Raw genomic sequence first — 70,531 nt, 5'->3', positions numbered from 1 at the left:
CTTTTATTTTTCAGCCAAGAAGATGATGATGCTTCTTTCCATGAGTCTCCTCATACTCTTCCTTTGACTCTTTCTTCTCATGGTGCTCATGGAAGGCAAATCCTCCGGCACCGACGGCGCCGCTACCTCCTCCTCTATCTTGTGCTTGTGGGCATGCTCCGGATCTTTCTTTGCCTTATGCTTCTCATGCTACACATAGAAATTAAAGGATCGAAAAATTTAAATTAAATTAAATAATCTTATTTCGATAATTTTTTTTTGAAAAAAAAAGTTGCATTTTTTTTATAATTAATTTCTCATAAACAATAATAATAAATGTCAAAGTACGAATTAAATTAAACTAATAAAAAATTTTAAGCCAAAATTTTCAAAAAAAGAAATTATTATTGGGAATAATTTGAGTATTTACTAATGATTCTTTATCAGTGATGTCACGTAGGTTAAAAATTAAAGGTTTAATTACTCTGTTGGTCCCTATAATTTTGTGAAATTTTTAATTAGGTTCCTATACTTTTTTTTTAATTGGGTCCCTACACTATTTTTTTTCAATTAAGTCCCTCTTAGTAGTAATTGACTTAATTTTATAGGGACTCAACTAAAAAAAAAAGAATTAGTATAGAGACCTAAATAAAAGAAAAAAAAGTGTAGGGACCCAATTAAAAAAAAATTGGTACAAGAACTCAACTAAAAGGAAAAAAAGTATAGGGATTTAATTAAAAATTTCGCAAAACTATAGGACCAACAGAGTAATTAAACCAAAATTAAAATTATGATTGGTTTTCATCACAGTGAATATATATAATTACTTGAGATAAGAACACTTATACTGTGAAAAAAATGTCAAATATTGAGTAAACAAGATATTAGTTTAATATTTTTGGAGCACCTAAATTTGAAATTTAATTAAAAAATAAAATATTACGCTGAAATTAATAACAATGAATTTTCACATAAAATTATGGAATTAAAACAAAAGTTACCAAGGCATAAGCACCAGCAGCAACAGCTCCCATTTCACCAAGTTGTTCAAGGTGCTTGTGGTGCTTTTCTTCCTTCTTGTAATCAACCTCGGTGCCGGCGGTATCCATGGTCTGTTCATCCTCCTTGTGATGGTGGAAGAGGTGGTGGTGGTGGTGTTGTTCAGCCATAATAATATATGTTATTATTGATCTTAAAGGTGAAGGGAATAATAACAAGCGTTCTATGTTTTATTTAGATGGTTTAATAATGTGGGAGATTAAGCTATTTATAAGTGAATAAAAAAATTTAGGTCACGCGGTTCAATAATTATGGTCAATGCATATTAATGTTCTAATAATAATAATGATAATAACAACAATAATAATAATGTACATATTAATTTTTTTGTTATTACGTGAGTGAATGCATATTAATCCATTGTATATTATTTAACTAAAAATAATTAAAATTTATTTTATTTAGTTTTTTTTTTAAATTATCGATTATTGATATAGAGTTTTTTCAATTAATATGCATAACTGATGTAACATATTTTTAAAAATATTTTTTTGATTTTTTTATTTTTTAATATATTAAACTTTTTTTTGTCAAATATTACCTTAAATTTATGTTGAATTAGAATATTTTATAAAAGATATTTAAAAAGATGCAATCTTTCTTAATTAAAAAAATAATAAATTTATGTACTTATTACTAAAATATAACTAACGTCTTGGACTAAAATAAAAGAATGAATTGATGAAATAGGTAAAAAAATTAATTTTTTTAAAAAAATTAAAAAATAATACATTTAAATATTGAATAAATTTTTATTGTGTTTATTTTTAATTTTTTTAATATTTCACTAATTTTTTTAGGTTTTTCAATATTATTGTGTTTAATGAATAATAATGCATTATATTAGTTGTGCCCATGTTTGGATTGTCTTTTCTTAGGTAATACGTTATGTATGAAAATTATATTATGTATTAAAAGTAACATACAAAAATGTCTTCGTGTATAATAAAATATCAATATAATTAATGTGCCATATATACATACATGATCATACATATATACCTCTCTCTCCATATATAATAGATACTGTACTGGATGCCTCCGGTACGGGTGGAGAGATGGATCGGAAACTTGCGGGTCGAGGCGAATGTCAGATTATTTGACTGGAGCAATGGGGATGGTACTTGCAAAGACACTCCGACACTCAAGTCAAAATGGAGCTGAGAGGTATAAGGTGTGTAAAGTGAATGACATACCTGAGGAGGCCTGTGCTCCCCTTTATATAGGTGATGGTAATTATCTTATCTTATCTTATCTGGTTAAGATAAGTGAGGTATTTGAATTTGATTGTTGGTTAGAAGCTCTAGTGGACCGGTTCTGGGCCTTCTAGAAGGGTGAAGCGGTTTGGATCCGGGTAACCGGGTTTGGAGACTGTTCCGGTTGTGGAAGTCGTGAGCCGGATCCATAACAGTTGCTCCCGGAGCGAGAGAGTGAGGGTGCTCGGTCTCATCGCTGGAGGAACCTTTTCCTCTCCGTTGTGGTTTGGCAAGGAGATCGTTGTTTGGTTTTTTCGGTCGCGGTCGGGGATTCAGAGAGTTCCTGGCCGTTTCATGGTCAGGCGTAGGGGTGTACATGGGCCGGGCCACAACGGGTTTGGCCTGACCCAGACCCGACCCAAAATATAGACCGGGCCTAATTTCATGACCTTAACCCGACTCTAGACCCGATGAAACCTATGCATCTTCGGGCCGGGTGAAAACCGGGTCTTCAACATGTAAAAATCACCTAATGTCCAATCATTATTTCACAATTCACATAGTAAAATTCACTTAAAAAATTATAACAAGAACCAACCATTTTCTAAAATTAAAACATAACCACAATCAATACTAATATTGTCTAATAACACCAAATATTTAAATCAATACAAATAACACAATATTATGAATTAGTCTAAAGTCTTATGCATTTTAAACATAAAACATTAACTTATAGTCTTATAATGACTAATAACACAAAATATTAAGGTTTACAATACTTAAATTTCACATAAGAATAGTCATTATCCATCACTAATAACACAAAATATTAATTGTGTATGATGACCGGGCCACCGGGTCGAGTTCGGGTGACCCGAGCTATGACCCGGATCCGACCCGAAATAATGACCGGGTCTATTTTTGAGACCCTTACCCGACCCTAGACCCAATGAAATCACGCTAAATTAGCCCCTAAAAGGTTCGGGGCCGGGCCGGGCCATGAACACCCCTAGTCAGGCGAGGAGCGCGTTGTTTGGGCGTCTCATCACATGCCGGGTTTGATGACCGTTCTGAGGAAGGGCCTAGAGATTGGGTTTGGAACAGTTGCCCCCGGAGCATGAGAGCATGCTTGCTTGGTCTCAATGCTAAGTTGTTTGGAGAGTCCGATTCTCTGTAGTTCGGGAGACTGTGAGGGGCTTGGAAAGAGCATGACGTCATCCTGCACCGATTGGCAAGATGTTGGTCAGTCCGGCTTTCCGCGAGTTGGAAGACCGTCAGCTCATGCTTGTTTTGTGTGGCCTTTTTTGGGCCGTTATTGTGAACTTATTTTAGGCCTCTTGGTGGTCTAATTTCAAGACTTTGTTTATTTGGCTTATTTGGATTTTCGTTTTGTTGGGCTCGCAGTAATTGATCACCGGGCCGTCATTTTTTGTTATTTGGATACCCATTTTGTTATTTGGATATCCGTTTTGTTGGCCTCGGGGTGATCAATTGCCGGGTAGCCGTTTACCTATTTGGATATCCATTTTATTATTTGGATATCCGTTTTGTTGGCCTCGGGGTAATCGATTCCCGTGTAGCCGTTTACTTATTTGGATATCCGTTTTGTTATTTGGATATTCGTTTTATTGGCTTCGAGGTGATCGATTCCCGACTAGCCGTTTACTTATTTGGATATCCGTTTTATTATTTGGATATCCGTTTTGTGGGCCTCGGGGTGATCGATTCCTGGGTAGCCGTTTACCTATTTAGATATCTGTTTTATTATTTGGATATTCGTTTTGTTGACTTCGCGGTGATCGATTCACGGGTATCCGTTTTATTATTTGGATATCCGTTTTATTGGCTTCGAGGTGATCGATTCCCGGGTATCCGTTTACTTATTTGGATATCCATTTTGTGGGCCTCGGGGTGATCGATTCCCAGGTAGCCGTTTACCTATTTGAATATCTATTTTATTATTTGGATATCCGTTTTATTGGCTTTGGGGTGATCGATTCCCAGATAGCCTTTTACTTATTTGGGTATCCGTTTTATTATTTGGATATCCATTTTGTTATTTGGATATCCGTTTTGTTGGCTTCGGGGTGATCGATTCCCGGGTGACCGTTTACTTATTTGGATATCTGTTTTATTATTTGGATATCCGTTTTGTTATTTGGATATACGTTTTATTGGCTTCGAGGTGATCGATTCCCGGGTAGCCGTTTACTTTTTTAGATATCCGTTTTATTATTTAGATATCTGTTTTGTTGGCCTCGGGGTGATCAATCCCTGGGTAGCCGCGTTTAGTTCATGCTGTCGGACGGGGCAATGCTTTTGAAAAAATGAATTTTATTTGTGGTTTGGGCCTGTTAAAACCTCCTCGATCTTGTTGCTTTGGAAGGATGTTTCTACGTATAGTAGCGCTGTAAGTTGGTGGAATTCCAGGATCTTGGGAGCTTGGTTCCGTCTAGTCTTTCGAGCCTGTAGGCTCCTTTTCCGATTATCGTCTTGATTTGGTAGGGACCCTCTCAGTTGGGAGTGAGCATCCCTTCTCCGGTAGTGGGTGGACCGATATCGTTTTGTCGTAAGACGGGGTCTCCTGGTCTGAAGTCTGGTCGTACCGTGCTGCCATTGTACCTTAGGCTTATTCTCTGTTTTAGGGCTAGCTCCCGTAGGTGTGCTATGCTCCTGACCTTGTCTGCAAGGTCTCACTCTGCTTCTTTGTCGTTTCCTCGCATGGTTCTGCGCGGACTTTGGTCTTGGCATGCATCGAGGTCGGCGAGAAAGATGTGTGCTGCGTCTCGAGATCTCTTACGGAGGGTCGAGCTGGTATTCTCACACTCTACCGCGACTTCCCAGTCTCCGTGTATTGTGTCGATAGTGCCGTCGTCGGCTTGGAACTTCATGAGTAAGAATTTGGTGAAGATGACTGCCGAGAGGTTGTTAATGGTCTTTCTCCCGAGGATGATGTTGTAGGCGGTGGAGTCCTTGAGGATCACAAATTCGGAGAGGATGGTCTTTCTTTGGTTCCAGGCTCCGATGGTGACGGGAAGTGTGATGGTGCCGTCCGGTTGAAGGAAGTTATCCCCAAACCCGGTTACCCCATTTCGGTGGGTTTGTAGGTTTTCGTTTCGGAGTCCGGTTTGTCGAAGGCTCCCCTGAAGAGGATGTTGGAATATGCTCATGTGTCGACCAGTATTCTTCTAACCAGCCCGGTTTCTATCTTTGCGGAGATAACGAAGGGGGTATCTTTTGCCGAGGTGCCGTATTGGCAGTCCTCGGGGGAGAATGTTATCGCATTATTGGTGATGATTGCCGAGGTTTGGTTTCTGACTGCCAGGAACTTGAGGTCCTTTTTTAGTGCCGATTTTGACTTTTCTGGCGTATCGTTGCTCGTTATGACGTTGACGACTATGGTCGGGTCTGTTTCCGGACTTTCCCAGGGGGCTTGTCTTTGTGTCCTTGGGTTGCGTCCTTCCCTCTCTGGCGATCTGTCTCTTTCTGTGTGCTTCGGCTCCCTGATGATCTTGACAAACTCCGGGAGCTTGCTGTCTTGTATGGCTTGCTCCAGAGCGTCTTTTAAGTCGATACAGTCCTGTGTTCTGTGCCCATATCCTCGGTGGTAGTCGCAATATAAGCTCTTGTTGTCACCCGTTCTTTCCTTAAGTGGCCGAGCCTTCGGAAGGATACCTCGGTCTGCTATTTAGTGGTATATTTCGGTGATCGGGGTTGTCAGGGGTGTTGTAGTTAGAGAATTTTTTGACTCTGGGTGGTCGGTTGGCGTTCACGGGTTTGAGGTGCTCTTTTGGTGTATTTCTTGGTGGTGGGTTACTACGAGGTGCCGTGTTACCGTGCTGCCGTTTGTTGGCGGCCATGACTTGCCTTACCTCTTCGTCATTTATGTATTCCCTTGTGATGCTTTGAATTTTGTGCATGGTCCAAATTGGTTTGGTGGTGAGGTATTTCTGGAAGTCTTCAATTATGAGGTTGTTGGTTAGACAGAGATTGGCGATCGAGTCTGTGAGTTTGTCGGCCGTTAGGCACTCATCGTTAAACCTATTGAGGTATTTTCTTGTGGATTCATCTTCTCTTTAGGTGATTTCAAGCAAGATGATGTGGTGTTTTGCTTTGGTGATCTTGGTGGTGAACTGGGCCATGAACTTACTGGAGATGTCATGAAAGCTGGCTATGGAGCCGTTTGGAAGGGCGTTGAATCATCTGATTGCGGGGCCGGCTAAGGTTATCGAGAAGGCCTTACACCAGACCATGTCGGCGGCTCCTTCCAGGTTCATCATGGCCTCGAAGGCCGTTAGGTGTTCCTGGGGATCTTTGGTTCCGTCGTATTTCATGTCAGTGGGCTTGTTGAAGTCCTTCGGGAGTTTGACTCTCAAGGATTTTTCTGTGAACGGGATGACTTCCATTATCACGTGCATGTTTCCTGCTCGTTTGGCCTTCCGATGGTGTCGTCGGTCGTCTTCTCCGCGTTAGTGTTTCGGGTCTAGAGAAACACTGCGGTCGTGTCGTTTGCTATGTCGTTGCTCAGGCGGCCTGGTGTTCCTGGTATCGTGGTGAGATCAGGTCCTGGAAGTTGCTTGGCTTGCATGATCCGGGTGGTACCGTTCTTTGGGTGTAACTCGGCCTTTGAGGTTTTGCATCCTGAGGCACAACTCTTGGATTATCTTGACTGCCTTCTCTCCCAGGCCGTCGGGTGGCCGGGCTTTAGTTGGAGGACGGTTGTCCTCTCTTGGTTGTTGCTGGGTTGGGGTTGGTCGTTCATGATGAGCTTCCTTATGAATTTTCAGTAAGGTCTGAAGAGGGGATCATGGCGATAGAATTGTCATAGGTGAGGCGACGGATGGCAGAGATTTAGAACCTGGTGTTGAAGGAGGTGACCTTGTGGGTTTGGAGGAAGAGCTTGAAGAGTTCAAAAGAAGAAGCAACCACGGTGGGCATGAAACCGAAGTAGAGGGAGAAGATGGGGTCATGGCGCTTGGAGAGACAGATGAGGGAGTGGTGAATGAGAGGGTCCAAGAGGTGGAGGTGTCCCACTAAAGGGAGGTGAGACTTTGGACTCGGCGGATTTGGAATTTCACCGTTGGAGTAGGGCGAAGGTGCATAAAGAGTGTTATCACTAAGAAGGTGATTGCAAGTCGAAGAAACATTGTTCCTTTGGAATTTCGCCGTTGGAGTAGGGCGAAGGTGTGTTATCACTAAGAAGGTGATGCAAGTTAAAGAAACATTATTCCTTTTTGCTCTCAATTACAAGCAAGAAATCAAGTGAGTGAATTTGAGGATTGCTCTTCTGGGATATCCGCCATGCTGCCACGATGTTGCAAATTCCCCACGGACGGCGCCAATGTACTGGATGCCTCTGGTACGGGTGGAGAGATGGATTGGAAACTTGCGGGTCGAGACGGATGCCGGATTATTTGACTGGAGCAATGGGGGGTGGTACCTGCAAAGACACTCCGACGCTCAAGTCAAAATGGATCTGAGAGGTATAAGATGTGTAGAGTGAATGACATACCTGAAGAGGCATGGGCTCCCCTTTATATAGGTGATGGTAATTATCTTATCTTATCTTATCTGGTTAAGATAAGGGAGGTATTTGAATTTGATTATTGGTTAGAAGCTCTAGTGAGTCGATTCTGAGCCTTCTAGAAGGGTGAAGCGATTCAAATCCGGGTAACCGGGTTTAGAGACTGTTCCGGGTGTGGAAGTCGTGGGCTGGATTCATAACAGATACCATTTTATACTATATTTTAATTTATATATAAATAGCTAGTACATATTACTTTGTATTCATTAGATTTTTTTATAGTTTGGACTATTATTTTTTTTATTTCCGTATTTTCGTTAAACTTTGTGGATCGTATTAGCTATTATAAATTAAGATACTATTAGTATATTAAATATTTCTAATACTCGAATACAAATATAATGAATATAAATTAATTATATATTTCTGACATATAAAAAAGAAAATGCAAGCGCATACAATGATTTTTCATCCATATTATCCTTGGTAGTTATAAAGACATTTTTTGGTAGATAGTTATAAAGACCTTCTATTTAAAGTAATAAAATTATATTATGTTATTCAATGGAAGCAGCTACATTGAAATAGTTTTGTTCAGCCAGAATTCACCCGGGGAAGGAATATATAATTGACTTTTACACACGCTTTATACTCAAAAAAAGGAAGATTAAAAGAATATGTTTGAAAAATTCGTTCACATCTACTAATAATCTAGTTTTGGATATGAATCTGCCGACCTAGAATTATAGATTAATTAGGAGAAACTTCCTTAATTTCTGGAGTTCTAAAAGAATCATTTTCTTTCAATTTATATCCTTATTTGTTAATTATTTTAATTCAAATTCAATTTTCATATACAATTATTGTTCACTATTCACTAGACATTAAATAAATAATATTTTATCTAATAATTAATAAATATATAAATAATATATATGTTAATTATATTAAATAATAAGATAATAATTATTTTTAAATACATTTTGTGTTTCACAAAACAAAAGCAAAGAGCAATCATCAATTGCACTCCACTTCAAATCCAAGGAACAAAGTAAATAATGTAAGAGCATCTTAAACTCAAAGCTAATAATATAGTTTTGCAATGAAAATAATGAATTTAAAACTTTTAAATTTTAAATTTTTATTTTAAAAGTTAAAGTGTGATCTCTTATTTTTAAATAATTTTTTATATATATTTTTTCTTGATCTTACTTATAAAATAAATGGCGATGAGAAATTACATTTTACCTTTTTAAAGTAAAATTTAAAATTTAAAAGATTCTAATTTAAAAATAATAATAAAAAAATGATAGTTCGGCTTTGGTAGCGCTTTATGTTTTTGGAGACTGGGATTTTTCTAATTTTTGAGTTTGTATAAATTTTTTTAATCATGCATAAAGACTCTTAATAAACAAAAATTTAGTTTATTGACCTTGACAAAAACACTAATGCACATGTATAAAAAAATATTAAGCATGTTTCAACATCTTAAGAACTAATTCAAATGGCATATTAGTATGTCTTTATTAATAAAGTGTTTTACGTAGGGGTGAGTACGGGTAGCGGGTACCCGATTACCCGTCCGAATTCAAGCTGAATTAATTAAATTGGTTCTGAAACTAACGGGTAATTGGGTCTAACTCGAATCAAACTTATGGTTTTTGTTGGTGATTAGTTCGGATATCGGTTTTGGAAAGTGCGAAATTTGAACCAACTCGCGAACTCGATCATATATTAATTAAATAAAAAATAAAAAAATGTATATGACTTTTTCATTAGACGATGATTATTCATTATTAATATGTTTGGATTTTAATGAGTTTAGTTTTTAATGTATTTGGTGTTTAACATGTTTGGATTATTTCTATTGATGTTACATATTTATTGTACTTGTTGAATTTTTAAGATAAAAATTTGGTTTTTTTTTTTATAATATCAAAGTCATCGGGTATCCAATTACCCGAACCGAACCAATCCGTTCCTAATCGATTTGGTTTGGTTCGGGTACATGTACAAAAAAATGCAAATCCGAACCAAGTTCGGTTCTAATTTTACTATAAATCCGAACCAAACCAACCCGTGCTCATCCCTAATTTTACGAGAAAGAATATTTTTAAAAAATTTGAAGGTGAAATTATTATTATAAATATAAAATTAATGTTTTGATTTTTATTTGAAAATTAAAGACTAAAAAATAGAACATTGTGATATTTATTAATAACAAGAGTATAGTAAAATAGAATAGATTATTAAAAAAACTTATCGAAAAAACTTTGATGAAATAGATTATTGAGTCGTATTTAGTCTTGAGCTTTGCATTTACACAATAGAAAAATATATATACATACATTCCTTCTACTTCTTTTTATCAAAACCTCTTTTAATATATAAATCGATAGATAATAATAAAAGAAGGAAGAAAAAGACAAATGTGTTGCGCTATGCATGGAAGCAACCCTTTTTGTTGAGGTTCCCACGCACAAGATACTCAAAATCCATGGAACTAGATAGAGAAGATGATTTCTTAGAAGGGGAGATTATATTTCCTTTAGGAATAATAAAGAGAAAGAAAATAAAATAAAACTAAATCATTGCAATGATATATATATCTATATATACATGTATGTGCGTGGAGAGTTCCATTTGAAAAAACATACATAAATATCAAATTCAATGGGCTATAGCTAACTAGTCCACATACATCTCTTTGCTTTTCATTTTCTCTCATTTAATTTGTTTAAACGTCAATGTTTTTTGGATTATTAGGATGGCAATAATAGGTACACGTAGAATACATGATATTTGTGTATTTATTGTTATTTTTTTTAATATTTGAGGTAATTATCCTGAAATAGTGAAGTATATGTATACCTCAATTAGAAAGAGGTAGGAATATGTATGACCGGATCAAATTGGGTTTGTCTTAGGTTCTAAATATATATCGGGTATATCTTTTAGACTTTAATTCGATTTTAGACCTGATAAAATCTAAATATTTTTGGGTCACAACTATAGCGGGTTAAAATCGGGTCTTTAAAATTTTAAAAATAATTTATAAAAAAACTTATTTATGATGCACTTATTTATAAAGAAGAAACTTGTTACCGAAAAGTTAATTCATATTCATATTTGAACTTGAATTTGTTCATATATTTTAATTTGATGCTTCTTTGATTTATTTTCTAATTCAACAAGTGCGATTAAAAATAAAATAATAAGCTTATAATTAATATAACATAATATTAGAATAAATTTAAAATATATATATTTTTTAGTTCCCTTAAGGTGTACACGAGTCGAATGAAGCCAAATCTGTTTTGATCCGGATCTAATTCGAAATAATGAATGAATTTATTTTTGAAATCCTTACCTAAACCTAAACCAGTAAAATCACACCAAATTAATCTCTAAAATATTCAAGATTAAATCAAATTTTCAGACCAGATCGAACCATAAAACACTCCTAAATAAAAAAATGTTATGTGCTACTATTTACTAGGACCACCACTCATGGTAAATCGGTAATATAAACTATATCACAAAAAAAAAAAATTTCGAGCAAAAGAACACATAATATGAGTTCCATGAATTAATGAACAAATCTACCTCAACAATTTCAAGTTTCTCTTGTCATTATTCACTAGGATACACCTCTCTTCCTCCTCAAACACACTGAGATTTTTAAACTACATCCAACCTTAAATAAGAATTGAATCTGAATGCAGCATTTAAAAGACATTCTAATATTTTTTTTAGATCGTTGTTACTCTAAAATTAGAGCGAAAAAAAATAATTTGTGAATTATTCCTTCGACAATATCATCAAAGTTAAATACAATTTAAATAAAATATGCATCACAATAAAATAATCTAAAAAATTAATAACTAAGACATCACATTCGAACAAATAATAAATAAAATTACATAATAAAATTTAAATAATTTTTTTTGTCGGTTGTTGAGCACTTCAAATATTGTGTTTGCACGTTGTTTTAATTTTCTTCCAAATAATTTCATCATGCTAATAACCACTCATATCATTTTAATTTTATTAACTCACCTCATTCATCTCCCTTTTATTATCATGTACTTGTATCTATGTAATCTCCTTCACCCAATATTGTTTGTCATAGCCACATTCTCTCTCTTTTTTTTTTTCTTTTTCTTTTTTTTTGTCTTAATATCACCGGTATTTCTAAGTTTGATCCAAATATTTTGCACCAAATACCTTATTTTATAAGTTTTATTTTTTAGGTTCCATTGTTCTCAATATCGTATTTTCCTTTTTATTTAGCCACTTTATTATATTTTTGTTATCGATAAATATCACATATTCTCTTTTTTTCTCTCTAATTTATTTAATAAAAATTAAAGTAGTAATTTCATACTTATAATTATAGTCTTATCTTTAAAGTTTTTCAAAACATTCTCTCTGTAAAACACTTTATTTTTTTTTTATAGTTTTTAAGCTGACATAACCTTTAAAAAAAAGGGCTACACACAAATAAAGTAATCAAGTCTAAACAAAGCTAGTCAATTCTTACTAAACTAGAAAAAGACAAAAAGCTCAAACCAGACATTATACAATAAGAAGATAAAGAATTAAAAGTTTTTAAGATATTCACCAACAATAGAACTTATTATAACTAAGAATATATAATGTTATTATTAAATATTTATTCCACAATCATATTAGGTATATATACAAAAATTAGTCAATCACTTAATCGTATAAAATCTATCGAAATATAAAATATATGGGCATCTAGTGTACAGATGCATTTGTAAAGATTTTTGTCTTTTATGGTTATTTACTGATTTTAAAAGCGTATCACTAAAAGTGTTGCTTAAAGAGAAAGTGTTTCCTTTAATCGTTAACTTGGCTCTGATACCAATTTTTAAAATGTAATTTTTTTTTCAAAATTATTAACTCTTCATATTTTGCTTCGAATGAGTTTATAATTTGTATAGATTTAGTTGGTGGTACTTTATAATTTGTAATTTCATAATCAAAAGTATTGAGCATTTTTAATATTACTAATTCTGATTTCATTTTTATAGTTTTTCAATCTTGTTTTAGTTTATAATATTCTTTTTTGCATTGATTATTGTATATAAAATCTTTTATCCGTTTGTCTTTTTCTTTAATATAATTTTTCAAATCCTCCAAAACTTCTTTTATTTCTACACTTTCTGTTGTTTCTAAATATCTTTTTAATTTTTCAACTTCATTTTCCATTTTTTCTTTCAACAGCTTTAATTCTTTTAAGTCATAATATGGTGTTCCAGGCATTTATAAATTTTTTAAGTTTAGCTCCAACTTATTTATATTTGTTCTTATTTCTATCCTTTTTATTATAAGGTCATTAATTTCGAACTGAAGATTATTTAATTCCCTTTTATACTCCTTTATTTTACTTTTTAATTTTTTCGCCCTTTTTCTTTTTATTTTGTTTTCTGGTCTTTCAATCTTTGTATACTTCATTATTTATCTTAGAATTTCTGCAAATTCTATCATCGATTCATCACTATTTTCTAGAGATGCTATTAATTTTTCTAACTCTTCAACTTCTCCTTTCAATTTGTCATAGATTATTTTTAGAGCTTCAAATGCTCTTTGATTTATTTCAGAAAACTGTAAATAATTCAACCGATTTTCTCTTTCAAAGAGCTCTTGTTTCTTATCTTGATAGGTTACATATATTTTCTCTTTATTTATTGTCATAACTTAGTGTTTAGGGTTTCATTTAATTTTTTGACCTTTTTTGTTAATTCTTTTATTTCATAATTTTCTTCTTTAATCTTTAACTTAGATAAACTTAAAGGGCTATTAATTTTGGATTCTCTTATTTGAAAATTCGATGAAACTAATTTTCCTGATGGTTCTTTTAGTAAAAGAACTGGGTTTTCAATAGCTTTATATTTTGGTATTTCTGTTTTTACAATTTTCTGAAATAATTCATCGACATAAATTCTTTCTCTGTTTTTAAATATTATACTATGATGGCTATTTGTTAAAGCATAATTTATTGCATATGTAATTAAAAATGGTTCATCGTCTTGTTCCATTAGATTCTTTCTGTGAAATTTATAAGCCAAACTTATAGATCTTCCAAGATTTTCAGTTGATAAAGGTATAGCATATCCAAGATGGGCATTGAATTTAACATTTACGTTTGCCAAGTTTCCATGAACAATTCCAATTATTTGATCTATTGGGTCATCAGTAATTCTTTTGTCACAGATTGCTAAGCTTATTGGTGAATTAATTCCTTTCATATATGTAGATTTGATTAAGACTTGTATAGTACTAATATGAATCCATCCAATTTTAGATCTTTTTTGTTGATCCTTAATTTTCTCAATCTGTTTACTCAATTCTTCATCATTTATCAAAGCTATTTCAAGTTCTCCATTAGCAGATTTTATCTTTATAGGGGCTTCAAGTTGAATTTTTCCATAGTATATTATATTTTTTCTATTAAAAACTTCTTTTAAAAGATTTTGTTTATTAAAATTTTCATTTGATTTGAGATTTAATTCTGTTTTTAGAACAGTCTGTTTTTCATTATCTAATAAGGCAGATAATCTATAATAATTAGATTCTTCCGTTAATTCTAAACTTTCTAAATAATTCATAACTATGAGATTAAGATAAAGGCGTACCTTTCTGGAGAAAAACTTCCTTTATTTAGAATATTTTACATAAGATGTTTTTATCTCCAGAGGGGAGATTGTAGATACTAACTCCAGAGGGGAGTTTAGAATTGGTTTTTTCCTAAGGGAATTCTTCTTCAAACTATAGAATCTCCTCTGCCGCTTCCTCCTTGCTCTCCTAGCATATGAGTACTCTTAGCCTTCTGCTTTCTATTATTTGATGCCTTTTACAATTGCCTAAGCAACCTATTTATAATGGTTGGGTCTAATGGACAATTCCCATCCTTACCCTTCTTATGACGTCATTGCTTACGTCATTGTTTATTATCTTGCACCAGCTACATCGTTGGTGCTCTATGATCTAAGCGCTTACGTCACTATGCAATAATGTTGATAGATGCTTCAGATGTGCTGTCCTCCTCTTTCATTATGTGACCTTCAGATGCGTTGTCTTCTTCCTTTATCATGTGGGTTGATTCCGTTTCATTATTGCTTTCTTCAGATAGCTCTGAGACACATAGCTGGCACTTGTGATCTTCTCTGTCTTTTATCAAATAGCAGAGATTCCTCTTTATCCCTTCGGGGAGCTTTTCTAAGAGTCCAGATAAGTTTTAGAATGCTGATTCAAATTCTACTAAGAGTCTCATCTCTCTTTCTTCAATTTCATTTCTTTACTGGACACAAGCAAAGTATTTCTGCTTTTATAATTGATTCTTGTGTGAGATTCTCTTGTTATCTTTTGAGTTCTTTCGAAGACCCTTGCTAGTGTGCTGGCTAGTCTTCCTTCATGACTGTAGATTGTTAAATCTTGAACTTGATCAATTGGTTGAAAATTTTCTGGGAAGACGGACATGAAGATTACTTGATGTGCTGGAACTAAGCATTCTTCTTCTTCATTAAAAATAGGTTGACTATTCGTAAATTTTAGGGATATATCCCTTGGATTTACGTTGTCAATCATATTTTTAAATCTCTTTACTGCATCAACGAATCCTGCAGGAAACTCACTAATAATTTTTAAATCATTAAAAATTAAAATTGTATCAATTAATCCATATTGGAAAAACTGATAGATGTCAGATGGGGAAGCATCTGGAAATATAACCAGTTTTGTTAGCTGTTCTTTGGCAATAGGATAATATCCCAGGATTGCCCTTTTTTCTTCAGTCCAATTTAGGACTATGTTAAGGGTTTCTCTGAGATTTGATCTACAGACCCTTTTCTTTTCCTTGATTTCAGCCCTTGTAGGAATGTTTCTTATTATCCCTGTTCTCTGGGTTTGAATTGGAGTTTTATCTGCTCTTTCTAGGGTTTGCTCTGGATGAAGAGTTTCATATTCCCTGAAGGATTCTTTTGCTTCTTCCAGTGTTAAAAACCCTCCTTTATGAATTATCCTTGATTGATGTGTAAATGGTGCTGCTTTTTCCCAGGCATCATATACTCCTTTCATGGGGCCATTATAAATTACATAATATTTTTTATCTTGGGTGGATTTTTTGATAATTTCAGCAATTGTTTTATTTTTTGGAATTTTTTCTTCACCTGATTTGTCCACCACGCTTAGCTGGCTGAACTCTGATGGTTTTGGTTGTTGTGTTGATTTCATTGCTTCGATGGCCTTCTTGAGGGATTGGATCTGTATCCTTATTTGCTGACAATGCTTGCACTTTTCGAGTTCTTGTTCGTATTTTTGAATTTCTTGATCTAATGTGTTGTAGATGAACTCCATTCTCTTGTTAATGTATCTGCAATAACATTTTTGTCACCCTTAATATATTCAATTTTTATTGGATATTGTAACAAAAATAATTGACATCTTACCAATCGTCCATGATTATAATTAACTTTTAAATTATATCGTATAAAACCTGTTAGGTAACTTGAATCTGTCCTTAATGTAAATTCTTTGGGTAGTAAATCAATTTTCCATTTCTTAAGAGATTTAATTGCTGCCAGAGTTTCCTTTTCATGAGTGGTATATCTCTGTTCTGTTGGAGTAAAAGTTCCTGAAATATACTTGCAAAGTAATTCCTTTGGGGGATATTTAGAATCTAGTGATTCTTTTTCTTGTTCCAAGCTTTTTATAGCTTTCTTAGCTTTCAGACATCCTGATCAGGTTATGTCTGAGGCATCTGTTTCTACTATTAAGTAGTCATTTTCTTCTGGAATATAAAATTCTGGAAGTTTTTCACATAATTCTTTAATTCTTTGAATTTGCATACTATCTTTTTCATCCCATTTTCATTTTTTTAGTACTTATTTTTGGAAATAAGCTTTTAGTATATTCTGTTATATTCTTTAAGAATCCTTGATCAGAAATATAATTTATACACCCTAAAAATCTTTATAATTGTTTTCTATCTTCTATTTTATTAGGAAATAAATTTACTTTTTCTAGAACATTTGGTTGAAGTTTTAGCTTTCCTTGAGTGGATAAAATTAATCCAAGAAACTCTATTTCTTGTTTTGCTATTCTTGCTTTCTTTTTGCTAAGAACTAATCCTTTTTCTTTACATCTTTCTAAAACTATTAATAATTTTTGAAGATGATCTTCTTTATCCTGTTTTGTAAAAATTAATATATCATCAATGTACACTAAAACAAATTCATTTAACTCCTTTAGATTTTCTTCCATAAATCTTTGATAAATACCTGGGGCTTGTTTTAATCCGAATGGTAATACATTCCATTCATAGAGCAACACACTTGTTAATTCTTTTGTTGGGCAAGTAAAAGCAGTTAATTTCTTTGTTTCTTCTTCTAAACGAAGTTGCCAATATCCTGATTTTGCATAAGAGATGAAAACCAAGTTGCTCCTTTGATTTTTTCTAAAATAGAATCTTTTCTTGGAAGTTTATGAGCATCACCAATAGTTGCTTCATTCATTTTCTTATAGTTTATTACCATTCTTCGTTTTCCCCTTTTAATTTCATTATTGTTTTCAACGTAAAAAGCTGGAGCCGCATGAGGACTTTTACTTAATCTTATAATTCCTTTTTTCAAAAGATCTTTACATTCTAGTGAGAACTCTTCTCTATCTCTTGCGGAATAAGGAATTTTATTTGAAACATTTATCTCTTTTGTGGGATCTTTTAATTTAATACTTACTAATTCGTTATTTGTATTTTTAATATCTAAAAGATTTTCAGCACAAATTTCATCCAAAAGTTCTTCTATCTTTATTTAAAGATTATTTTTTGGAATATTTATCTAAAAGTATAGATTTAAATAATATGTTTCTAATATAGAAAATATTTTAAATTTTAAGATCTTATCTATAGTAGTAGTTGGTATTTTTATACGTTTTGATTTTTGATTTATTGAAGAATCGTGTGGAGCTTTTAAAACTATATATGTTAATTCTTGAATGAATGGATGATATAGCTTTAAAAAGTTATTTCCTATGATAAAATTCATTCCAGAATCTAACATATATATAGATGGAACAATGAACCTATAATTTTGAATAAAAATTTCAACCATCTCTGCTTTTTGGTCAATTTTATGTATTGATTTGTCAGCTATTCTAACTCTTAATGGTTTCTTTAATTTTTTCCAATCAAGTTTTATATTTGAACTAGCAAAGTATTGTGTTGTTCCAGAATCTATGAAAGCATTTATAAATTTTTCTGTTATTTTTATAGTAATAAATGTAGCATTATTACTCAGTCTCTGAGTCTGTTTCTGAGACATATTCAAAAATATAGTCTAAGTTATCATCAGATTCTTCTAATGGTTCCATGAAACAAGACTTAGCAATTTCTATTTGTTTAGTAAGATCCTTTTTATCCTTCTTTTTTGGGCATTCATTTGCGTAGTGTCCTTCTTCTTGACAATACCAACATTTACAATTTTCTTTTTTATTCGGGCAATAGTTATTTCTTTGTCTTTTGTTTTTATTGTTATTTTCTTTCCTAAAATATCTCTTTTTTCTCCAGTTTGGATAGTATTTTCTTCTTCTAAATTGATATTTTCTTTTTCTTTGAAAATTTTTATTAAGACCATATTTTTGAGGTATCTCTTCATTATCCTGACAGCAAATTCTAATTATATTTGCAAATCTTTTTTGAGTTTCTTCTTGCATACAACGTTCTTTTATTTCCTCTCTTATTGCAGAGGTTGCTCCACCAAAATTATTTTCAATTGTTCCTCTATTTATTTCTCTTATAAATCTTCCCATTATAAATTCATTAGCAGGATATGGAAGTTTTGTTATATACATACTGAGATAATGATTTTTGTCTTCTTCTTTTAATTTGTAATAATGTATTCTATATTCGCATATATAAGATTCCACATTACATAAATCATATATCTGAATATTAGTTAAATGGTTTTTTGCTTCTTGATATTCTTTATTATAGACTTCTTATCTATGATCTATAATATTTTTTCCAAAAAATTCTTTATATAGAATCATCATTATATATAATATCTTATCATAAGCTGTTGTTTTTGTTTCTAATTCTTCTATTATTTGGTTTTCTATTGATGTCATATAATCTCTTATAGTTCCTTTAGTATGAAATCCTATGTAATTCCAAATGTCTCTTTCAGACAATTCACTAAGTTTTGGATTAGTAAAGGCTTCTAATAAGAAGGAATTCAACCAGTTTTCAAAAATTTCTTTTTCGTTCTTTTTGCAGTCTAAATCGAGCATTCTTTCTCCTTCCATTTCCTGGATTTTAGGAACATATTTTGATGGTATTTTTGTATATTTTGAATCTTTATTTATAAATCCTTTTTTAAAAGCATAATTATCAAAACCCGTTTCCCATTTAAATTGAGATTGATTATCCTTAGATGTTCCAGCTTCATTTTTTACTTGTATTGGAATTGCTGGTTCTTCGTCACTTGAATAATCTAGAATGTGTTCTTCATTTTCTATATTTTCAGCATTTACTAATTCTTCTTCTATTTGAAAACCATGTTCCATAATATTATTTTCTTGAGCCATTTTTAATTGTTTAAAAAGCATTGTAACTTCTTCTAATTTTTCTTCAATATTCATAATTTCAATGGTGGTTTTACTTTTAAGTCTGTTATATTGATTATATTTTGAAAATTTTTCTTCTTTGGGATTCTCTTTTTCCTTATTTTTTTGAAATTTTATAGATATTAATATTTCTTCAAGCATATCTAATATAGAATTTAATTGTGGATTAAAAGTATGATGAAGATGTGGGAAATCATTTCCATGGTAGCATTTTTTAGAAATTTCATGTGAAAAATAAGTTTTTTCAGGTTTTTGAAGTCCTTCAATAAAACTTATAGTAAAATAAAGATTTTGAGAAAAATCATTTTGTATTGATTTTAAGAATTCAGTGTCATTACAATTAACATTGGTTAAAATCATTAATTTTTGATCTATTAGTTTTGATAATTTAATTATTTCTTCTCTTAAATCTTCTAATTTACTTTTTTCCATTAGGTGACGCTTTTTTTTGTGAAGAGTTACGGTTTTAAGTTAAAAGTGTGGTTTTAGAATGTGTGGTTTATATTTTGCCACGTAAGCACATCTTTAAAACAACATCTTTACCATACATTTTTTCTAAAATATATATCAAAAATAAATTAAATAACACGTATATATATGTATAAATATATAATAACTCATTTTTAGTATGTAAATAGAATTTTTATTTAATTTAATATATAAAGCGACAAAAATTAATTACGAGATTAAAATCAAATGGATGTAATCGTAGATGCCTGATTATTAATCATTAATTGATGATGATGACTATATGGGTCATGAAAATTAAAGATATCAAGATACGAATTATTTTAAATATATATATATATATATATATATATGCAGAGACGGTTTCAAGTGTATTGGTGTGGGGCAAGCGCCCCACTACAATTTGAAAATTTTTTGAGTAGTATATGATAATAATATTTATTTGTCTCCATTATATTATTTAATTTGACCCTACAATAATTTTTTTATTCAACTTTTGGTACTTAATCGTCAATTTAAAAATTTTATATTAAATATTTGTTAGAATGATCAATTCTCAGATTTAAACGAAATTAGTATTCTTTTTTAAAAATCAACTCAAAAGAATATTATTTATCTTCTTTTCAAATTAGCTTTAATTTTTACGTAACAAATGTATTAATTGAAAGAACTTTTTTAACTATAAATATTAATAAGAGTCAGCTTCTAATTGTGTTGGGAAGTGAATTTTTAAATACTTGTTTAGTAATATATATGAAAAGAGGAAAATTTTGATGGTAGTGTTAAGAGAAAAATTACTCAATTTTTAAAAAATATAAAACCTAAAACAATAGAATTTTAAATTATATATTATTATTTAAATTACTATTTTAGTGTTTTAATTTGTATATTAGATATTTTGAAGGCTAATCATATTTTACAATAAAAAAATATAATCATAATAATAATCATGCTATATGTATATGAAAAATAATTATCTGTATAAAATATATATTAAAATATAAAATACACATTGAAAAAAAATTAAATAATACATGTATTTATACACAGATATATAATGATTAATAAATAATTTAATATTTAATTTTTTATATACACATTATTTTTATTATAAAAATTATTATCATGTTATATAAATTTTACCCCAATACCAAAATTTTCTAGATTCGTCGCTGTATATATGTATATCATTTCCTCAAAGCTATATACATGGGGGGCCAACATATTTGCTTGCAATTATAATAATTAAAAATAAACAGATATATTGTAATTGTAGTAACTAACATTTGAGATATATATTGATTTAGGGTGAATTCTACATGCATATAGTTTTATTTTATATATTTAATATCATATCATAACCGAACTTGCATAAATTATATATATGATTTTGATAAATTACCATAAACAATTTTAGTTAGATACTGCAGAAACACATGCAATATATATAATAAGCTGAGACGACTTAATTGATTTAATTAAGAGAAAATATGAAAGGATCGGAATACATGGAATGATATATTTTATAAATATGTTACACATACAAGTTTTTTTGGTATACAAATTCATATAAATAGTTGACCTAAAATTCAATAAAAATGATCTTCAGTTTAGATTACGTATAAATACGCGTTTTCCTAACCCTTAAATAACGCAAACGGTTCTTTTTTTAATTAAAATCGCAACACTCAAAATTCAAATAAGGATCAAAATCTCTTAAAAATCTTTAAAAATCGTCGCGAAAAGTAAAGGAAGTTACGAAACTGAATTCGAAAAGAATTATGAGAAAAGGAAATAAGAAGATGAAGAAGAAAAAGCAGCAGAATATGAGGAAAAGGAAGAGGAAGAGTTTGAATTATGCAGAACTTATCAGTATACATTCACCGAAAATTTTTAAACAATACACTCAAATATCTTCGGGTTACACCCAAATTTGCTGTAAATATAGAAAAATATTTCCTTTAATTCCTACATTTTTTTCCTCTTCTTTTTTTTTTCTTATTTCTTTCTTTCTTTTAGTTGAATGAATATAAGTTCATCCTCTTTCAAGTAATTTTACAGCATTATGTGTTTCTTCTTTTTCTTTGTTTGATTTTTTTTATTCTTGTTAAGAGAATAAAATAAGAAGAAACTTGAAAAGGTAAAATAAAAAGAAAAAGATGAATAAAAAAAAAGAAGATAGTGATGATAATGAAAAAAAAGTAGAAGAGGCAGCAAAAGATGAGGAGGCGGAAGAGGAAGAGTTTTGAATTATGCAGAACTTATCAGCACACGTATATCGAAAATTCTTAAATAATACACTCAAATATCTTCATGTTACACCCAAATTTAATTTGCTACAAATATAGAAAAATATTTTCTCTAATGCTGCAATTTTTCTTCTTTTTTTCCCCTTATTTCGTTCTTTCTTTTAGTTGAATGAATATAAGTTCATCCTCTTCCGAATAATTTTGTACCATTATGTGTTTCTTCTTCTTCTTTGTTTGATTTTTTTGTTATTTTTATTCTTGTTAAGAGAATAAAACAAGAAGAAACTTGAGAAAATAAAACAAGAAAAAAAAAGATGAATAAGAAAAAAAAGATGGTAATGATGATAAAAAAGAAGAAGAAGAAGCAACAAAAGATGAGGAGGAGGGAGAAGAAGAGTTTTGAATTATGCAGAACTTATTAGCATACGTGCATCGAAAATTCTTAAACAATACACTAAAATATTTTTGTGTTACACCGAAATTTGTTACAAATATAGAAAAATAATTTTTTTTAATGCTAAACTTTTACATTACATTCAATTCAAACCATCAATAATGAACAACAGTTTTCACAAACAAAAACAACATTATTCACCTACAGAATCATAAACTACTAACAAAAATATTAACTAGAATCGAACCACACCTCAGCCACTTGATCGGATTCAAATCAATAATCAACTTCGTTCTGGTTCAATTGACAATCTGAATTTGAATTATTCATTATCTTCAACAAGGAAATAACTGTTTAAAGTTGATTTTAAAGCTTGATTTCAAAAACGTAGAGAACGAATGAAGAGAAACACAAAAAAATTGCAGAGATGAAAGAGAATGTAGATCGAAATCGTTGAAAAAATTCGAAAACAAAAACAAAATCCTTTTAAAAAAGGCAGTTATATATTTGGGCGTTGATTGAAAAGTTAGATAGATTAAGAGATGCGTGAGATAAATTAGGGTAAAATAACTTGTATGAATTTATATGAAAAATTGACTTTTATGTGGAGAATAATGGATATTTTATATATAAAAAATATTTATGTATCTAAAATAAGTACAAGACATATAAGAAAGAAAAATTAAGGACAAGACATAAGAAAGAAAATGAAAGAGAAGAAAATCCCAAAGACGAATCTCCAGCATGTTTAACTTCAGCAATAAAGTATGCATGCAAGCTACTTAAGAAAAAAAAGAGTAGATATTATTTATTATATATATCTTCAATAATAATAGAAAAAAGAGTAGATATTATTCTAATTTCTAAATATTATCCTATATAAAAAAGAAAAAGCTTGAGCTTGAATTCTTGTAGCGGCCCTGCATGCTGAGAGGCTTTACAAGCAAATAAACTGAAAACATGTTTCAACTTCAACTAACATATTACGTAGAAAGTTTATGTTATATAGTACTACAAGGAAATTAAAACTTGATGTACGTGAGTCTTCAACTTTGCATGATATTATTATAAATATATAGTTCCTATGTGATATTGATGAGGACCAAGCTAAGATTTTTGTTGTTGTTCATATTATTAGTTCCCTTTCTTCAATTTTCAACATCGATCGAGTTTGTCCATAACATCAAGAAATATGTTAGCAAAACTAATAAAACCTTGTAATAAAGGTGGCAAAGGTAAATATTCTTTTCTACACCTATTTATATTTTTTGCTTTTGTTTTTATGTTTTTTGGGTCATGATTTCTTTTAAGTTCATTTTGAAATTATATTCAAATTGCTATTATATATAGCTTGAGTAGCTGACAATTATTGCTAAATTTACAAAAATAAGTATATGTATTTTAGTATAATAAAAAAATAAAAAATTCTACCGTCTCTAGTCTCTACCCTATTTTCTATTTTAAGTAAAGTATATTTTTTGTCCCTAAAGTTTGGTAAAAATTTAAAAAATATCCCTAAGTTTTATTTTGTTTTAATGTTGTCTCAGAAGTTTTCGATTTGCATCAAATATATCCTTAATGACTAAATTTTCAAAAAAATTAAGACCAATCTAACAATAATGCATGAAAATTATGCTTGCTTTGCTTGTGTTGAGGGTTGTTGTTATGAAATTGTTGTTGAATTAGTCTTAAATTTTTTGAAAAATTAGCCGTCCGGGGTATATTTGATGCAAATCGAAAACTTTTGAGACAAAATTGAAACAAAATAAAACTTAGGGATATTTTTAAAACTTTTGTCAAATTTCAGGGGCAAAAAATATACGTTACCCTTTTATTTTTCGATGTCTTAGTATCATAGATATAATTTTCTTCATTTGTTTAATTTGTGGCATGTATAATCAGGATTGAAGGACCCTAAAGATGAACAAAAAAGCATGAACTTCCATGAGGAGTACCAAATGGCTTTAAAGACAAAATCCTATGTTGATTTCCTTAATAAAGCTCATGAATTACTCATTAATAATTATTTCGACCACATTAAACTTTCATCAAATACACTCCTTGAACCATGTCAAGAATCTATACCTTCCATTCTTGACAACACAACAAGAATCTTTCCAAAGAGATCACACCAAGAACTAAGAAGTGTGATGCTAAGTTACTTTGATATCACTTATGAGGCTTCAAACATTTGTATCCATCTTCTCAAAAGCATCAAACAAGTCCAATCCAATTACCAATTCATTCAAAAGGCACTAGACATTATTATTATTGTTGATGATGATGATGAATCCTTAGAAAATTTTAATATTATGATTTCCGAGTTCAATTCATTCATATTCTTAAGTAATCCATTTTCAAGGCTTATTAACAACAACAATAATAATCAAGAGTACTTCAAGCATATTAGTGATAAGCACTCATTATTATTGCAACATTTGAAGTCTATGATTACAAACATTGGAAGGAAAATTAAGCTTATAAATTTCTTATTAAAGTTCTTAACAATCATAGCCATAGGGAAAAAGCTAATAAGAAGATCAAAGTTCTCTTCAAGTTTTGTTAGAAGAATTTGTGATCAACTAGACATTGCATCAAAAGGGACATATATATTGAGTAGAGATTTTGAAACAATGAGTAGGCTTGTTGTTAGGGTTCATGATGAGATTGAACATATCAAGCTAATAGTGAAGTTCTGTTTGGAAAGAAAAGAGGACAAGCTCTTCTCTTTGCAAATGGTGATGGAGATTATTAAAAAAAATGATGTTGTATTTAGAAAACAAATGGATGAACTTCAAGAGCATGTGTGCTTGTGCCTTGTCACAATTAACCGAGCAAGATGTTTGGTTTTTAATGAAATCACAAAATCATGTATTGGATTGAATGCTTGTATGTCACATTAATAATTATTGGAAAAAAAAAAGACACTTTGTTATATATGTCTTATGTAAATATGAACTATGTATAGAGTGTTTATTAATATTTCTCTTTTTGTAAAGTTCTGGTTAGATTAGGAATATCAAGTTAAAAAGATGTGATTTTGTTTCTTTGTTTGTTACTCCAATAAAGGATGATAAACAGAAATCCTATGAAAAGAGAAATTGTTAAGGCTTATTCGAATATACTCTCTCTATATATATTTAGTATTATTATAAATTGATAAAAATCAGAAAATAAATTAAAAATTAATAGAAGAGTTATAATTGTTCATGCTATATGTATAGTGCTACGTTATTTATATGTTTGCCCTGAATCTTGTTTTTAATTAGTCTTTATTCAAGATTCAAGATTTACTCTAGCTTAAATTATTTTCTAAATTAGTTTCAATATTCAACAAAAGTTAACATTTTTATTAACAAGAAAATAGGGGTTATTTTTAAATGTTCTTTGCTAAGTAAGGAGTGTTGCACTCTTTGTTAATTCATCAAATCTCAACCTTTTATTTATTATATTTTATATAAATAGTTTAAATTTAAAAAAATAATCTATTAATCAAGTTAACTATTTTTTTTTATAAGTTTTGAATGTTTTTTTAAGAATTATGTATATAGCTAAAGTCTAAAACAAAAAAATATATAAATATTAAAAGTATGGTATTTGTCCAAAATATAAAGAAGTTGGGCTTTGAAATTGAAGTAAATAATGAATAAAAAATAAGTTAAAAATTTATGCACTAAACCCAAAAGAATTAGTTATGCAATCGCCAAAATGTCATCTAATTAAGAAGTTTTATCAAATTTATTTAAAGAATCTTGTCACCATAGTCATTTGATCTTAAATAGAATGCCATCTTTGATGAAGGAGATCGAGATAGAGATGAATGAGCAATGCCTTGTTGTTTCAGACAGAGCAACGCCTTGTTGTTTGGAAGGGAGAAGACATGTCGGTAAGGCTTGATGAAGGAAGATGTTGAAGACTTTAGATTAGCATAGGAGCACTATCACGTTGAAGATAAGTTGCTAATTAGGGAAGGGTGATGATGTTTAAAGATATCAGATCAGCAGTAATGGAAGAGTTTCATGCTGAGTACTTCGCTGGTGTAATGGTTTTGTTTCGAATCGTATTAAATGAGAGGCTGATTTTTTTTCTTTTTTACTGGCTTGTTCGTCTAGATCATAACAAAAAAATAAGAGTTAAATCTCAAAGTGGTCCCTGAACTTGCAATCGAGTCTCACGGTCGTTCCTAAACTTGCAATGGCCTCAATATTGTCCCTGAATTTAACAAAGGTGACTCACGCACGGTCGCCCCTGAAGCATTTTCCAGGGAATATTCCTTAACAGCATGATGACGTGTATTGAGAGACGCCACGGTGGATAGGTGACGTGGCTGTTATCGTTATTTGACTCAATTTAGTCCCTGAAGTGGTTTATAACCCTAGTCCCCAATTTGAGTTCCATCTGTGTCCACCATTAGAAGTCACTCTCTTTCTTCTTCTCTGCTCTCCTTCTTCTTCTTCTCCGCCACATCTCCTTCTTCTTCTTCCACTATTAGAAGACACTATTTTGTCATCTTCTATCTCCTTCCTCTTCCTTTTCTCACCTCTCTTTTCTCGCTCCCTCTGTAAGTGCTGTAAACCCTAAACCCTTTTCTTCTTTTCCTATTTTCTAATTCCCCAAAATTTTGCAGTTTTATTCATGTATCGCCCTTGATCAATTGGGTCGTTCTAAGGAAGCTGAAGCTTTGGTCTTTGAGGCCACTTCCAAGTTTGAATCTCGAAACAGAGAGCTTGCTCTTTTCTACTATAAATTTCTTGAGTCACACTCCAAGCGAAGCTCACCGAAAGGTTTTGATGTTGCTTATTGTTACATGAACCAACTTTTTCGTAGTTCTTCCTCTGTTTACATAAAACGTAAGACTTTTGAGTATATAGTTAGTGATTTGTGTGCAATGAATAGACCTCATGAAGTCGAGAATTTGGTCGAGGATTTGAGAGGCAATGGGAGAGTGATTGACCCTTCATCTTTTGAGTTGAAGTCCATTATGTATAGTTATGGGAGAATGGGTTGTTCCATGATTTGCAGAGAGTTGTGGATCAAATGAAGTGAGGTAGCTTTGAGATTGACACTATTTGCACCAATATAGTTCTTTCAACTTTTGGCACTCATGGTGAACACATGAAAATGGTTTCCTCGCTTAAGAAGATGAGAAGCTCAGGCATCTCATTCAACTCCTCAATCGACAATGACAACTCGTTCAGGAGGTAATTGACAGTGAAAATGGTTTCCGGACTTAAGGAGTTACTGGATTCTTGTGTGAGAGGTAATGGTGTGGGATTCATCGGAGGCTAAATTCATGGATGTCATTTGGGTTCATCCTATTTGATTATGCTGCTTTGGTTGAAGATGTGGCGAAGAAGAAGAAGGAGGAGAGCAGAGAAGAAGAAAGAGAGTGACTTCTAATGGTGGACACAGATGGAACTCAAATTGGGGACGAGGGTTATAAACTACTTCAGGGACTAAATTGAGTCAAATAACGATAATAGCCACATCATCTATCCACCGTGGCGTCTCTCAATACATGTCATCACACCGTTAAGGAATGTTCGCCGAAAAATGCTTCAAGGACAACCGTGAGTCACCTTTGTTAAATTCAGGGACAATATTGAGGCCATTGTATGTTTAGGGACGACCGTGAGGCTCGATTGCAAGTTCAGGACCACTTTATGATTTAACTCAAATAATAATAATAAATATGTTGTGATAAGATCAAAATGGTCAAAGTGGATGTCCATTAATATGGGCGGCTAATTTGGTTTTCGATATTGAATTACTCAACTTCTCAAGACAAACCAAAGTTAATGAAATTGAAAATGTAAAACTTACTTTGCCTATAAATAGAGAAGCAACTGAGGAACAAAAGACACGAACAATCAATAAAAATTCTCTCTCTCTCTTATACTGCTAACACACTCTTCTCTCTCTTTTATATACGCTACAATATATTGGTAATATATATATAAATAATTTCTATTATATTGAGATATTAATTACGGTACCAGAGTCTTCTATTTCTAGTTCTTTATTTATATTTACCATATCTTATTTATTTCACAACAAAATAAACTCAATTTACCTACTAATCTTTGATAACTTACTAATTTTTTATAATAAATTAATTTTTAAAAAAAGTTGTATTTTTTACTTTTCACCAAAGATAAATATAATATTACAAATAGCCTATTAGCTCATAATACTTTTTGTTAGTTGTTTGTTTGAACAAAAATCCAAATTTTTTTATAAATGTCACAAGATTTAAATTTAATGATTTTATGTGTACAACGTCAAATAAATCATTTTATAATTAGTTTTGTTAAGATTAAATCTTCGATAAATAATTTTTTTTTAAAGTTATATCATTTTATTACTAAAAGATAAAGCTGAAGCCAGTTGTCTGCATAGTATATAGAAAAGGAAAAAATCCAAATATAGCCAAAGACAAATACGCTATTTAGATTCTAATCAGGAAGGTTAAAAACAAGAATTTGGATAATCTAAATTTTAATTTGTACTTTAGAGGGTAAAGTGTGATATTCTACCTTTAAATGGTTTCTCTCTCATATTATTCTTGGTCCCACCTATAAAATAAATGGTGAGAGATCACACTTTAATCTCTAAAGTGAAATTCAAACTTTAAAGAATCCAAATCCAAAAACAAAGGGAAAAGGGAAGACAATGTCTTCTGAGAGACCAGAACTTCTGGCTATGGCGACGAAGCTCAAAGAGCTTGGTGGTGCCGACGAAACTCCTCCTCTGCTTGCATGGCCCGAGACAGAACTTCATCGGGAGGTATTTTATTCCTTTCAAAAATGAAGTTGTTCCTGATAAGCCAAGATTGCCATAGAAGGTAAGCAAGTTAGGCACTTCTAATATTGTAATGATCTTAATTGAAACTGGCTAGAGGGGATAAATTCCACAATCCTACCATTTCAGGACATAGTACAGTGGCATGAATTGGGAATTCTGCAACGATGAAGCATCTGGGGCAATTAGCTGAAATTTGGGGTATTCTTCTATTCAACTTTTTCATAATTGCAATTCCTTCATGAATTAATTTCCACACAACTAATTTCACTTTCGATTGTACTTTTAGATTCCAGAGCTTTTTCTATATTTCTTTATGTTGGAAGCGCTGATGGAGCTGTTCTTTTGGGGATGGTAAAATTGGTACGCAATTGCATATCCTGATTTTACTGTAAACTCTCTAGAATTATTATGCACCCAATATACTGAGTCTTCTTGCTGTGTGATAGGGAGCCGACAAATTTTCTGTGCTGTTTCACGGCCAAAGTTCAGACTGACGAGTGTTTGATTCCATTCACCAGACTCTGTAAATAGTTGTCTAAGTCAGGTAAGGTTTTTATTTTTGCATTCTCCATTAGGTATAAGAAATAGTTGTTGAGCTCCAAACCATGGATCCTCCCTTATTCGAACACCTCCTTGTTTAGTTACATGCCATTTCACCCCTTTTTCTAGTACCTTTCGACCCTCTAGTAAGCTTTGCCATGCCCAGGATGGCCTGTATCCTGCTTTAGCTTCAAGAAAGGAAAAGCAGCGAAAGTATTTATACTTAAATATTTTATAGAACATTGAGTGAAGTTTTTTGAGCAATCTCCAGCCTTGTTTAGCTAGCATAGTTAGATTAAAGGCTTCTAGGTCTTTAAATTCTAGTTCACCATTCATCTCTTCCTCTCTATCTCTGCGTTTCTTTCTCTATTTTGTGTGTGTATTGTGTTTAGGAAGGAAGGGGGTGGGGGCTGCGTGCTTCAGGGCTGGGGAAAGGGAGAAAATTAGGGTTAGGATTTCTGGGATTTGGGAATTAGGATTTCTGATTCAATTTGGGAATTAGGGTTAGAAATTAGAGATTTTATAAAATAATATGGATAGATATAAATAGATATTTTATTAAAATTGAAAAGTAGAGTAATTTTAAAATCAAATATACTCTATTAAAAAGATCTTTGCAAGCATGTTAGTAATTTCAAGGTTTCTTGTGTTGGTAGAGGCATCATGGGCTATCTAGGAAATAAGGTAATTTCGTTTCTTTATTTTGTTTTCTAATTTTTTTATATAAAAAATATTACTTACATACAAAAAAAATCAGTCAAATATTAATTATTATATATTTATGTATAAATATATATTATTTAATTTATTTATAAAGTGTATTTTATATTTTAATATTTTTATCAGTAAATGATTTAATAACTAATATTTGATATACATATAATATAATTTTATCAGTAAATGATTTAATAACTAGTATTCACCAAAGAGTTTATGTAAAGTAAAAATTGAACCATTAAAAATCAGGGGGTTACACAGTTGCTTATGTGATTTTACATAGATGGTATGATGAGTCATTGTTGACTTAGGTATATTTTTTTTCCTTACTTTTGTTGGAATAGAATTATTCTTATATACATATATGAAAATTATACTCAACTAATCTAATAATGTCTCTCTTTTTAAGTCAGTACATGAACATTAAAATATCATATAAAGTTAATTAAATTATGTTGATCTATAATTACTCTAGTATATAAAACATTAACGATACATGCATACACATGTTTGTTTACGTAATCAATATTGTTTCTTCAAATTTTGCATATATGTCATTATATATATATATTTGTTTTTCATATATTTTTTAAATTTAAAATTCACGTAATACATTGATCATCATAAGCATATTGTGCCCTCAAAGGTTATTACCTGATCCTCAACTTTCTTCATGATCTATCTCAAGAAGCTGAAAGGTATTATTCTTCCTCTCTCTCTTCTTCTTTTGTCTTATAGCATTCTTTTGTGCACTTTCCTTTTGTTTTGTATGTCATTATTTCATTATCTCTGCACTTTCTGGCTGCTCAGTTTGGTTTTTTTGATTCACGGTCTTTTGCAGATTGAAATTTAAAAGACTGCCTATAAACTTTGCACGCTCTCAAAGGTAGATTCAAGATGCAATCTTCTCTGCTTTGAGATCCTTCTCCTTAAATGCATGCATTGTTTTTCCTTCACAATCTTCAAAATAAATAAATAAATCAGTCTCATCTCGCATTCTTGTTTTACTTCCATGATCTCTAATTGATAAAGATTCTTTCTTTTTTTTTGTCTCGTTCCAGTGAATGAGCAGCAGAAGATCATACAAATTAATAGACTTTTGTAATTGGAACACTAAAATCTTGGAGAATATAACTCAGCTATTGAGCTTCTCAGGTGACTAGAGCTAAAGCTGTTGATCCACCACCACCTGCTGTTCGACCAATGTAATAAAATTCTTGACATGATTTTGTACTTGTCTTTTTTATTGCAATAAAACTACCAAAGTGAAACGGCTAAAATTATCAACGATAGTAAAAAAATATTTATGAATTGAATTTTGTCGAAACGGTCCATATATATCAAAATGCAATAATTCAAAAACTACATTAACTTTATTAAAACTTGGAGAGAATAAAAGTTTCTTTTGCTTGAAAAAATGACAAAATATCACGAGACTCATTATCGGACATATAAATAAAGGAAAAATTGTCTATGTAAAAATGTTAATCTTTGTCCAGAAAGATGTCCTAAATGAAAATACTATAAATTGAAGGGTGTAATGAGTGTTGAATGAGTGGTGTTTATTGTATGAGTAGAAAATGAATTATTTGTTGTGATGGAGGTTTCAAGGACATACAATCCTTCTCTCATGCTACCCAAACAAATCATCTTTAAATTGTTGTCTTGTAAAAAATAAGAAGAGTGTGAAAAAATAAGTTGACAATTGATCATTAAAATTATTTTGTAAATAAAAATAATTATAGTGATCAGAACCGATGAACCGATAATCTGATCGGTTCGATTAGTAAATTACACCGATAAAAAAGTGAGTTGACAATTAATTATTAAAGTTATTTTATAAATAAAAATAATCATAGCCAATGAACCAGTGGTCTGGCTGGTCCATGATGCAGGTTGGCAAGCATTAGAGGCCTCTTTCTTGCCACTGTACCATCTTGTTTCTTATTAATACATGTGACAAAAATTATATATATAAATCATGAATTGATTTTTATTATTTTTTTTATTATTTTAAGTATGGATTGACATGGATATTAAACAAGTAACAACATATAATATATAAATATGTTGATATATTGATATTAATTGTGTTATTTTTTATTTTTTTTGTTTATTTAAATTGAGAAAGTATCTTATATTAGTAACTAATTTATTATCTCTTTTTGCACCATAAATTATATCTAAGAATTGATATTTGATTGTTATTAATATATTTTTTTAAAAATATGCATTTAATTTTTAATTTTATTTTTATTTTTATAATTTTATATTTTTATTTAATTCTAACTGTGATTCATTAGTTGAACCGGTGACCCGAATGAGCACAAATAATAGGTATCCAAAATTAGGCTAGAAAGAAGTCCAATTTGATTGGAGAGTGAGAGAATTTTATCCTTGTTATCTGAAAATTGAGATTTAGTCTTTTTAAAAAATTGCTAGAAGTAAACCAATTTTATCCCCAACAGCAATGGCATAAACAAAAAAGATTGACACTAAAAATGATAGTTGATGTAACTCATGAATAACCTTTTTGGTTTATTTTTAGTTCCATTTTTTTTTTGTCATTTTCAGCAAGTTTATGTAACTCGTATTGCTTGGAGTGATTGGAAAATTGTGGCCAAAGCTGTATGAAATCAAGGTTGTTCCTATAAATAAACCCATTGATGAAGGGATCATTGAGCAGCTTTGCTTGCGTTACCCATTCAAATTTACATAATGTTACCTCTTTGGATGTTGGGGTTTTTCTTTATTTGCAAATATACTTTGGGAGGGGATATAATATAATATCCATTCTTTTTTAACATGGTTGGGATAAGCTTGTAAGTAACTTGTGATAATGCTATCTAGTATGTTACAAAATTAAAGTTATTCATATATGTTATCCTAATACTTTATCTTATTTAATATATAATTTGTAGTGCAGAAAGTCTTGTATATTGAAAACAATTTTCTTAAACTTATATTACATTTTGATTAATGTTTTGCTAGTTTATATATTTATATGATGATATCCATTATTAATTTTGTTTTGGTTTAAATTTCTGCCGGAATAACAGCTAAAAAACAGAATAATGTCGGACATAGAGTGAGGTTTTTTTTTTTTGTTATACAACTAAAAAAGGCTTTCTATGTTTGAAAGAATTTAACAATTTTTTTTTCAAAATAAAAACATTACCAAATAGCTCAGATCACTTCATAAATCACATACTATAGCAGTCTCCAATTCAAACTTGTTCGGTAGTCGGTTTTCGGACAGGTCGGGTGGTTGTGTGAGGGAGCGAGAACGCCTCAATCACGGTCGTGCTGGAGTCGGGTTTGCCGAGTAGCCGAGTACGCGTTGCGGAAGGAGAATAAGGGGGGTGCCACCTGCAAAGACACTCCGACGCTCTAGTCAGCAATGTGCAGGCGGGATAATGGTTTTGTTGGGAGAGTGTGACGTACCTTGGAGAAGGGCAGGTCCTTCCCTATTTAAACTGTCAGAGGTGGGCCCAGAGGGGACGAGCCCACTTTCCACGAAGATTCCCCCCAGCAGTGTTGGGAGAATGGTGAGGACGCGTGTCCAAGTGTCGTGGCGAACGCTGAGAGCCCGACCGCTCGGGTCGGGTTCTCGATGGGTCGGGCCGACCCGTACGTGACTTGGGCCAGCCCGTAACAGTGTCCCCACGCGCCGATAATCAACCGTATAGGCTGTTGGCGGCGAGTCTTCCATCATTGTTGTCGTTTGGTCGGCCGTTCGTGTGGGAGACGCGCTGCCCGCGTGCGTGTCCGTTCGTGGTTCGGGGCGTTCCTTTGCCGCCTCGTTTCTCGCACGGGGCATTAAATGCCCATAAAAGATTGAAAAAATCCCGTGTGTGCAAAGACGATTCTGCCCCCAGGTCTTTCGCGCTTCCACTAGAGCGGTTTTGAACGGTTTTATGTTTCTGTTCTTCTTCCATTTACTTTGCTTTCCTGATCATACTGCCCATTCGTCCTTCCTTCGCTCTCATCACGCAAAGGTTGTTTCCATTGCTCTAGTGTGCTTCGTCCTTATTTGAACTTCATCAATTCATCCAGGTAACTACTTCTTTTTCCTTTCACTTTGACGAGTGTTTGCATGTCTGCCATGATCATTTTTCCTGTGCTTGCACTTTTCTTGTTGTTTATGGGCACATTTTTGTGGATGCACTTTCTTTTTCTTTTGTTGATCGTGGTGTGTCATGGGGGGTTTATGTTTTTGTTTTTGGTTTTGGTTTGTTTGGTCCCCCCTGTGGTCACGGCACGAGGGATTTCTTTGGGTCTTTCCCGGGTTCCGGCCTCACGGACTAACCGCGCGGTGCCCCCACTGTAGGTATGCCTCGTGTCGTTAGCCGAGCTTCAAGCTCCGCTGCGGGTTATGACCCGTATGCGTGGGTGGTTTCCGACCTCAAGAACTCCCCGAATCAGATGGGTGAGGAGGAGCTAACGGAGTTTCGTCAGGCCGAATATCTCTGTGGGGGCACCGACGAGGAGGCGAACTATGATGTTTATGTCCCCGCCCCTCACGAGCGGCTTTATGAAATTAATTTCAATGCCCCCCGGGTTGCCGATTGGATCTGGTTTTATAAGGCCATGTTCACTCAGGTTGGGGTCCGCATCCCCTTTTCCCCCTTTCAAATGAGCCTCCTGAACCGGATTTCCGTGGCACCGTCTCAATTGCACCCGAACAGCTGGGCATCCATTCGCTGTTTTGAGATGGTGTGCGAGTATTTAGAGCTACCGATCTCTGTTGACGTCTTCCTGTTTTTCTTTAATCTAACCAACCCTTCGAAGGAGGGGAAACATAAGAAAGGGTTCATGTCCTTCCGGTCTGCCCAGGGCCGGAGAATTTTTGGCTTGTTCGAGGACTCCTACCATGGGTTCAAGGACAAGTACTTTAAGGTCCGCCCGGTTAAGGGTCGTCACCCTTTTTGGTTATCTTTGGAAAAGGAGCGTCTCATCCCGACGTATTGGAGTTTCGGGGCGGGGTCTAATCCTTTTATCAAAGTTACTTATAAAGGGATGTCGACCGTGGATCGGCGGATAGCCGACATTTTGTGGGCGGTTCTTGGGAGGAATAACGTGAACCCTCATCTCCTCATGGGTAACCGGGAAGCCGCCCGAGATTATATTCGTGAGTTCTCTTGTCGTGTAGTCGCTTGTTTGAATTTTCTATTGCTTCTTTTATTGACTTGTTCGTTTTTCAAATTGTTTTGTAGTGGGACTTTCTGCCGAGGTGACCGGCATGGATAACTTGTATCAAACCTTCCTTCAGGATGACAAGGGTGAGAAGACCGGAGGACAGCAGGCAACGGTTCCTACGGAAGTACCTCCTCCCGATGTCGATGTGTCCGCAAAAGCTGCCACCCCGACTTCCGCAACTCCGATTCCTCCAGAAATTCCTATTCCTGGGCACTCGTCTTCCTCTCGTCGGGAGGAGGAGGAAGAGTTGTCTGTTATCCCCACTCCCAAGAGACAGAGGTCCCAGTCTAGTCCTGAGGGGGTTTTGACTGTCATGGAAAGGAACTTCGACGCCGGGACGTTCATAGACGCCCAGCTGCTTCCGGGCACAGAGGATCATTTCCATGGCACCGACCTCTCGGGGCAGGCTCGGTGGATGTATCACACCCTTCTTCGCGGCGCGGCCATAGCTCGGAAGGCTGAGTTCGAACTTTCTGGTATGGCCTCGCTTCGTCGGAAGCTTGAATCCGCTGTTGATGCCAACAATAAGTACAAAACTCAAGTTAAAACGCTTCAGGATCAATTGGTTGAAGCGGGAAATAAGGTTGATGCTGCTGAGAAAAAGGCTGCTTCGGCAGAGGAGAAATTGAAGACTGCCGATGCCTCTGTATCTCGTCTAACGGAGCAGGAGATGACCTTGAAGAGCCAATTGAGTGCCGCGCAAAAACGGGTGTCCGCTCTGGAGAAAGAGCGGGACGAAGCGGCGACGGCTGCCAAGGTTGCTCGGGAGGAGGCCGAGTTGTTCAAGCGGAAGCATAAAGAGATTAAGGAGCAGGGCAAGAATGCAATTTTCGTAACTGAAGATGCCCTCAAGGCTCAAGTGAAGATCGTCTCTCCGGACTTCGACGTGTCGGCAATTGGTATATTCAAGACCATCAAGGATGGGAAGATTGTCGATATGCCGAAGAAATAGTGTTTGTACTATTGAACTTTTCTTTTTGTTGAAACTTCGTATTGTGACTTTGGTGCCCGTTAATGGGTTTATGGGATCGTTTGACCGCATGTTTAGTTTCTTGTTTTACTTGCCGTCGATTTACTTCGTGTTTTCGTTTATTCGCGTTGGCCGTTTATGGCGTGCGTTCTTGTTATGGTCGCTTACCGTGTTTTTGATCTGAGGGGCTCCCGGGGTGATCAGTCCCGAGGCCGCGTATCATTTTTTCATAGTGGTCGCTCAAAAAGTTAGAAATTAGAAAATAACATAGGCAAACATAGCATGTAGAAAGTTAGAAGTTTAGGAAATAACATAGGCAAATATAGCATGTAGAAATTGGGCAGGTTCAATCATTGTAACAAGGACATTGAGGTGCTACTACAAGATAAATGGCTTAGGAATAAAACCTCCTTAAGTTATCCGCGTTCCATGTCCTCGGGACCTCCTTGCCATTGAGTCTTTCTAGCTTGTATGCTCCTCTTCCGATTATCTCCTTGATTCGGTATGGTCCTTTCCAGTTCGCCGCTAGTTTGCCTTCTCCCGGGGTAGACGGGCCGATGTCGTTATGCCTCAGGACGAGGTCGTTTTCTTCGAACTTTCTTTTTTGCGCTTTGGCATTGTAGCGTAAGGCCATTCTTTGTTTTAGCGCTGCTTCAGCCAGATGGGCCATTTCCCTGGTTTCTTCTATCAGGTCTTTCTCGACGGTTTCCTCTACTCCCTTGAGGAGTAACCGTGGGCTCGGCTCTCCGATCTCTACGGGTATCACTGCGTCTGACCCGTAGGTTAGTCGGAAGGGTGTCTCTTTAGTGGAGGATTGCTCGGTTGTTCGGTAGGACCAGAGGACCGAGGCTAGCTCGTCTGCCCAAGCGCCTTTCTTGTTATCCAACCGCTTCTTGAGCCCTTGCAGGATGATCTTATTTGCGGACTCGACCTGCCCGTTTGTCTGTGGGTGTTCTACCGAAGAGAATCTCTGCTTTATGCCCAGGCCGGTGAGGAATTCTGTGAACTTTTTGTCGGTAAATTGTGTCCCGTTGTCCGAGATGACGGCTTCCGGGATACCAAATCGTGTTATGACTTGTCTCCACATGAATTTCCTGCAATTGGACGAGGATATGCTGGCCAGCGGTTCGGCCTCTATCCATTTTGTGTAGTAGTCGATAGCGACTATGAGGTACTTGACTTGTCCCGGGCCGACGGGAAAAGGTCCTAAGAGGTCGACTCCCCACTGCGAGAATGGTCGAGAGGCCGTTAGCAAGCTGAGCTCAGAGGCGGGTGCGCGATGGAAGTTGGCATTTTCTTGGCACTTGACACACTTCTTAACGAATTCCTTGGAGTCAGCCATCATCGATGGCCAGTAATATCCCGCTCGGATTAACTTCCTCGCTAGGGCTTTGCCTCCTATATGGTGGCCGCAGCATCCTTCATGGACTTCCCTGAGGACGTAATCCGTCTGGTCAGGGTTTAAACACTTCAGTAGGGGATGATTGAATCCCTTCCTGAAAAGCTGACCCTGGATGATGGCGTATCTGGCGGCTTCCCTTCTTATCTTTTTGGCATCTTTTTCGTTGTCGGGGGAGCTTGCTATTTTCTAAGAAGTCGATAATGGGATCCAACCAGGAGGGGCTTAGCTTCGAGAGGTGTAGTGTGACTGCCGGCTCTTTCAACTTTCCTTGGATTAGAGACCGGTTACCCTCTCCCGGTTTGGTGCTAGCCAACTTTGACAAGAGATCTGCCCGTGTGTTCCTTTCTCTCGGGACGTGCTGGATCGTGACTTCTTCAAACTTTTGGCTCAAGTCCTTGACTTTTTCCAAGTATTTCTGTAGCAGTGAGTCCCTAGCTTGATAGCTACCGTTCACTTGGGAGGTGACGATTTGTGAATCGCTGCATATCTCCAACCTTGTTGCTCCGACTTCTGCTGCTAAGGTTAAGCCTCCTATCAGGGCTTCGTACTCTGCTTGGTTGTTTGAAACGGGAAAATCGAACTTAATTGACTGTTCGTATATGACTCCAGCCGGGCTTTCCAGGATAATCCCGGCACCCCCGAACGTCTGGTTGGAGGCTCCGTCTACATGGAGCTTCCACCGTGTGTTCGTGTCTTCGACCGGATCCCCCGCTACTTCCACTAGAAAATCCGCCATCGCCTGCGCTTTGATGGCTTGCCGGGGTTCATATCGTATGTCGTATTGAGAAAGTTCAATCGACCAGGTCATCATTCTTCCCGCCAAGTCGGATTTTTGCAGCACTTGCCGGATCCCCTGATCGGTTCTTACGACAATCTGGTGACTTTGGAAGTATTGCTTTAATCTCCTCGAAGAGGTCAGGAGCGCCAGAGCTAACTTCTCCAATTTGTTATATCTCAGCTCTGCCCCTTGTAAGGCCCTGCTGACAAAATAGACTGGTTGTTGTGTCCTTCCCTCTTCTCGCACCAAAACTGCGGCCAAGGCTTCTCCTGTTATAGCGAGGTACAGGTATAACGGCTCCCCTTCTTTTGGCTTCCCGGGGACAGGTGGTGCCGCCAGGATTTCTTTAAAGTGCTGAAAGGCTTCCTCGCATGTGGGTGTCCATTCGAACGCCATTCCTCTCTTCATGAGATTGAAGAACGGTAGGGCCTTTGTTGCCGATGCTCCGAGGAAGCGTGATAACGAGGCCAGCCGACCTGCCAACCTTTGGACGTCCTTGATACTGCCTGGGCTCTTCATTTGGAGTATCGCCTGGCACTTCTCCGGGTTGGCTTCTACCCCTCTTTGGGTTATCATGAATCCGAGGAACTTTCCAGCTTCCATAGCGAAAGCACACTTGAGGGGGTTCAGCCTCATACCGTGCTGCCGGAGGGATGCGAATACACTCGCCAGGTCGTTCAACAGGTCGTCAGGTCGTGTTGTTTTGGCGAGGATGTCATCCACGTAGACTTCAACTGTCTTCCCTATGAGGTCGCGGAATATCCTATTCATCAGCCTCTGGTATGTTGCCCCCGCATTTTTTAGGCCGAATGGCATCACCTTATAGCAGAAAGTTCCTCCTAGCGTTATGAACGCCGTCTTGTCTTTGTCTGGACGGTGCATCGGTATCTGGTTGTAACCGGAGTAGGCGTCCATGAAACTTAGATACCGGTATCCTGCCGCGGCGTCGACGAGTGCGTCTATGTTAGGGAGGGGGAAGCAATCCTTGGGACATGCTTTGTTGAGGTCAGAATAATCTACGCACATTCTCCACTTGCCGTTGTGCTTTTTCACCAAGACTACATTCGAGAGCCAGGTCGAATAGTCCACTTCCCGTATAAAGCCTGCTTCTAGGAGGCTGGCCGTCTGCCTGGCCACCTCCTCTGCTCTTTCCGCCGACATCTTCCTCCTCCGTTGGGCCACTGGACGTGCTTCCGCCTTGACGGCTAGATGATGCGAGATGATTTTTGGGTCTATGCCCGGCATGTCGGCCGGCATCCAGGCAAACAAGTCCCTATTGGCTCTTATCATTTCGACCAAAGGCTCCTTCAACTCGTATGGGAGGTTCTTGTTAACGAACGTGAATCTTTCCTCTTCGTCGCCGATTCTGAACTTCTCTAGATCCCCTTCTGGTTCCGGTCTGGGTTTGTCGTCTACTCTGGCATCTAGGTCGGCTAGGAACACACCGGACGCCTCCTTGGACTTCTTTCTAAGGGAGAGACTGGCATTGTCACAAGCGACCGCCGTCTCGAGGTCTCCCCTTATGGACCCTATGGATCCGTCGTCGGTAACGAATTTCATGACTAGCAGCTTTGTATTGATTATGGCCTCGAAATCATTGATCGTTTTTCTTCCCAGAATGATATTATAGGCGGTGGAGTCTCGGAGGATCACGAACTCGGCCATCGCCGATCTCCTGCCCTGGGATTGTCCTACTGAGATTGGCAGAGATATTATTCCATCTGGTTTGATGAAGTGGTCGCCCAATCCAATGACCCCGTGTTGGTGAGTCGTCAGATCGGCATCCTTTAATCCCAGCGCGTCGAACACGTTGCGGAACATGATGTTCGAGTCCGCTCCTGTGTCAACAAGGATACGCTTGACGAGACCGGTCCCCACTCGGGCCGTTATGACCACGGGTGGATTTTCCGGGACATCGTCGAACCATTGGTCTTCTGGGCCGAAAGAAATGAATGGAGGCTTCTTGGAGTTTCGCGTCGACGAGGAGGAGATCGACAATATCTTCGCGTCCTTCTTGTGTGCGGATTTGGATCTTGGTGCGGCGTTTTTGGCCGTCACTACGTTTATCACAGTGAGGCCGTGTTCTCCGCCTTCTGGCTCTTGTCGCCGCTTTGTCGAACGGGTTTTGCCTTCTTCGTCTTGGTCGCGATAGCGCCTCCTTGGCTCCCTGATTAGGTGGGAGAAGGCTGCTAGTTTACCTTCCCTTATCGCTTGTTCCAGTGCATCTTTTAGGTCAAAACAATCCTGCGTTAGGTGGCCGTAGCCTTTGTGGTAATCACAATAAAGGTTTTTGTTCCCTCCAGTGCGGTCCTTGAGTGGTCGGAGCTTCGGCAAGATTCCTTTCTCGGCTATTTGCTGGTAAACCTCCACGATGGGGAGAGTGAGTGGAGTGTAGTTAGTGAATTTCCCGACTCGGGGGAATGTCCTTGGTGCCTTGCTCGGCGCCTCTTCCCTGGTTTGTCCCTTTGGCCTTTCCCCGTTGCCCAGTTGTCGGGTCTGGTTGTAGCTGGGCTGCCGTTTGTTGGCGGCCACAACTCGGCTGACTTCCTCGTCGTTTATGTACTCTTTGGCTACCGTCTGGATCTCATGCATTGTCCAAACCGGTTTCGTGGTAAGATGCTTTCGGAAGTTCTCGTTGAGGAGGCCGTTTGTCAAGCAAAGACTGGCCACCGAATCGGTCAGGCCATCGATTTCCAAGCATTCGTCGTTGAACCGATCTAGGTATCTCCTGGTCGGCTCTCCTTGTCTCTGGGTTACCCCTAGCAGGTTGATAGGATGCTTTGCCTTCGCTATCCGTGTTGTAAATTGGGCCAGGAATGCGCGGCTGATGTCCGAGAAACTGTAGATGGACCCCTGCGGGAGGCCGTTAAACCACCTGATCGCAGGCCCCGCTAGGGTTACCGGGAAGGCACGGCATCTTACCTCGTCCCCCACTCCCTCCAGATTCATCCTGGCCTCAAAGGCCGTGAGGTGTTCTAGAGGGTCTTGAGTTCCGTCGTACCTCATGTCCGTCGGTTTGTCGAAGTGTTTCGGCAACCGGACTTCGAGGATAGATCGGTGGAATGGGGTGGCGCCCATTATCACAGGTTGTCGTGTTCTCTCGGATTTCCCTTCCCCGTCTTCGCGATCTCTTGCCGCTCGGCGGGCTAGCCTGCCCCGAGAGTAGATGATCGTGTCATTTCGTCTTCTCAGGATAGGAGACTCCTCGCGTGTGCCTTCCGCTTCCGTTCGGGATGCGGACGCGCGCAGCGGGCGGCTTCGGTAAGAGTCTTCCTCTTCGCTTTCAGGGGATGGGGTGTAACTGGGGTCGGTGGTTCGTCCGTCCCGCTCCCGGTCAGCCAACTGTCGCTCTAGGTTCTGGACCCTGTGGCGTAGCTCCTGCATTATTATAGCGCTGTCGCCGCCCGTTCCCCCGAAGGGTCGTGTCCTCGTGTGCTGCTCTGTGTGTTGTCGGGGGGACCTCCGCCGTCCCCTTAGCGAGGCGACGGAGGCTGCCCCCTCCGCTCCGGCCGCTCGGGCTTGGTCTCCGGGACCCAGCGCGACTTCCATCTAGGCGTTCCCCACAGACGGCGCCAATGTTCGGTAGTCGGTTTCCGGACAGGTCGGGTGGTTGTGTGAGGGAGCGAGAACGCCTCAACCACGGTCGTGCTGGAGTCGGGTTTGCCGAGTAGCCGAGTACGCGTTGCGGAAGGAGAATAAGGGGGGTGCCACCTGCAAAGACACTCCGACGCTCTAGTCAGCAATGTGCAGGCGGGACAATGGTTTTGTTGGGAGAGTGTGACGTACCTTGGAGAAGGGCAGGTCCTTCCCTATTTAAACTGTCAGAGGTGGGCCCAGAGGGGACGAGCCCACTTTCCACGAAGATTCCCCCCAGCTGTGTTGGGAGAATGGTGAAGACGCGTGTCCAAGTGTCGTGGCGAACGCTGAGAGCCCGACCGCTCGGGTCGGGTTCTCGATGGGTCGGGCCGACCCGTACGTGACTTGGGCCAGCCCGTAACAAAACTCAACCTTACAGTAACTAACTAGCATCAATATTTCCGATTTTCCATGTGGTTTTGTTCCATATATATATATAACTGAAATTCAAACATTGCTGAGTGCAACTCTCACTTTTATCTTTCTTTACCATTTGTCTTATTCTATCATTCATCATGAAACTGCAGAATCTCTCATCATTGCTATCAACACCAATATTCTTTGGAATACCATTATGGGTTTTGCTTATATCTTCCATTGCAGCATTCATTCTTACAGTATGTATAATCATATGCATCTGCTGCATACACTATCAGTAGTGTTCTTCATAGATCTTCATCCCTTGACAAATATAGATCATTGTTGCTTTCATCAGCATCATGCAACTTTTCAGAACTTGAGAAGAACTCTGAGTATTTATCAAGTGAAGATGATCTTGATGATCATGATGGTGCTGAGTTACTCCAATCTGACTCACCAGAGTTCAAAGGAGTTATGTGTCAGCACTTTCAGGTAGAGGAGTTAGAGGATGCTACAAATGGATTTGCTGAAAGAAATGTGATTGGAAGTGGGGACAATGGAACAGTTTATAGAGGTCTGTTAGCTAATAATATGAAGGTGGTTGTGAAGAAGCTACCTTGTCACAGGTATAAACAAAGTTGTTGTGAAGATTATATGTTATTCTCTGCATTCCATAATAATGGTGTGATTGTTTTATTATTTGATTTGTTTACATGTTTTAGTTGCCAACCTGAGGATTCTTTTGCTTCACAAGTGGAGTTAACTGCACGTGCCAAGCACAAGAGGCTTGTGAAATTGATAGGATACTCTACTAATAGAACTTGCAGGTTTTAATGATTAAACCAAAGAGGTCTATTTATATTATCTTATAGTATATAGTATTCATATTTCATGTACTAACTAATTAACAGGCTAGGCTTTTTGTATCAGGCTGTTAGTATCTGAATATATAGAGAATGGAAATCTGCATAAATGGCTTCATGAATTTCAAGGATCACTGAGCCCTCTAACATGGCCTATCAGATTGCACATTCTACATGCTGTTGCAAATGGGTGAGAATTCGGCCCTGAAATCATGTTATGTAACAACTTTGTTAAAGAAATTTATGTTTACAATAATGTGTATGATATGAAGAATTTAAATATACTTCTGCAGAATTGCATACCTTTATGAGGAAGTTGAACCAAAGATTATCCATGGCAGCATAAAATCTAGGAACATATTACTTGACCAACAATGGAATCCTAAGATCTCTGATTTTGGCCTTTTTAAGCTTCAAAGTTCTAACTCTAGTCACTCTATGAGGTAAAAACATTGGGGGGTGAGATTATTCAATCTTCATGAATTAATTTGAAATTGTATTCAATTTCCCATTAACTACTAATTATTTTAAAATTCATTTATCTTATATTAATGTGGTCCACTAGTAACTTCACCGAGAGTAATGACATTTATGATTTCGGAATACTTATAATGGAGATTATATCAGGAAGGATTCCATTTCCATCACATCACAGTCAACCACAGGTAAACAATATTGGATTCATGAGTGATGAGTTTGGAAACTCTTATTTAATTTTGATGATGAACAAACATTATTAAAATATTTAATTATAAAATTATTAATTTGATCTTAATTCATATTTGCTTAATTAATAATTTTGTTGTGCAGATTTTATATTGGGCCGAAAAATGAATTTCTGGCTTAAGCCCAATAACCAGCCTTGTTGCATGTTTTACACTAAGTGGTTGACATTTTATATTGATGGGCCAAGCTCAATGTTGATTACAACCAAGCCCATGGTTAATTTTTGATGAGAGCTTCCTATGCTTGATCCGAAATAAAATTTCATCAGGAAAGCAAATGTTACAAAGTGGGCATGATTTAATTTTTGTTGCAACTAAGCCCAATTCCATTTGAGATGAAAATTCCTCATGCTTTGTCCGAATCCATGAAGCAAAAGAAAAACAAAGCCTTAATTGCTTCCAACGGATTCCACTACAAGGATTTCAAAATTAATTTAAGCATTGGGAACATAAGCAAGTGAGAGAATATTGATTTGACTTATGGCATCATTACTACACGCCACTCTAAGGGAAGCAAAAGCAAGCTACTTTCAATTAATTAGTCTAACCACTTTGAATTGCTTTTCTTCAGATTCCTTTTCTCTCTTCTCTCTCATCTCTTTCCTTCTTCTTCTTCAGTCTTTGTCCAGTAAACCATGGACGCCGTGCTCATCAACAAAGAAAAAGAAGGAGTTGCATGCATCAAGACCATCAAGTTAATGATGGCAGGAAAAAGTAAAGTATGTAGTGGCTGAAATTTTCACCAAATGTGATTAGATTTGGTGAGGTAATCTCGAGCTCTTCATGCTCAGAAAAGGAAGATGAAGATTCGGCCAGCAAGGAAGATTCTTGAAGCATGGGTTGTCTTTGATTCTGCTCAACCACCACAGGGAGTAGCTAGAGTGGCGAAGTGATGGTTGAAGGCAGAGATTGAAGCAGATGAAGTCATCATCATCATGAAGCATCAAGAGCCAGAAATCCATCTTGGAGAGCAAGCCAAGGATGGAGAGCTCGGATTGATGAAGGGTGATGATCAAGAAAGGACTAGAGGTAATTGCATGTTGGGTTTTACATGGTTATCTCTTCTCTCTCTAAGTGGCCGAACCGGTTCTGTGTTGTTGAAGGAGGAAGAAGTTGGTTCGGTTTTGGCTTCAAGTGTGGAGGCTTTCCTCTTCTTTAAAAATGGAGAACAACCACTGTTTGAAGCAAGGAGAAAATTTGAGAGTGCAAGGCACAGAGTTCTCAGAGCTACCTGAGCTAACAGTTTTTCTCTTCTCATTCAATGTATTCTGTTTAGTATTTTTCTATTTAATTTTGTCATGTCTTGAGTCTCATGGGAAAAGGCAAATAGTGAGATTTGTATGAAAAAGCCATAGAGCGGAAAAAGGCAGAGAGTGCAAAATTAAAAGAAAAAGCCATAGATGTCGTAGAGTTCCTTTGTTCATCTATGTTGTGTTTCATGATTCTGTGAGAATCCCCTTGTAAGTTGGGTTAGTACTTTACAAGTTGTAATCATATTGATTATAGTGAAATTCCATCATGTTTGTGATGGAGACTGGATGTAGGTTGCACTGCACTTAGCAGCTGAACCAGGATATATCTGGTGTAATCTTCTTCTCCTTTCTACTCCATTTCTGTTTTCTACTACACAGGAGCAAAAACCAGAATTATCTCGTGCCAAGTGATGAGACAAAAAGAAAAGTCTCGTAGCAAGGGACGAGACAAAACAAAGTTGCTCGTGTCCAATGACGAGCAAAAACAGAAAAGTCTTTTCTGAAGGTCAGCAAGTGTTAGCATCGAAAAAGGGGGCTAAGATTCAACCCCCCCTTCTCTTAGCCACTGAAACCATCAATGAGCTATTGGTTTTGATAACTACTTAGAATGGTTGAGATAATTAATTTGTTATCATGACTACATCAAAATTGCAGGCCTATATAGTGGACTGGTTCAAATCAATGATTTCCAATGGCAAGATTTCAGACTTGGTTGATCCGAAATTGCCCAAAAAGCCTTCTTCCATAGTTCTAAAGCGAATTATTTTGCTTGCTCTATGGTGTGTAGATCTTGATATGAATCCAAAACTCAAAATGGAAGATGTTGTTCAAATGCTTGAGTCCAGCCAACTTCTTTTCTATGTAGGAACAACCACTTTTCGGTCTTTACCATTTTAGAAATTTGCAAACTTTTGTCCTGTTTTTGACTCCCTCTTCCTCCTTGACAGAAGGAACACCACATTGCCATGGATTCTTTTGAGCAAAATTTCACTCCATAAAGCCACAAGATTTGAGGATACTTATTCAAGTGAGAAATAGAAGGCTATGCAGCAGCAACCACTGGTAGAAAATGGCATGAAAATCACTGTATTTTTTCAATGTTTTCAAATAATTCTCAACTTACTTCAGTTTAAGGAGCTTAGATCTTGATTTGACTAAGATGGGAATAATATTTTCTTTCTAATCTTAGTTCAAAGTGAAGGGACATCATCATCATTTGAAGGTGTGTGAGGCTAGATTGCAGAAAAATAGAATCTCTTGCTCCTTATGCATTATATTTGTTGGAAAACATAGTTTAAACAGGCTTAAGACAAATTGAACCTTGTTGTCAAACAGCATAAAGCAGAATAAAGCTGAATAGCAAATAAATTTTGTAAAATAGTCACTATATATTTGTAAATTGTAATAGTAATACAACTTCATTTCACTAAAATCTCCTAAATACATAGATCACAATACTGTTTTTACTATAATGGATATTGGATTCAAAATTTAACTACATTCATAATCATATTACTATAAGAATTAGACACTTTTAAAGGAACAAGTCTTCAACATAACACTTTCAATGGGAAGTTTTTCATCTGGAAAAGGACAATCAAATTTCTTCTCTTCCTTCTGTGATAGCAATTCATAAGGGACAGGACTAACATTGCTTGAAAAACCTTCAACATCAGTGCAATTCCATTGCAATTTCTTCATGTCACTATTTGTGATACTCACATTAGATATACAGATTCCTGTAAAAGGATCATTAGGAATCCCTTCAAGTTTTGCTGTATAATTGCAGTAATCTGCTATGACATCTTTATAGTTTATGCCACTAATATCAGGAAGTGCTTTTGGATCAAAATCATTGTCAGCGTGTGATCCATAAGAACCTGTTATCCAAAACACATATTTCATATTGTTCAAGTTCATTCCCTTAACAAATATGTCCTTAACATATCCTCCTCTACCAACTGCAGTTTTGATCCTAACGGCCGATTCAGTATCGATAGCAGTGAGGTTTTCGGCTCTAACATCTTGGATTCCACCAGACATTTCACTGCCTAATGCAATCATAGCACTATCAGGGGATACACATATAAGCCTTCTAATTACTATGTGTTGGCTTGGCATTCCAAATTTTATTCCATACTCATCCCAACCACTCTTAACTGCAATACAATCATCACCAGAGACAATATTGCAGTCTTCAATCCTTGTATTGGTACAAGAATCTGTTAAAGAGAAAGAGAAGGAATAATTGGTGGTTGAATTTTTAACCAATATAGTTAGTGTGTAGTAATAGTTGAAAACGCATATATATAATATGAAGCAAACATCTCAACTATTTCTTATTCAAAACAAATATGTAAGTAGAAAATCTAAAATAGAGAAATATATATATATATCATATAATATAACTTACATCTGTACCTTATAATTCACCTTAACTAAATTGTTATCTAACAGTAATAATACGTGCATTCCGCGAATGGATTCTTACAGTGTCAGCATCAAAATTATTGAATTCCGTTTGATTAATTAAGAATACTTCAAACATGTGTTAGTTAATCTGAAATTGAGAGTTGGTGGTTGGTGTATGGTGGAGAAATTCCGTTGTTTGAAATGTTTGGCACATTTGCTCTCTCAGTTGGTGCTGCTGTAAGTCCCTTACATTACAAAATTTTACAAATTCAGAATTTGATTGCTTCCAATTCTATGTGAAATTTGGGTATAGCATATGATGTGTGATGATATTGTTTCAGGTGGGTATGGAATTTTGGGCTAGATGGGCACACAGAGCTCTCTGGCATGCTTCCTTGTGGCACATGCACGAGGTAATTTAATTTAATTTAATTTTTATTTTATTTAATTATAACTTCCAAATGAAGCTTTCCAAAACACAGTAGAGAATCAAGATTCATAATCTCAATTTAGACTTTGTCGGTGCTTAGTCTTACTTTTAAACCTTTTGGTTATATTCATCCTAATTTCAAAGTCATAACTATTATTTTGACTTGCGAATACAATATCATGTGAGTTTTCGTCATAATTTTTTAATAGTTTTATAAATGCAAGGCCCAAACTCAAAGTATAAGTATTGAAATTAGAATGATTGTTTTACCAAAAAAAAAAAAGAAATTAGAATGATTGTGATTTTGGTTTATCCTTCGGAATCCGTGATCAACAAATCAGTGTAAAGTATGTGATATGATATCTATCTTAAAAAAGAATAAAGCAAAGGACAAAAAGAAGTGAAATTTTGGTTTGAATAAAATTGCAGTCCCACCATAGACCAAGAGATGGACCCTTCGAATTGAACGATGTGTTTGCAATAATAAACGCTGTTCCTGCCATTGCTCTTCTCTCCTTCGGTTTCTTCCACAAAGGACTAGTCCCTGGCCTCTGCTTTGGTGCTGTAAGTATATATATAATAATCTTTTACTTTTTTTTTTTTGTTTTATTAAGTGCTGTGACCATTCACGTGTTGCATTCTTGCGAAGTTGACGTGTTGCATTCTTGCGAAGTTGACAGTTGAAAATTCTTAGATAATAATTTACTTAAACATTTAAATCATCTAACAATATTTAGCTATTAACTTTACGTAAAGACAATTAACTGTATCTAAATTTTCACGATATAAATAACTGTTTTTTTTTTGTATCTATCGTGTGAATGATAATCTAAAAGAACTAACGCAGTCAGAATTGAATTTCTTGATTAATTAATTGATTTGAGTATAATGGTGCAGGGTCTTGGAATCACAGTGTTTGGAATGGCTTACATGTTTGTGCACGATGGCTTGGTTCATAGGAGATTCCCTGTAGGTCCCATTGCCAATGTTCCCTACTTCAGAAGAGTTGCTGCTGCTCACAAAGTAAACTAATTAATTCATCTATTACATCTTCAATTTCTTAATTCAATTCATGTTAATTTATGGAGAAATGATAATTATTCCTCTCCTATTTTTGATAATGTCACTCATTACATTTTTTTTATTAATTGTATGTTTCTATGAATTTATAGAAAAAATAGTAGCATTATAAAAATAGAAGTAACATTATAATTTCCCTAATTTATGGATGCTATACTATATATTAGGCTATGATAGTATGATTGGTTTATTAATAGGAACATAGGGAGGAAACACATGTTGATGTTTGTTTATTTGTGAAAATGATCTGATACAGTACCGAGATCAAGATTTTGTTGTTTAATTTGTCTCTCTTATTTATTTATTTATTGATTTCAGCTTCACCATTCGGACAAATTCAATGGGGTGCCATATGGCCTCTTTTTGGGACCAAAGGTTAGAGAGTTACATATATTCTTGTTTATTTCTCCCTTTATTATTTTTTTTATTTTAAATTATTATATTTTTGGATGCTTACATATGTTTCTTGTGGTGCAGGAAATTGAAGAAGTGGGAGGGTTAGAAGAGCTTGAGAAAGAGATTAGTAGGAGAACAAAATCTTATAATAATAATAATAATAAAAATAGTTCATGACAAATTCAAACATTGACCACAAAAAGCTGTTTTAAAGAATTATATATCATTGTAGAGAAAAATCAAATCAAATGAAATGAAAATTTGCTATCATTTGTACAGTTCTTTTTATTTTTTATTATCATTATTATTATAAGAGTGTTTTAGTAAAAGTGGTGATATATTATATATTTAAAAAAGAAAAAATTAAATGATGACGTGGAAAATAAATATAGAATAATTTAATATGTGAGATTTTTTTTTTATCAAAGATAGGAGACTCGAACCCACAACCTCTTAATTGAATATGAGGAGACTATACCATTTGAACTATTACTCATTGGCAATAAGTGAGATTGTTAAGTATTCAATTATTGTTAAGTTTTAATTTTTTTATAACAAATTAATTTTTAAAGAATGTTGTATTTTTTACTTTTCACCAAAGATAAATATAATATTATAAATAGCCTATTAGCTCATAAGACTTTTTGTTAGTTGTTTGACCGAACAAAAACCAAAATTTTTTTATAAATGTCACAAGATTTAAATTTAATGATTTTATGTGTACAACGTCAAATAAATTTTTTTATAATTAGTTTTGTCAGGATTAAATCTTTGATAAATAACTATTTACTGCATATTGTATGAATTTCATTCTAATTATAATTTATGAGAAAACCGTCAATATGCACACAAATAAATAATATTTAACTAAACTAATTAAACACATCTCACCATTATATATCAAACTTGTATGCTAATAATAAAAAAGAGGCAAACATGTCTTTATCCAAAAGTACAAATAAAAAATCCAGAAAAAAAGAAAAAGATTAAACTAAGGTAATATCCAAATAGGAGAACAACAAAAATTAACATTTGATAATACTCTCTTACAACTCTCATCTTCTAAATTGTAGATGCCAATGTCATGGCGCCAAACATCATCTTCTGCGTGTAATCCAAACATATTATCAGTAAAATAGATCTTATTTCCTTTGTAACTGTCCGCTAATATCTGAATTGAAGAATTGAATCCAACTATTAATACATAATTCTCTAAGTCATATATTCTTGACCATACTTTTGCCTTTTTATTCAACAATTCAACTAGGTATCCTTTAAAAATGGTACAATATTCAGCCTTTTATTACAATAATTTTAAAAAAATTAAAACAAATACATTTAAAAATTATGAATAGATTTAATGTCTTTTTAAAATTAAATACACATTCAAAATACAAACTAAATAAAACTAAAATTTAAATTTTAAATTTTAAATTTTAAATTTCTGTTTCAGATTTAATATATTTAATTATTAATATCTTATAATTTAAATACATATCTAAAGTTTGGATGGGTTTCTGACACCATTACTTTCTTTATTATTCTGTATAAATTTTTTATTTTTTTAAAATAAAAATCGAATAAATGGCTTGAAGATATTTTCATATATATTACAATGCTAAATTATTTTTGCATGTGCAGTTTCTGGATTTTGGAAGTGTTTCAAAAATATTTTCTATATAACTTCATAATTTTAGATGTGTTACTCTTGTTTTTTAATGTTTAAATTTAAATTTTAGATTTATGAATTTGGATGTGTTCTAAAAATATTTTCTATATAACTTCATAATTTTAGATGTGTTACAATTATTTTTTAGTGTTTAAATTTAAATTTTAAATTTATGATTTTAGATGTGTTTCAAAAATATTTTTTGTATAATTTAATAATTTTAGATGTGTTACAATTGAAAAAAAAATTACAATTAAAAATATTTTAGTTTGTGTATATAATTATATTCGACCATTCATCACTGAAACAGATCCTGCATTTTATCAAAAGTACAATAAGTAAGAAATTAATATTTTGTATATAATAAGTCGTAAAAACTAGAATTTTACGATTTTGGATATATTTTAAAAATATTTTGTATATAATATCATACTATTAGATGTGTTATAATTAAAAAATAAAAACACAATTTTTATGATCATATCAGTTAAATCTTTTCTCTTAAATTTTAGAATTTTTTTTGCTTCTTTACTCAAAATATTTTATTTATAACAATTCTATTGATAAAATCAAATAAAATCAAACTGAGAGGAGGCTTCAGCTATGCAGGGTGAGTGAGTGTTACGGGAAAAAAGGAATAACCCGCTGTATTTGTTATGTGAAGCTTACCCCACGTCAAAGTTCCAATAACTAGTTCTCCTATGAAGTGTACAAGTAGTTAGAGACATTTTCGATTTTAATATTTAAATTAAATTAATTTATAGATATGTACCTAAAAAATAGAAGAGTGTTTCAATAAAAAAAATAATTAAATGTTATTAAAGGCTGATTAAAGGCTGATTAGTGTTGTACAAATAGCATTTTTCTTTATTCAATTTATAAATATCGAATTTGATAGTCTCATAATCCTGCCACCGTTTAAATCCCCTCGCCAAACTAACATGTCTTACGAGCATCAATAAACTTCCATCATCACAACCAATCAAATAGTTATATTGGACAAAATTGGTGTCAAGTTTATAAAGAGGTCTGCCTTGGTAAATTCTTCTCACTGGCTCTAACTTTTCTTTTATATCAAACTAGAGTGAGACCCGCGCAATGCGCGAAGAAATAAATTATTTATACTATATAATATATTTTAATAAATGTTATATTAAAAAATTTTAGAGAACATATTATAAATAGATTTTGAATTTATTTATTTTTAAAAAAGATATAGGTTATTTATATTAGAGTTATACAAAACTGCATTTTCTTTTTTTTTTTTCATTTTTCGATTTGCATTAATGGCTACACTTTGTCTTTTCTTGTGGTTTCTTTGTTTGTAAATAATGAAAAAAATAAATGAATGAGAATGAAAAACATATAAAAATGTTATATTAAATTTAAGAAATTTTTGACAATTAGTATAAAAGATTAAGAAATGAAGAGTAGTAAGAGTCTTAATATGTATAAATTGTAGAATTTGAATATTTGTAACTGAAATTTTTTATAATTATTATTATTATGATACTTTTAATGTATATTTATTGCATTTAATTAGTACTTGATGTTTCAATTGAATAATAATAGATAAGAGTTTTTGTTTTAATTTTTTTAAAACATTTTACTAAATAATGATTGGTTGATTTTTATCTAGCAATTTTGAGTATTAACTCTTTCGGTCTGTCATTACCACTGCAAATTCTTCTACAATAAAGAGAATAAGACATGGTTAAAGAATGATAATCTATTCAAAGTAAATTGTGGAAGTAATACTGCACATGTGGAATAACAATTTGAAAAAGAGGAACACGTAAATGTAAATTGTAGAAGAAGTATTTCACATGTAAAATAACAATTTATAATTTGATGATGAAATATTGCAATCGATAGTATATAAGGAGCAATAATTTTAAATGCACATTAATTTTGGTTGTGAGCGTTGGACAAAACAGTTTAAAAAAGATGAATACATAAACTTGTGCTACTTGCAATGAGTTCACAATTAAAAATGTTATTATTTATAACAAATAAATAGGGCTATTGAAAATGATATTGAACAATGAGAAGAGTAAACGGCAAAGTTAAAAATCTTTAGGAAGATACTTGGGATAAATTTCTTACGTTGGCGCCGCCGAATTGTGACGTTGTTTTGAGACCCAGAATCGAGCTCTGGCAGGGAAACTGCAAGAGAAAGAATGGAGTTTGTCCTGATTTTTACAATTTATGCAATGAGGCTCCGCCGGAGATGAACATCGCAATGTATAATTTGTTTTAAGGAAAAAACAATGGCTCATGGGACCGAAAGAGGATGGAGGAAATAAGATGAGACCAGAAGAGGATGGAGGAAGTAGGATATTGGTACGGAGAGGTGGTAAGAGGGTGAGGATTTTAGAAAAGTAATAAGCTCTTTGGTTTTGAGAGCTTTTTGTTAAATGTTAATTTGTGTTTTTGTTGTTTTAGAAATAAGGATTTATTTGAAAAAAGTTAATTTGTTGGTTTTTATTGTGTTTTTTAGTTGTTTTTTGTGTTTTTTTTAATGTGAAAATAAAAGTTGATTTGACAAGATTTGAGTGATGGATTCTAAAATTTTGCCAAGTAAGCGTTGGTGCTGACATGGCGTTAGTAAAAGAAGAGAAATAATTTAAAAATAACGTGGGTAAACCTATGTACCTACTTTTATATATTAAGAATAGATTCATACAGTTGGAAGTCATAGTCCACTGCATATATATTCTCTTAAAAAAATATGACATCCATAATCTCCTCATGACTTGTTGGAAACTTGATCCATCTCCGATCATTGGGCCTATCATTGGGCCTGTAAAAGGCCAATTTTCGACAAGGTCCGTATATGACCACGGCCATAAAACCATTGTAATGATCATTGTTAGGTGCTGAATTCGTAGTAACCTTCCAAACATTCATTTTATGCATGAAAATTGAAAATCATATCTGCCAATGAGCCTTGGCTCTAGTGGCATTTCTCCCTCCTCCCTATCTCAAGGTCTAGGATTCAAACCCTAGAAAATGCAATTGAGAAAAATTATAAAAATATGTGAGGAATGTGTAGGTGTGTTGTGTACTTAGGATTGGGGTTTGTCTAATCTGTTGGGGTATCTAGGATTGAGAGTTGTCTAATCCACCGATCAAAAAAAAAGAAAATCATATCTAGATGTAAATGGATTACATTCGTACGGTGCCTTCGTTTTGATTACCATAGATGTCGTCCTCTTTCAAAGAATTTTTAGCAGCAGCAGTAGCAATAGGTAATAGCAGCCATGGAACTTTGTTGCCACTGGTAATCAGTGGATTATTGAAGTTCCATTGCTTGCAAACGAATCGAAGTTGAAGGTATTCATTGTATGAATGGAACCGCTTTGTAATTTGATTCAACATATCATGATGTATGCCTGCCCATTGATCAACTCCACCCATATCTTTTTTCAGTAGGTTTAATTGGTTTTATCTTTTTTGAATAGGGTTAATTGGTTTTATTTAGACGAGTGTGTTATTCTCCTTTGTATAACAATGCAGGATCTCGCGGACATTTGGATTTGGATTTGAAATATTGTTACAATAGCTTTTTGTTTTTAAATAAATTCAAATTTCTAAATTTAATATTATATAATCTTATAAGAATAAGAATATTTTAGTACTTGTTTGGACGTTATTAAATCGATAAAAAATATTTTTTATTTTTTGTGTGTTTAGTAAATTTTTAATGATAAAAAAATATTAGAAAAAAATATTTTTGTTCAGAAACTACGATTTACATCTTTTTTTAAGAGATATTTAAAAAAAATATTTTTCACGTAATAAATGAATAAGAAAGTACTTTTATGTTATTTTACCCAAACATAATTGATAAATAATAAATCTTTTTACATGAGATGTTTAAATATAAAATCACTTTTATTTTGTAAAAAATTTTTAAAAAAAATATCATTTAAAAAAAATTTCGAAAATAGTGCCCAAACAAATCGTTAATGTTTTTGACATAAATAAAATAAACTAGCTTCAACCTTACTCAATTTTCATAAATTAAATGAGATTTGATTATACTTTTGAATATTGTTAAACTTTCATAAGTTTAAGATTTTTTTTTTTGGTCAAATACCCTTACAAACTCACACACCCCTTTTCTTTTTCAACAGGTTCCATATATCAATTTTTTAGACAGAACTAAGATTTGAATCCGCTGCACCTCTTAGCAAGGAAAAAAAAGAAGAAATAAAAACAGAAGAAAGAAGTTGATTACACAATCAAGTGTTGGGGGTTCGAATTCCGCTTTATGCATGTAGCAACGTATTGGCCAGCGGTAAATGAAGCTCAGATTCGCGACGGATTAGTCCTTGACCTATCGGATTGAGAAATACCATGAGAAACCAAAAAAACATTTTAATTAACAAGAAAATAGTCTGGTAACTAACTGAATATTTATATTTTAACTGTGAAATCTATGTTATCACTTATGAGTAACATTTTCAAGCACAAATGCCCTATTAACTCTGTTGGTTAGAGCGGCCAATTCTAATATGTTTTTCTGTCACGAGAATTTTGTTGTTCGAACGAAAAAAAGGCAAAAACAAATGGGGAAAGGACTTTGATTCAAGCCCATGTTAGGCCTTTTTATGATTCAAAAGTGAGTTTTACGACAATAAAAGAAAATACTAATTAAAAAAGTTTCAAGTACTATGGTGTCACAACTCAGAACCAAGATGAAAAAAAAGAGGAAAAGTATTATGTAAAAAAGAATTAACTCATGCGAAAAAAAAAATGGTCCTCAACGGGCCGAAAAATAAATTTATTCATATATTAACTATTTTTTGAATTAGCTCATTAGAGTCATCAGTTAAAATACTATAAAAAAATATTAAAGTACTAATACTGTATGGAAATATAAAATGGCAGTAAAACTTAATTAAATATATATTGTCCTATTTTAATTTTTTTTTGGGTATATTATCGCTGGCTAATGCATGATGATTTGTAGTTTTCACTAAACCAATTCATGTACAATATTGGACTTATGATCTAAGTAGTAACTGATAAGTGCGCATAACCAAAATAATAATTAATATGTCGTCGAAGCTTCATAGAAAAAAAAACAAGAAGTTTTCCAAATATTTACTTGTTATTTTGTTCTCTGTTGCGTGTACATCATAGTCTTCTTGTGTGTATTGTATTTGTATATTCTTTAATACATATTAAAACTATTGGAAGAAAAAACTGCAGTCAAATGTAAGAACATTATTATTTATATATTTATGGGTATCAAAAGGTCATTTTTAAGTTTTTTTTTTTCTCGAATCTCCTATTTGGATATTTTAGTAACTTAGTTGATAAGAATCCAATATAAACTATATATATTTGCAGAATGATTTAATTTGCTTGGTGACATGTTAGTCAAAAGAGATGATGTATATCCTACTTTCCTAGTTCTCATTTTGATACGTCATCTAAGATATTACTAATTTTAGAGATCCTGATGTGCTTTATTTTCTTATTAAATTAATAATCTTTGTGACTTTTACAAGGAAGCAATATTAATTAAATATGAAAAGTATTAAATTAATCTATTATATTAAGTTTAATTTTATTTTAATTTTTAAAGTTTAAAGTATTATATTTATATAATTAATATCACCGTCTTACTAAATTTTAATGTTATTTTTTGTAGGAGAGGTATAAAATCGGCGGCAACAGATGCATTATCACAAATCATTGATTTTGGTTCAAGCACATGGAGAACATTGTTAAATGTTGATTGTTGAGAACTCGTTTTTTAGGGTGAAGTTTGTCGGTGACGACAAAGACAAGGCCATTATCATTTCTACTACGGAGAACTCCACTCGGCCATCGAAGAATTTGGTTATGTAAGTTTTTTTTATCTGAAAATTGAGTTTCGTTAATTATTTAACATTGACATTATGGAGAGACTACATTGAAACTAAATAAAATATTTTTAAATTTAAATAGAATACTTTAACCTTAACGACTAAAACATGATTGACCCAAATACAAAGAACTAATTTAATACTTTATCTTATTAAATAATAAACTAATAATATTTTATGAAAAAAAAAAGATCTTATGAATATCTTAATCAATCGTTTCTGTAATATTATACTAAATAATTATTATGTACTGTATATATAAAATTGAGTTACTTTATATAAAAATACATATTTAATATCTTAAAAAATATAAATATATTCAAATATACAATAATTAATTTGATGGTTGATATTTAATATATATAAATATATTCAGATATTATCTTTTTTTCCTTTTACAGGGAATTTTGTTTTCCTCTCTGGAAGAATGGAGGGTCACCTTCACAAAAATTGACATCTTTGTAATCCTAACTTCGTTGCTGTTATGTTTCTGACACTGAAATGGTTAAATGAAACAACTTCCTTGTCCAAAACAACTACCACCTCAAACCCATCTCAAAAAAAAAAAAAATCAATTTTTTTCTTTTTATTTATTAAAATCCTTCCATTTTCCAGCGTTTTTTTTTTGGGTACTTGAGTTGAAGCAAGTAGCAATGCCATGATTGGTGTAAATGGCGAATAAAGTTATTATGATTCCATTCTGCTGCAATCTCTTCTTCAGATGCCACCCTGTTTCAGTTAAGTGAAGCTTTCTCTCTTGTTCTTTGTGCTGAAAGTGATGGTATAGCTTGATAGAGCTGGGTCAAGGTTAGAATTGGAAAAAGTCTTTAGCTTTATGTTTACCGAACGTTCTTTGTGCTTGATTGACTGGTGGGTTGTATAAAGCTTTCAATTATTTAGTGTTGTGTTTGGTCTTTTTTGATCCCCCACTTGCCACCTGTTTATAGGGTGATTGAAAAAAAGGGCTAAAAGTGGAGATGGAGAATGTTCAGATGCCATGGAACTGGTTTTGAAGTACTTTATGGGTTTGTGAGCTTAGTAAAGGTTTGATACATAAGAAAAAAGAAAAATTTACTCTTTAGTGAAGTGTGTTTAGAGGGTGCTATAGTTTGGTTGCTGGGTTTATTTGTTGTTTATGGAATTGGCAGAGTTAGAACCAGAAAAAGTGAATGAGAGTTGAAAATACAGATTATGGGAATGGGCAGTAATACCAATGGGATTGGATACTTGTCCAAGGAATTTTTAGAAGGCTTTGTTAGCATACAGAATAAAGATCTCAGGAGAATGAGTGACGATGGATTGGTTATAGCTGAGAGTAAGCTTCCAGATGAACGGTTTGATTCGACTTCTTGTGAAGAGGAAGAGGAATGTGAGGATCGTCTAGGCCAGAGATCATCAAAAGTTGGCTCTTCGCCTCGAGGAGGTTAGTTCTCATCAGATTCTTGTCAAAAGTTTCTTTTGTTAGCCTATTAGGTAGTTGATGACTGTAAATTAAGCACTAGAATTGTTGTAATGTAGGTTATGGACTGTGTTCTTGCTTCATGTCTTCTCTTCGATATGTTTTTCGGTTGAACTAACATTTATATCTTTAAGTATGTATGAATGGCAAGCATATTTGATGCTATGACATAGTATAAAAAGTTGAATATTGTTCTTGAAGGTTTGGAGCATTTCACCAGAGAGACTGCTGGAACTGAGAGGAACCTGCTTATTTCTGGTCATGAAGTTATGCTTACTAGATCAATGATGGAAAAATGGGGATCTCCGAGGCATGAACTAATATTGGACAGGTTGTCCGAGCGTGACAAGGTACATATAAGTGTCATCTTATTTACATCGTTTTGATTTTCATGTTTGTGCTTGTGCATTTTTAGTCTAATTTAAGTTATATGCTTAGATGTTAGTGTTATTTCAAGTATATATTGAAGAACACTTAATTACTTGTATGTATATGCTGCATAATCATGCTTAGGAGCTGACTTTACATTTTGATATTATTATTTTGTTCTGTTAAGAATATGAAATCTATATTTTAAAATATGTAGCATGACATAGCTCTCTTCTTGAAATTCTCCTTTTATTTGTGATTTATGCATTAGAGTTGCTAAATTCTTTCAATTTTCTCAGCAAAAACTGATTGCCAACCTAGTGAGAATACAAAATGATGGGACTGTTGAAGTTGATCTAGAGAAAAGTGCACCTGTTGCATCAGAATTATTGGAGTTTCAATCTTTTGAAGATTCAACATTGAGTGGAAGTCTTATTTCTGAATCAAAGAAATCAATTCCACAGCTGCAAATTGTCATTCTTGTGGTTGGAACTAGAGGCGATGTACAACCTTTTTTGGCCATTGCGAAAAAACTTCAGGCATGTTTGAATATTCCTGACCAATTCTTTCATGAGATCATGTGTGACAATGATCTGTTTCGTAGGATGCAATCAATATTTCCAACTACTTTCAATGAACTCTATCCAGATTGTCAACTTTTCTGAACTCATACTTTATTATTGCTAGCAGGAGTATGGTCACCATGTTAGGCTGGCAACACATGCCGATTTCGACACATTTGTAAAGTCTGCTGGTGTAGATTTCTATCCTTTGGGTGGCGATCCTCGTGCTTTGGCAGCATGTAAGAGTTTAATGCAGTATTTACCAATCATGAACCTCTCCACTTAATAGTTTAATACTTTGATGCAATATTTTCTATCCTTGGTCCTTGAAATTATACTATGTTTTTCTTATACTAGATATGGTGAGGAACAAAGGTTTAATCCCCTCCGGTCCGACTGAAATATCTATTCAAAGAAAGCAGCTGAAGGCCATAGTTGATTCTCTTCTTCCGGCATGCACCGCACCTGATTTGGAAACTGGCGTTCCTTTCAGAGCTCAGGCTATTATTGCGAATCCCACCGCTTGTGGTGAGTGGTTAGAAGCCTAATGTACTTTGTGTTCTTCTTCATTTCATACTTTGCCATTTATTTTCATTTCTTTCTTTTCCATTTACATGTGTATTGTTTCTCCAATTCATAAGAGATGAAATGAATCATATTTCATGGTTTGTAGGACATGTACACGTTGCTGAAGCCCTTGGAGTGCCGATACACATATTCTTCACGATGCCTTGGACGTAAGTTAAAGTCATAATAATGATCATTAAGTGGAAATTTATGTTATTTACTTTTGATATAGAAGGCTAAGGCTATATTGGTTTCATAAGATACAGATGATTCCATGATTCCTGACTCATAATAACCATTAAGCCTATATTTCTTTCTAAATTCTTTCTTGGAATCACTTCTCACATATATGTTTTCTCAATAGGCAGGCCAACATATCAGTTCCCACATCCTCTGGCTCGTGTTCCGCAAAGTGCTGGTTACTGGGTATGTACTTTTCTTGAACAACTGTCTGCATTCTGAATTTCGATAATTGTGTAATATGTTGCTGGAGAAGTTTACCAGTAATCATGTTTCATTGCATCCAGCTGTCCTATATAATTGTTGATCTTCTGATATGGTGGGGGATCCGAGGAATTATTAATGACTTCAGGAAAAGGAAATTGAAGCTTGCTCCTATTGCATACTTCAGCATGTACCGTGGATCGATATCTCATTTACCAACTGCATATATGTGGAGTCCTCATGTTGTTCCCAAGCCTAGTGGTATGGACATGGATCAAATAAGCACAAACATGATTAGTGTTCCATGTTAGTTTCTTGAGTAGCTTAATTGCATAGTAACTTTTGACTTGGAGTTGAATTCAGTGAACTCTTTTGCTCCATACACATGTTCTGTTGATAAAACCACGCTATTTGTCTTGAAATATTTGATAAGCATGCTTTGTAGTGTCAAATTTCTTACCATTGCTAAAAATATCTAACAAATTTTACAGATTGGGGACCTTTAGTTGATGTTGTTGGTTATTGTTTCTTAAACGTTGGAGCAAAGTACCAACCACGCAAGGATTTCGTCGAATGGATCCAAAAAGGCTCAAAACCATTATATTTTGGGTTTGGGAGCATGGTAATGGTGGTTTTCTCTTGAACTGGGTCATTTTGTATGAACAAATGAGTAGTTTTTCTGCAATTTTAATGTCTTCACAACATTAATAAAGTCTTAAAACAAGCTTTTTATTATCCAACATAATAAAAAACGGAGTTTTTGTTAGTCCTCTAAATGATAGTATTGTGTTTTACTTTGTTAGCCTCTTGAAGATCCTAAAAGAGCTACTGATGTTATAATAGAGGCTCTGAAGGATACCGAACAACGGGGAATCATCGATCGAGGATGGGGAAATCTCGGGAACTGTAAGTATTCTCCTCCAAATTTTATTCCTTAATTTTCAGAATTCTCAATGTTAAATACCACATTAGATTTGGTTTGTCATCTACACTTTGTTCAGAAATTAGATCATGATCAATGTCACTTCCATCTTGTGTTTGGGATAGTTATTTTGTTCCATTATGCAGTGACAGAAGTTCCTGACAATGTTTTCCTTCTAGAAGGATGCCCTCACGACTGGTTGTTTCCTCAATGTTCCGCCGTGGTGAGTCGAAATTTACACTTCCAGGGTTATTTGGGAAAGAAAAAGAATAAAAAATGCTTATCACGCCAGAGTGATCAACTGGAGATAATTAAATTTCTGCTCAAAATACAGGTGCATCATGGTGGAGCTGGAACCACAGCTACAGGACTAAAAGCCGGGGTAATGTTTCAATATTGTAGCATAAGAAACTGTGTTTATGTCTCAGCATTCGTGCTGGTTGATTACTAATATAACTACCATAACTAACAGTGTCCGACGACCATCGTTCCATTCTTCGGAGATCAATTCTTTTGGGGGGATAGAATATATCAAAAAGGGCTAGGTCCAGCACCAATTCCAATTTCTCAGCTCACTCTTGAGAATTTATCAAATGCCATAAAGTTCATGCTCCAGCCAGAGGTAACTTCGAGTCCAAGCTACACAATCTATGACTAAGCATTGAAGTTGAAAATGGAAACATCTATATTTCCTTGAATGTTAGATTTAATGGATATTCAATTCAGGTCCTTTTTCTTATGGTCATGGTTTCTGTTACATTTATGGTTAGATCCACTCGATTCTAATAATAAACCTTCAGGTGAAGTCTCGAGCAATGGAAGTTGCAAAGTTGATTAAGGATGAAGATGGTGTTACTGCGGCAGTTGACGCGTTTCACCGGCATCTACCGTCCGAGCTGCCGCTCCCAACTCCATCTCCGGTGGAGGATCACCCAAATGCTTTGCAGTGGTTTTTTCTTCAAATAGCCAAGTGGTGTTGTGTGCCGTGTGGTGGTGTATAGTTTTTTTTTTTTTTTCCCACACTAAGTAAAGTATTTTCTTTTATTCATTATATAGTTATTTTTTTAGATGAGAGCTTTAAGCCTTGCATTTTTCAAAATAGGAGGATAACATTCTATTGATTTCAGTCAAGTAATTTTTGTGAAGGTTTGACTAATAATTACGTATTGAAGATGTATATTTCATCATCCCAAAAGAAAAATAGAATCGGTAGCAATAGAAGTTGAGGATAAGAGCTTGGTTTCATTAGTTATAGCACATAGTTTGCAATTACCTATGTATTTTTGTTTAATTTGTGTTCTCCTATAATGGATCAATTTTGTGTTGTGGAAGACTCAAATTTCTTCACTTTATACTAATGTATTCAATTTATTCTTGTGTTAAACATAATTGTATTCTAGGGTTAAAATGAAATATTTCAAACTGAATAGGTGGGGTGCGCCAGGCCCATGCGATAGTGTAAGGCTTAGGCGACGCTCGACAAGCCCAGTAGCAAGCTACTGTAATGGCCCATCCCCCTCAAAAAATAAATTTAATATCGTGTGGGCCAATGGCCCACATATCAGATATTAAACTGATAAGAACAGATACTACACTTGATCTTAGCCAAAAGGCCGAGAAAGGTATGCTTTTCAGAGTCCAAGAATTGTTCTTTTATAACCAAAGGCTTGGATGCTTGTTCCTCTTCCCACGGATGTGGGACATGATCTCAAACGTTCTAATGAACATAGCTCTCAAAGTTGTACCAATTATTATTTTGACACAAAGCATACAAGTCTTACAAATCTGGATCGTATTTTGAAGTTCCTAAGAATTAGATCACATCTTTGGATCACTAAGGATTATAAGATTCTATATATATTTGATGTTTGAAAGGGTGATTTCTTTGGTACCCATCTTTGTTTAGAGGGTAATAAGGATATTAATTACATTGATCAAAGGCTACGACAAGTAAAAGAATCATAACAAGGATAAGTACTCAATATCAGTTATTACTAATTAACTATCTATACTCATAATTGTATGATCTACTAAAAAAATGTTTTAATTAGGAATAAATCTATAACTTCAAAATTCAAATATGTAATGAAATAACTTGATTCATATGTCGTTGAGTGAATGGAGGTTTTGGCCTGCAAATGCTTCAAAACCATGGTGACCAATCACCATGAAGTGCTCTGAATAAGATTCAAGTTCAGATCCTGGAATATTCATCATTAGTTTTGTACACGTTAGATGGGCCGAATATTAAGTGTTAATTTATTGAGCAGGGCTAGCTAGTTAGCTAATAAATTATTAGCTAACATTTCAAACAATAATATAATCCAATAATTTAGCTTCGATTAGACATAATATAATATGGTCAACCAGTTGATTAAACTTGGGTTCGAGAGCAAACCAACTTAATTTTGAATCTTGGATCAACTAAACAGAGAATACTAACAACAATGGATTATTATTGAATGAACAAAATTATTATAACCTATAAATTTTGATGCCTCTCCATCTTGATTCCATGTAGTAGCTTATATTAGCAGGTGCTGCATAAACACCACATTTGAAGTACAAGTCTCCAGGACCTTTATCCTTTGTATGAAACTTTTTCTTTCCATCAATGAACACCGAAACGGTTCCACCATCAACATCATGGATAATATTGAGTCTGAACCACTTGTCATAAAGATTTTTAGCCACTAAATCTCTGCTGTAGTATCTCATTTCTCCACTATTATATATTCTTAGTATAAGTGTGGTAGCACCATGTGCAGCACCATGGATCTGTGCTATTGTAGCACCAGATGTTCCATTTGGTACAAAACCATACCCTTCAAATTGCCACACCCCTGAGTTGTAGTCAAGCCCCTGAAATATTAAATTAGAGTTTACTTGCGACACAAGGAAGAACACAGAAAGAGTTTAATTTTGATATACTGAAAATAATTAAGCATACTGAGATACGAATTTCCGTGCGAGGTTGAGTGTGGCTGGTTGGTTCATGAGGCTTGTCGTCGGCATAGACCCATAACCGATGGATTCCATGTTCATAGCTATACCTTTGGTCTAATGGTATGTCATAAGGTTTTTGCAATTTCAAATTTGCTTGTGTCAAAGGAACAGGACTAAATCCAAGAGTAGGATCTCCATATGCTACTACTTCTAAGGAATTATCTACACAGAGTAACAGAAGAAAAAACATAGATATAGATAGAATAGAATAATTATTGCATGATGAGCGGCACATGTTTTTTTCTTTTTGCTCAACAACTACACTTCACAGCCATGATGAAACCTTTAGCAGCAGTGGCAGATACATATATAGCTCCTAGTTTCTAATTAATGAATCATCATATTATTATTTTATCCTAATTAGTTGAGCCAACTAACCCCTAGATTGTTGTTTAGTATAAGGAAATAATAGTTAACCTGATTCACGGGCTTGGTTAATTATATTAGATATATATGTCACTGCCAATAATCATCATCAGTGTCTTAATATGTAGTATTTTCTCTTGGAGTTTCATGTGAGGAATAATGCAGGTTAAGGCCTGCAAAAAAACTGGAAATAATATCTCAACCATGGTCACCCTAAGGATAATCTTGATATATATATATATATATATATATATATATACCTTAAACCAAAACAATATATGAATATGAGTGCAGAAAAGAAACACTTGCCAGAATAAAGTGAAGAAATTGGTAACGGAGGATAAGAGACCAAACTCAATATGACAATGCATGCTATGTTGTGATTTGTGAATAAGAAAAGATTAAAAACCAACTATGTTTTTTTAACAAAAAAAAATGTTTAATATGTTTTTTTCTAATATTTATCTATCTAAGTTAATATAATTCAAAGCATTAACTTGTTTATTATTTTGGTATAAACATTTAATAATTAACCATTTTATTCTGACCACAATTATGCTTTTTATTTTTCGACAGCATCTGTTGAACCAGGCAGTGGACTTGGCATAAGTACAGATTACCAACACTCTTCTGAATAAGAATAGTTTTTGTTTTATTTTTTTCTTTCATAATATATAATTTAAAAAAGACAATAATACCTGTCCAAAGAAAATACAATAATAGAAAATGGGTCTCCTTTCTAGATTTAACTACATTGACAAAGGCCTATACAAAAGATTTTTTTTTGTCAGTTGGATTAGACGGCCCTTAATCTTAGGATTTGAATCCGTGTGCAGTTTCTTGTGAGGCAGTAAATACTACCATTAGCTCCAAATCTCGACTGTAAAAGATTTTGTTAAATTAAAAAGGCATGGGCTCACTCAGAGGCCCTTGCCTATACCCAACAAAATTATAATAAAAAATTTTCATTAATTAATCAATTTGAGTTGGTGGTTAGTTCACTTAAACAGCGTCAATTTCTTCTCCTAACTAGTATTTAAATACGACTATACTAAATATATGTACTGTACCCTACAAAATTGGAACCAACGACCCATATCTCGACCACAACTGCAACGTTCACAAAGAGATAAGCAACGAAGCCGCACTATGACCGTAAGCACCCAATAATCTCGGCTAAACCCGAGATTCACTCCAACAAACCTGTAAACAAATTCAATAGTAAAATCTATAAGAGCGGCAGCCACTAAGTAAAAGGGATATATCGAAAACACACACATATACTTATAAGTAGTCTTCGTTCTCATCTTTAGAAAATATCTCTCACTAACTTGAGCGTCGGAGTCCTTTTTGCAGGTACCCCACTCGAGTCGTGTTCAAGCAAGGCATCCCTCATTTCGGACATACGTCATCATCACAGTCTCTCCCCAGACTTTGCTGTATAGCTCGGAGAAGAGTGACCTTGCACGAACATTGGCGCCCACCGTGGGGCCATCAACCTCACGTCTTAATCTTTTTACTGATGAATATCATATCTGCCTTGTACGCTCTCTCCTTTTTGCAGGAACCAAGCCATGACGGACCGTTCGACAACCCCTTCAAATAACCCCACTAATGCCGATTTGTTAGCCGTAAACGCTGCCCTGCTCGCAGAAAACCAGCGGATGGCAAACTATTGGCCGGAATGCAGAACAATGACGAACAAAAAAGCAAGAAGGAAAACACCGATCAACATGAAGAACACCAGTCAGAATCGAATGTTAAAACGGGGAAAACTCACGTTAGAACAACATGACGGCGAAATAATCCCTTATCGGAAGAAATAATGAGCTTCAAAATGCCCAAGAATTTCACACTTCCGATGATATTAACGCCCTACAAGGGGATCGGAGACCCTAAAATCCACATCACGAAGTTTGAATCGATGATGTTCCTTAATAGCGACTCCGATCCCATCCTATGTAGATCTTTCCCGACCTTTTTGGATGGAGTTGCTTTATTATGGTTTTCTAACTTGCCCGCAGGATCAATATCAAGTTTTGACGAGTTCACTAAACTATTTGTAAACCATTTTGCAGCATCAAAGATTTATGTACGAGATTCAGATTACCTCAGCACCATCAAGCAGGGGCAGCAAGAGAGCTTAAAAGAATACATGACGCGGTTCACAGAAGCAGCCATGCAAATACCCGATCTTAACCCCGAAGTACAACTGCACGCAATCAAAAGCGGCTTCCGACCAGGGAAGTTTCAGGAAGCGATTGCGGTGACAAACTCGAAAACGCTGAAAGAATTTCGAGAAAAAACCCAGGGCCAGATTGAAATTGAAGAACTCAGGGAGGCCCAAAGAAACAAAAAGCCGATTAAAAAAAGAAGAAGAAAGACCGCAAAGGTTTACCGACAGAGACATAAGAAAGCCATTCAAACTAGTGCCGAAGTTTGATTCATACACAAAATTCAATACGAAACAGGAGGATATAATCTAGGAGATCCTGCATAATAAACTGATCAAACCGCCAGTCAGAGCGGGAACATACCAAGACCAGAAGTATGTGGACAAAAATAAACACTGTGCCTTCCACCAGAAGTTTGGACATACGACGGATGAATGCGTAATGGCAAAAGATTTGCTGGAGAGATTGGCAAGGCAAGGGCTCCTAGATAAGTATATCTCAGCCAGGAGGCAGCGAGAAACAGAAAGAGAAAGCAGGCAAAAACAGGTTGAACCCCCCCATCTAAGGGGATTATTAACTACATTTCAGGTGGTTTTGCAGGCGGAGGGACTACAACCTCGGCCCGAAAAAGAAATTACAGAACAATGATGACAATGGAAGGATCCCGGCCAGAAAGGCAAGCATCAATACCAAACTCTCACATCAACTTCAGCGCGGCCGACTTCAAAACAATCTGTCCGAACTTAGACGACCCAGTTGTCATCTCAGTCTACATGGGAGAATTAACAGTGAAGAAGGTCCTACTCGACCTAGGAAGCAGTGCCGATGTCTTGTTCTATTCGACCTTCAAAAAGATGCACTTTAGCGACAAGGCACTACAGCCATCACCCGGAGAATTGGTAGGGTTCTCCAGGGAAAAGGTATCGGTATCAGGATATATTTGGTTGAGAACAATAATCGGAGAACCACCAAATAACAAAATGTTAGATATTCAATTTTTGGTGGCTGATTGCCCCAGCCCTTATAACATTATCTTAGGGCGTCCATCGCTAAACGCTTTTGGAGCCATTGTCTCAACTGTCCATCTTTGTGTAAAATTTCATTTGCAGGATGATGCGGTGGGAACAATATACGCCAACCACAAGGAAGCCAGGCAATGCTACAATGCCAGCCTCAATGTCATAAAAAAGGAGGCGCCTTGGATCCATACAGTGTATAATTCGGCAAACATACCAACTTTGACCGAACTTGACCCCTAAAGTGGCAACCATCGCCCCACACCAATGGACAATCTCGAAAAGGTAATATTAAATCAAGATGAGCAATTTACTAATGTAGGGTCCGCATTAATCGCAGGACAGAAGACCGATCTTATGGCACTATTAAAAACAAACGCCGACCTCTTTGTATGGACACCGGCGGATATGCCCGGCATCGACTCCAGCTTTATCTGGCACAAGTTGGCGGTCCACCCCAACGCCCGACCTATACAACAAAAGAAAAGGAATCTGGGCGATGAACGAAGAAAGGCAGCAGAAGCAGAAACCAAAAAGCTCTTAGAGGCATGGTTTATTCAGGAAATCCGATTCTCAGCATGGTTAGCAAATGTCGTAATGGTGCGGAAAAACTCAAAAAAATGGCGCATGTGTGTGGATTTCACCGACTTAAACAAAGCGTGCCCCAAAGATGGGTATCCGCTTCCTAAGATAGACAGATTGGTGGACGACACATCAGGCTTCCCGATACTCAGCTTCATGGATGCCTATTCAGGCTATAATCAAATCCTCATGTACCCAGGAGATAAAGAAAAGACGGCATTCATCACCGACCAAGGAAACTTTTGCTACAAAGTCATGCCTTTTGGGCTAAAAAATGCAGGAGCAACCTATCAACGGTTAATGGACAAAGTCTTTAAAAATTAGATCAGCAGAAACATCGAAATATATGTAGATGACATGGTGGTGAAGTCAACCTCGGAAGAACAACATAAAAAAGACTTGAATGAAATATTCGGACAGCTCAGAAAGCACAACATGAGACTGAACCCAGAAAAATGCACGTTTGGAGTACAGCGTGGAAAATTCCTCGGTTTCTTGCTAACCCACAGAGGGATAGAAGCAAATCCCAACAAATGCAATGCAGTAGTCAACATGCAATCTCCTAAGAACAAGAAAGAAGTCCAACAGCTTACAGGTCGGCTGGCGGCTCTCTCCAGATTCTTGCCAACAGCAGCAGAAAAATCATATCACTTCTTCAACACACTAAAGAAGTCGGACCAATTCAATTGGACAGAAGAATGTGAAGAAGCCTTCATAAAATTCAAGAATACCCTAGGATCACCACCTATATTAAAAAAGCCAGAGCAAGGTAAGCTGTTACATCTTTTCCTTTCGGTTTCAACTAACACAATAAGTTCAGTACTTGTAACAGAAAACGACAAGGAGCAACACCCAGTATATTTCGTGAGCAAAGTTTTGCAGGGTGCTGAAACAAGGTATCCAATGATAGAAAAACAAGCATTTGGACTTATCATCACAGCTCGGAGGCTGCGTCACTACTTCCAAGGATACCGAATTATTGTTCGGACCAATCAACCACTACGGCAAATCCTAGCGAGACCCGACCTGGCAGGAAGGCTCACAAAGTGGTCGATCGAGCTCTCAGAATTCGACATCACATATCAGTTCAGGGGATCCCCCAGGGCCCAAGCTCTAGCTGATTTCATATCAGAGTTCACAAGTATAGTAGAGGAACAAGAGTCATGGGAATTGTATGTAGATGGAGCATCCAATGACAATGGGTGTGGAGAAGGTATACTACTAAGAGACAGCAAAGGCGTACATGCCGAACAATCAATCAAATTCATGTTCCAAACAACAAATAACCAAGCCGAGTATGAGGCGCTACTGGCAGGGTTAAGACTAGCAAAAGAAATCCAAGTGCTGAACTTGCAGGTATATTGCGACTCCTTACTCGTAGTACAGCAGGTAACAGGTAACTTTCAAACTAAAGACCCCCTCT

At 34.7% G+C, this 70,531-nt stretch overlaps 6 protein-coding genes, 1 long non-coding RNA gene, 1 other non-coding gene and 1 pseudogene across 11 annotated transcripts; 4 read left to right on the top strand and 5 right to left on the bottom strand.

Annotated features, from left to right (window-relative positions):
* The window catches only part of LOC112803005 (uncharacterized), a 1,769-nt pseudogene extending 560 nt beyond the window's left edge, over positions 1–1,209 (bottom strand).
* A 27,922-nt stretch (positions 1,210–29,131) lies between these two features.
* LOC112803002 (uncharacterized) lies at positions 29,132–31,896 on the top strand. 2 transcript variants are annotated; one of them, XR_011881594.1, is made up of 7 exons: positions 29,132–29,368; positions 29,455–29,526; positions 29,615–29,688; positions 29,775–29,872; positions 30,525–31,283; positions 31,427–31,471; positions 31,647–31,896. It is a non-coding gene; the product is annotated as an uncharacterized lncRNA (long non-coding RNA). The 2 variants fall into 2 exon arrangements; XR_003202610.3 differs by lacking the exons at positions 30,525–31,283; positions 31,427–31,471; positions 31,647–31,896 and having other exon boundaries at positions 29,775–30,262.
* Positions 31,897–38,208: 6,312 nt separating this feature from the next.
* On the bottom strand, positions 38,209–42,483 carry LOC140173287 (uncharacterized). The gene is made up of 2 exons (XM_072196139.1): positions 39,863–42,483; positions 38,209–39,697 (listed from the first exon to the last, which is right to left on the bottom strand). Exons 1-2 carry the CDS (start codon positions 42,481–42,483, stop codon positions 38,209–38,211), a joined length of 4,110 nt encoding a protein of 1,369 aa, XP_072052240.1.
* Positions 42,484–42,692: 209 nt separating this feature from the next.
* Positions 42,693–46,668, top strand: LOC112804051 (probable serine/threonine-protein kinase At1g01540). Its single transcript, XM_072196138.1, has 8 exons — positions 42,693–42,735; positions 43,098–43,187; positions 43,304–43,556; positions 43,653–43,757; positions 43,861–43,983; positions 44,087–44,236; positions 44,359–44,458; positions 46,426–46,668. Exons 1-8 carry the CDS (start codon positions 42,693–42,695, stop codon positions 46,666–46,668), a joined length of 1,107 nt encoding a protein of 368 aa, XP_072052239.1.
* Positions 46,669–47,193: 525 nt separating this feature from the next.
* Positions 47,194–48,033, bottom strand: LOC112804050 (probable polygalacturonase). Its single transcript, XM_025847484.2, has one exon. It carries the CDS (start codon positions 47,890–47,892, stop codon positions 47,296–47,298), a length of 597 nt encoding a protein of 198 aa, XP_025703269.2. The 5' UTR covers positions 47,893–48,033; the 3' UTR covers positions 47,194–47,295.
* A 482-nt stretch (positions 48,034–48,515) lies between these two features.
* LOC112803001 (beta-carotene hydroxylase 2, chloroplastic-like) lies at positions 48,516–50,359 on the top strand. Its single transcript, XM_025846450.3, has 5 exons — positions 48,516–48,596; positions 49,043–49,177; positions 49,511–49,636; positions 50,012–50,068; positions 50,171–50,359. The coding sequence occupies exons 1-5, from the start codon at positions 48,531–48,533 to the stop codon at positions 50,264–50,266; spliced, it is 480 nt and encodes a 159-aa protein (XP_025702235.3). The 5' UTR covers positions 48,516–48,530; the 3' UTR covers positions 50,267–50,359.
* Positions 50,360–58,041: 7,682 nt separating this feature from the next.
* Positions 58,042–63,348, top strand: LOC112803000 (sterol 3-beta-glucosyltransferase UGT80B1). 3 transcript variants are annotated; one of them, XM_025846449.3, is made up of 16 exons: positions 58,096–58,377; positions 58,588–58,684; positions 58,789–59,063; positions 59,301–59,449; positions 59,768–60,007; positions 60,159–60,270; positions 60,389–60,559; positions 60,705–60,768; positions 60,967–61,024; positions 61,126–61,303; positions 61,534–61,664; positions 61,846–61,948; positions 62,111–62,187; positions 62,299–62,346; positions 62,437–62,586; positions 62,765–63,348. In XM_025846449.3, the coding sequence occupies exons 3-16, from the start codon at positions 58,832–58,834 to the stop codon at positions 62,963–62,965; spliced, it is 1,914 nt and encodes a 637-aa protein (XP_025702234.1). In that variant the 5' UTR covers positions 58,096–58,377; positions 58,588–58,684; positions 58,789–58,831; the 3' UTR covers positions 62,966–63,348. The 3 variants fall into 3 exon arrangements, with proteins under 3 accessions (XP_025702233.1, XP_025702234.1, XP_072093998.1); XM_025846448.3 differs by having other exon boundaries at positions 58,042–58,684; XM_072237897.1 differs by having other exon boundaries at positions 58,116–58,377; positions 58,588–59,063.
* Positions 63,349–63,394: 46 nt separating this feature from the next.
* On the bottom strand, positions 63,395–63,590 carry LOC112804307 (U2 spliceosomal RNA). The gene has a single exon (XR_003202921.1). It is a non-coding gene; the product is annotated as a U2 spliceosomal RNA (small nuclear RNA).
* Positions 63,591–64,306: 716 nt separating this feature from the next.
* On the bottom strand, positions 64,307–65,229 carry LOC140184632 (citrate-binding protein-like). Its single transcript, XM_072236566.1, has 2 exons — positions 64,915–65,229; positions 64,307–64,826 (listed from the first exon to the last, which is right to left on the bottom strand). Exons 1-2 carry the CDS (start codon positions 65,203–65,205, stop codon positions 64,440–64,442), a joined length of 678 nt encoding a protein of 225 aa, XP_072092667.1. The 5' UTR covers positions 65,206–65,229; the 3' UTR covers positions 64,307–64,439.
* Positions 65,230–70,531: the final 5,302 nt, after the last annotated feature.

This window comes from Arachis hypogaea, chromosome 5 (assembly GCF_003086295.3).
Source record: "Arachis hypogaea cultivar Tifrunner chromosome 5, arahy.Tifrunner.gnm2.J5K5, whole genome shotgun sequence".
Taxonomy (NCBI): Eukaryota; Viridiplantae; Streptophyta; class Magnoliopsida; order Fabales; family Fabaceae; genus Arachis; species Arachis hypogaea.
Note: the sequence above shows the minus strand (reverse complement) of the source record. Positions and strands in the feature narration are given on the sequence as shown.

Bases quoted from the DNA above. Each gene is read 5' to 3' on its own strand.
- LOC140173287 (XM_072196139.1), bottom strand. From the start codon at position 42,483: ATGGAAGTCGCGCTGGGTCCCGGAGACCAAGCCCGAGCGGCCGGAGCG. The intron at 39,698-39,862 runs GTATCTAAGTTT...GCTGATGAATAG, and splicing joins GACGCCGCGGCAGGATACCG to GATATTCCGCGACCTCATAG.
- LOC112804051 (XM_072196138.1), top strand. From the start codon at position 42,693: ATGGTTTTGTTGGGAGAGTGTGACGTACCTTGGAGAAGGGCAG. The intron at 43,758-43,860 runs GTTTTAATGATT...TTTTTGTATCAG, and splicing joins TCTACTAATAGAACTTGCAG to GCTGTTAGTATCTGAATATA. The intron at 44,459-46,425 runs GTAAACAATATT...TCAAAATTGCAG, and splicing joins CACATCACAGTCAACCACAG to GCCTATATAGTGGACTGGTT.
- LOC112804050 (XM_025847484.2), bottom strand. From the start codon at position 47,892: ATGCCAAGCCAACACATAGTAATTAGAAGGCTTATATGTGTATCCCCT.
- LOC112803001 (XM_025846450.3), top strand. From the start codon at position 48,531: ATGGAATTTTGGGCTAGATGGGCACACAGAGCTCTCTGGCATGCTTCC. The intron at 48,597-49,042 runs GTAATTTAATTT...ATAAAATTGCAG, and splicing joins CCTTGTGGCACATGCACGAG to TCCCACCATAGACCAAGAGA. The intron at 50,069-50,170 runs GTTAGAGAGTTA...CTTGTGGTGCAG, and splicing joins GCCTCTTTTTGGGACCAAAG to GAAATTGAAGAAGTGGGAGG.
- LOC112803000 (XM_025846448.3), top strand. From the start codon at position 58,832: ATGGGAATGGGCAGTAATACCAATGGGATTGGATACTTGTCCAAGGAA. The intron at 59,064-59,300 runs GTTAGTTCTCAT...TTGTTCTTGAAG, and splicing joins TGGCTCTTCGCCTCGAGGAG to GTTTGGAGCATTTCACCAGA. The intron at 62,188-62,298 runs GTGAGTCGAAAT...CTCAAAATACAG, and splicing joins TTCCTCAATGTTCCGCCGTG to GTGCATCATGGTGGAGCTGG.
- LOC140184632 (XM_072236566.1), bottom strand. From the start codon at position 65,205: ATGTGCCGCTCATCATGCAATAATTATTCTATTCTATCTATATCTATG. The intron at 64,827-64,914 runs GTATGCTTAATT...TTAATATTTCAG, and splicing joins GCACGGAAATTCGTATCTCA to GGGCTTGACTACAACTCAGG.